Source organism: Micrasema longulum, unplaced genomic scaffold, assembly GCF_059751315.1.
Source record: "Micrasema longulum isolate JH-2025_06_02 unplaced genomic scaffold, ASM5975131v1 h1tg000852l, whole genome shotgun sequence".
NCBI lineage: Eukaryota > Metazoa > Arthropoda > Insecta > Trichoptera > Brachycentridae > Micrasema > Micrasema longulum.
In genome coordinates, this window is record NW_028278044.1 from 20,422 (window position 1) to 92,510 (window position 72,089).

Sequence of the window (72,089 nt, forward strand, 5' to 3'; positions counted from 1 at the left end):
TCGTATGCTGTTTCAGTGTTGACAGTTCCGACCAATTTTTCACATTTATCTAGAACTTCTCTGACTTTTTCCTTTTCCGATTCTTCTACTTTGCTGATCGACAGCTCCTTCTGATAGACTCCATCCTTATCCACGATGGTCTTCTTCAACATGCAGGCGGAGAACTTTTTGATATCATCTGCATCATTAGACCAGTCTCCAGCCCTCAACTTGTCCAGTTCTTCCTTGGTAACTCCATTTTCGGAAGCGCACACCTTTCCGTGATTCCTTACAGCCTGCTTCACTTCTTCGGATATTCCCTGTAAAAAAAAAAGTTATGTTATTTCCATTATCATCTTCTACTATCCAGCAAAAAACAGTGGATAGATCATGAGACGCAAATTGCAGCGTATCTTTACCCCGATAACTTTTAAATACGAAGTTTCACTCTTGTGGAGCCAGTCTTAAGAAATTATAAATACAACTGATATTTATTTCCTATACTAATAAAAAAAACACCTCCTGAAACCCCGTTTGTTCAAACAAACATACTTGTAACTTTTAAACTAACATAAAAAATAGAAATATATATATATATTGCTTTAATTTTTTTAAAACCAACTTAACTTTTAAACACAGTTCTATATTTTATTACTTTATATTGTATTTTTAAAAAAATTATGTTGTTAATACACTCATCTTTTTATTTTTATACCATCTATACTTCTTAACACTGTTCCTATATTTTATTTCTTTATATTGTGTTTTTTTTTTAAAATCTATGTTGTTTATATACTCATCTTCTTTTTTTATACCAACTTTACTTCGTAACACTGTTCTATCTTTTGTTGCTTTATATTGTATTTTTTAAATTTAATGTTGTTTATATACTTATATTTTGTAAAACTTTCATGTATGTATAAGCCTTATGGGCGTGAAAAAATAATAAAATAAAAAAAAAATATATAAAAAAAATCCTAGTTAATTTTCACCATGTTTTTTATTACGTGTATTTTTTTACTATCATCATCATTCCCTTTCCGCACCTAATGGTGCATTTGGAACTGCATTGGTACACCAATCGCAGCGTATTTTAATCATTCTTGTTACCTGAAGGTAACGTGATCAATCTTACGCTTCAGGCACCAGTCCCGTGAAAATGAAATATTCTAGTGTAAAAACACCCTTTAATATAATATTTCATATCAACCATGTCAGCAATCGCACCCGAGACCTCTCTTATGGTAGCCGAACGCGCTGACCATTACACCACGAGGCACACATTTTTTTACTTTTTCTTTTACTATGTATTTTTTCAATATGTTTTTTGACATAAATATTGTTTTCCGTGTACTATGAGTACTATGTTTCTTACTATGTATTTTGTATTTTACTGGATTTTAAAATATGTTTTTAATCATGTCTTTAACTATATTTCTTACTTTTTTTTACTATGTATTTTACTATTTTATCACTATATCTACTACATTTTTTTAAAGTATTGATAACTATTTTTAATATATTTTTTGACTCTTAGAACGAAGTAAATAACCCTAGTTAGGTAGTCAAAGCAACTTTGCATAAATGTATGATTTTGTGTATAAATATTTTATTTATTTATTTTATTTTATTAACATAAACGGCAAATATACCTTTTACAAACATTTATAATACTAAAATATTTGGCATAATATTTTATTTTTTTTAAAACACGAATTTCCTAATACCCAAGATTTATAAAAACAATTAAACTAAAAATTATACAAGATTTATATTAAAAAAATAAACCTAAAAATTATACAGCATATTCAGTAGAAAGTTTAAATAATAAAACATTCTACAGTAAAACAACAAGAAAATCATAAGTACTGTTTCACACCGCTAGGCAAAGTGAACAAAACACTGTATTTATATATATATTATAAAATGCATGAATAAATAAATATAATTACCATTCACCACATTCGAAAAAGGTTCAAAAGGTTTGTTCTATAGGAAAAATACCCTACACTAAATATATCAGATACGTGGGAATAATTATTGCCGAGTTCATGAAGTCTATTTAATACGGCATTACAAGTATACACTGTCCGTGAATTGTTGCTACAAAACGGTGGCACCTGATACCCGGTGGTATATGATATGATAATAAATAAGGATGGTTCATTTGTTTTGTTTATATTTTTTTTCCATGCGACTAGACTTAGCTTCATATATGGCCACACTGATGATGAAACGTAAAATGATGTATAAAATTGTTTTAAAAACAAACTACTACGGTTCAGGCAATTCAACCTAAATAAGTGTTTTGGATAACTTTTAAGGTACTCGTAGCACTAATGTTCTAAATGAAAATTATCATGTTTTGTTTCACGTGCTCGTATTTAATTGACGTTTAATCATCACTGTGGCCATATATGAAGCAAAGTGCAGTCATCTAAAAAGGAAATAAATCCACAAATTAAATGAAAAGCACCCCAGACGAAAATCCTGAAAAAGGAAATCAAGCGGCGTCTTTCATGTTGTGTAGAGTTTGAGGGTTTACATAGTTTTCAAGATCTTGAGTTCCTGGGTTCAATTTATGGAAGAGTGGACGTAAAATATTGGTTTTAAAGGTGGTTGTGCACTGCAATACTTAACTGTTCCTAGACTGGTATTGGTAGGGTCAGATTGAGAACCTCACCACACAAATAACAAAAATCAATCCAATGCTTGAATTACTTGATAAGTTACAACGATTGCAGAATGTTTGTATGCGTTATATTTTTGATCTTTGCAAATTCGACCACACAATCGAATACCGCACGCAACTACACTGGCTCAGTATTAGGCATAGAAGAAAAATTCACATTCTATCACTTCTTCAAATTATTTAAAATAATCCCACTTCGCCTGTTTATCTGATAGAGCTCTTCCAACCTCTACCACAACACGGACTATCTCTTCGTTCTAGTGACGAGAAAACCCTTTTAATACCCTTTCATCGCTCTGATTTTCTTGCCTCCTCTTTCGCAGTAGTAGCTGCTCGATTGTGAAATAATCTACCCACTAATGTTAGAGACGCCCCTTCATTATTAACATTTAAGTCAAGATTGAAATATCACTATCTAAATATTTAAGTTGTTCCTTTATCCTTCTTCTTTCCTTCCCACCCCCTTTCCTCTCTTCATATTATAGTGTTAATTTTATTTTTTTCCAGTTAATCTTTTTTTATAATTTTGTACAACATCATAAGATTCAATATGTCCATGTACTTGTAATTTTCTCAAACTGAACGGTTTGGGTGGGTGGGTAGGAAGAAATTTTCTTAAGGCAATATGCCCACCCTTATATGTATAAATATTGTATATGATATGAATTTACAATGTTTTTTTATTAAATACTTTGAACTTGTTGAAACTTACTGAGAGAAGAAAAATTATAGATTTACTGAATTTATTTAAGATTGTAAACTTTACATGGAACTGCCCAAATCTATTAGCCCTCATTAACTTCAAGGTACCTGGACGAAGGACTCGTCAAGTACCTCCGTTTAGTTCAGGGGTGCTCAAACTTGAACTGCTGGCGATCTACCTCAATATTTTTAGACTACTTACGATCGACTTGAGAGGCTGCAAGTATGTGTGATGCAGGGTTGTCGTACATACACGATACACCCTACCTACCTAGGTAGGGTGTACCGTAGCATATATAGATATTAGCTTTCCGCACGGTCGATCGCGATCGACCGTTTGAGCACCCCTGGTTTAGTTGCAACAATTTGCGAACCGTATACTCGTATAATGCTATTCTGAATCGACTCCATGTTCTCGGTAATAACTATTCCGGCGTTGCTAATATTTTTCACACAAATTATAGTGCTTTCTATGTTCACTTTTGTATGGGTACTATTGTGTACCATATTTACATGTATACTTATTTTTTTAAATTGTTATATAATTACTATTTTTTTTTTTTTTTTTGAGACAAAAGACTTTTATTATTTTTAATATACTTATATTTTGTAGCTCATAAATAAAAAATAAAAATATTTACTTTTAAAATTTTATCTCCACACATTGTTTAATTATTTTTTATATCTAAATATGTTTTTTATACAATACTGCTGTGTTATATATACTATTTATGAAACATAATACTTTTCAATTTAATTAAAAAGTTTTTAACATTTAATTGAAGTGTTTATATTATTTTAAATATGTATCTTTTTAAGGCAAAAGTCACTGCGTGCGGTCATATTTATAAATAAAAAATAAAAAGTGCATTACACTTTATAGTGTTAAATAAATAAATGCAGTGCTCTGGGTGCAGATATCATTGAATTATAAAAGAGTTTTTAAATTTCAGATAAAAACATAGTATATAATAAAGAAAAAAAATCAATTTTGTAACATATTTATATTACACTACCTAATCAAATTCACTTTGTTGATTGCTGCATAGTTTATTTTTCTGTTTTTTTTTACAATATACATAAGAGGTAAAACAGAGTATTGAAAAAATAAAGGATAATTACATAGCAATGAAATACATATTAATGTTTTAAATAGTAAACAAAAAAATCCCACAAAGGCATGGCCTGTTCGTGGGTATACAAGAAAATGTAATTGAATTTTGCTCCCATAATAAATAGACAGATATAATATTTTTGTGTAACATAAGAAAGAGAAAATAAAATATTCTGTAGATTACATGATATTTTTTTTATATAGTAATTAAAAGAGGAAATGCAAAATATAAAAAAAAAACATTAAAATATTTCTTATTATTAAAGGGCTACAAATCATATCATAGAAAAAAAGAATTCATATCTTTAGTTTGAATCCAGCACAAGTGTATGTTTTGTAAACATTAGTACCTACAAACAAAATCAAATTTATAGCTGTTACTATCTAAATACACATTTTGATAACTGGTTAGTTACTATCAAACAAAAACAGTATTAATTAATGATCTCTACACTTGTATGCTTCTACGAACAGAAGGTCTGTTATCTCTGGCTTCTTCTGAATGAGTTTTCAGTGGTTTCATCTTATTTAAAAAATGTGGAGAAGTTCCTTACCAAGGCCAAAGCCGACTATCCCGCAAAGTAAAATAGATTTTCCAGTAAAATATATTTTACAGTAAAATAGATTTTACAGTAAAATAGATTTTACAGTAAAATAGATTTTACAGTAAAATAGATTTTACAGTAAAATAGATTTTACAGTAAAATAGATTTTACAGTAAAATAAAAGCTTTGAGCATAATAAGCAAGGCAATAAAGAGCAACAAACATTAAAAAAATGTTTCTATGAAATTGACACGAACTGAAACATTTTCGCGACATAAAAAACACTACCACCGCATATCCGAAAAATCGTTTTAAAGACCGTGGGTCTTCCGTAAATAAAGTAATGTTTTTTTGTTAATGAACGAGGAACTCCTTTAAAATTGATAACTTTTTTAATTTGATAAATCGCGATTTTTATTAAATTAACCTCTACAAATTTTATTGCCCCATTCACAGAGAGTTTGTCAAATTACACGGAGGGTGGTTTTTGCGACAAAGTGCAACAAGAGGAAGATCACTTGTTTTTTTTATTTGATAATAAACTGTTTAAGACAAAAAAATACATTTTTATTTATCGGTGGGTTGGCTTCCCGGAAACCAAACATTTATCATTGGTTGATTTAAAAGATCCCGTGACGTCATTTAAAGTGGTTCATTTTAATTATTTTTTTCCCACATTTTAGAGGAACTTTGCTGTACAATGATGTACTTCAGCACTACGGGAAATTAGATCCAATAAATGATTTCGTACGGCAGGTAAAGATTGGAACATTTTCTTGAAAATGTACGAAAAAAATAATAATAACGAACTACTTTGAACAACGTCACCGGTTTATATGAATCAACCAATGATAAGAGAGTAATGGAAGATTTCTGGTTTGCTTGCCGTCAATGGACCAATGAGAAGAACTGATCGAGAATAACCGGAAGAGAACCGCTGGCGTCACACGCGGAGTTGTTTCAGAAATACAAAACTTTAAAAAATCATAGGGGTGGTAATACGATATAAAAAAATTTTTAAAAATATTTTCGGTTTCGTTTAATAGTCAATTAAAAAATAAAATGTGTAAAAAAAACCACTGAACTCCTCATTAAATGCTCTAATTTTTACCGCGTGTAGGAAAACATTTTTCATATCCGACTTCCTGTGGCACTAAACTTCTTCATTTGAAATTTACAAAAGGCGATGGATATTCAACTTACTGAATCGGGTTGTGGTCCTGTGGCTAGTGTCTCGGACTCACGGACCAAAGGTCGGTGGTTCGAATTCTACTCTACCCCAACTTGATTCCCATTTTCTTATAGTGAATTATTTACAACTCGTTGAAAATGGCCCTCAAAATGAAATATTTGGGTAAATCATAAGAACGCAAATATTTATTTTTAAAAAGAGTATCCGCCATTACAGTCTCCACGTGTTGATTTTTTTTAAACAACAAAAACTGGCACTGCTTTTATTTAAATGCAATATTATTTCAGTAACTTAGAATATTTTTTATTCTGTCCCTCTCACCTCTCAGGTTAGGCACAATTTGTGCGTTGTATATTAAAACAGGTGGGTTATTTTTGTAATCTAAACTATTGTGAACTTTAAATAATTTAGTGAGGTAAATTAAAACGTTGATAATAAAAAAAAACTTACATGAACAACCACAAACAAAGCGAACACAAGGATCAATCCCTTCATTTTAGCTGCCAATAAAGCGTTATCGCTTTCGCTGAATATATTAAACTAATTACAAAACAAAGTATTCAACATTTATATCGGCGAGCCGTTTTAAAAGATATTAAAATTGATCAATTAAGCATATTGCAAGAGTTGAAGCACTTAGGGGTTATCATTGTTTAAGACATAATATTTCATTATTTACGACACTATTTTTATAATGATGCTTGTGAAAAGCGTTAAAAACATAATATTGATGATACAAAAGTAAATACAGGGTGATAGCATAAAATTTATATTTCTTTAACACTAAACTGCTACTGCCATCATGTCATTTCCCCGTAGGGGCAGGCTGTGAGGATGGACCGTCTCATACTTCTACCCTGGTATACATTCCTAGCTTAATTTGGTAATGTATCCAAAATAAAACAAGTTTATTGGATTGTAATTCTACTTTATTTTTTATAAAATATACAAAGGGTATATTGTGACGCGTTTCGTCTTGTTAGGACATTTTCAAACAAAAAAACTAGGAGTTTAACTTTAACTAAATGTATATTTTATAAAAAATAAAGTAGAATTACAATCCAATAAACTTGTTTTATTTTGGATACATTACCAAATTAAATATGGAATTCTACCAATTATCTGCATACACAATAAATACATTCCTAGCTTCACATCTAGCCATACATGCCCTTCGATTCTGACTGCATTAAAAAAAAAAATTGGTCTTAAAATAGTGCAAACTTCTTCTTCTTCTTCTTCAGCCTTCTGTCCTCCACTGCTGGATATAGGCATCTTCCATATCCTTCCATTTTTCTCGGTCGGTTGCTACTTGCAGGCAATTTTTACCCCCTACAGCAGCTATTTCGTCGGACCATCTTTTTTGAGGTCTTCCGACGTCTCGCTTATTCTCCCAATTCTTAAAATTTTAGGGGTCTATCTTGTGGGGTCTTGTCTCGCAACATGTCCTGCTCATTGCCACTTTAGTCCTGCAACGCGATCCGTGATACGAATATCCGTTATTCTGGTTCTGTTCCTAATTTCTTCATTTCTTATTTTGTCTCTTGGGCTTATACCGAGCCTGGATCTTTCCATGAATGGCTGTGTGCATTTGAGCTTTTCTACATTTCTTTTTGTGAGGGCTATGGTCTCCAATGCATACCGGGGAACGAGGTGGCTCCGGACACATTTTCATATATTTTTTAAGATTATGAAGATTCGGGTCAACAAAATAATTTAAACAAGTAATTTTCTTAAGTACACGTGAAGCACATTACCACTATCGTACCACTATATTTTATTTTTTGTTTTCAGGTTTTCGAAACGTGTCTGGAGTCGTCACTACAAGTGTGGTGACTTAGGACGACCATGAAATTATCTCTGTAAAAATAATTCAATTGAAGTTGTGAGGACAACATACACTAAATGACCCAAATATTCGTTTTTTGTTGAAATGATGCTGTGCTTAACACATGTGGGGTTGAAAAAATGAGAAATAAAACATTTTCATGAAAAAAATGGGCACTTGTTTATTTAATTTAAACAATCATTAAAACCATTTAAATTATATAAATCTAAATACTTTAGGCACAGGCAATTTGACAGCTGCATCTCAAACTTTTTGTCCCATATATCCAAAATAGCTTCATTCATATTTAGTAAATCATATTGCTGATATTATGGTCGTTCTCCAACCTTCCGTTTGTATATTTGCGGCATGTACACTTCACCTTGGCAAAATACGACCTTTTTAATATTTATTTTATATTCATTTAACGAATAAAAGTCTGTTAATCAAACAAATCAATAAAAAAAATATTATTATATTGTACTGATCTACACGAGTTTGTTGAACACTATACGAAAATTCAAGATTGGCAGAGACACAGCAGTACCGCTATTACCATAATGAATCACAACACAAGCAACAAAAACAAAACAAGCCCGCGTAACGACAGGCTGTTGCGAGCATACTGACGCAAGAGGACTGTGATTCGCGCTACCCCTTCCTTACCCTTACATTACTATTACAATTCACCAATACCTAGACTACACCGGCTAGGTAACGAGTATGGTGAAGTTGATATATTTTGTCTGTCTTTATATAAATATAGGTTAAGTATTCAAAAGGTTATAAATTAATTTGTGTAAAATTTCTTAATATTTTTCTTTATTTACTATTTTTTTTTCTATCTCTATAATAATGTATAAACTTATATGTATGTATATGTATGCGTGTATTTTTTCATATGTAAATTTTTAAATATTTTTCTATGTACCATATACCTATGTTGGTACATTTCCTGATTTTTACTTATTATTGTATCTTTTAGCTTTTCTTATGTTATCTTTAATTTTAACTAAATTTACATACTCATGTTTCACTGCTGCACTTAAATGTAATTTCTAAAATATGTAAAAGCCCATTGGGCGTGTAAATTGATAAATAAATAAATAAATTACCTTGAAGCGAAACGATGTGCCACTGTCCGACTTCCCCTGCCATGTCCGAAGCCACCCCGTTCCCCGGTATGTAGTCACTGGCACTATACGCGATTCATATGTTTTCCTTTTCAGACAATTTATGCAATTGTATAAACATTTATAATATTATTTTTTACAAATCTCTTAGCGGAATATTATGCTTTGCTTCAACCACAGATTATATAAAATACCTATGTATTCAGTGGTTTCAACAAACACACTAAAATAGATACGATTTTTTTTTTAATGATTTCTCTAACACCATTCTCTTATACTTACTAGTTTATGTTAGTTTTTATCATGGGTTATGTGTTTTAAAATATATTTATATCTCAAGGTAATATTTTAATAATTTGACGACAGTGTTATCTGGAATATTTTATTAAAAATGAATACGAAAATTGTCTTTTTGTTTCGCTTCTTATCGCCGCGTTCGTCGTGTAGAGATTTATTTATGATTGAGAGGCTAAAATCGTGGCAAAGGTTAAATATTTGAGTAATGAAATGAAAGTAAATAAAAATGAATGATACGGATTTAAAATATTTAAGCGAGTGTTTAAGCATATAATAATGATATGATGTGATGAGTGTTTAGGCATATCATAAATGCAAGTGGGGTGGCGATTATAATTTTGTGTGGATATTATTTGACTGAAACTGTTAAAATTTGCGGGGAAATTAGAGATGCGTTGCGCGGAGATTGAAAATGCGGAATCGAACAGTATGCGGCTAAACAAACAACAGCAGACAACAATCCTACCTTTAGGAAGACATGAAAGGGAATCAGAAAAAACAGTAATTGTCGAAGATCAAAATATTTTATTTTATTTATTTGTTTAGTTTATTAACTGATAGTTAATGTTGTGTATACAGTGCTATGTTACACAAATTGGATGCAAAACTCAGATACACTAAAAACATTTTTTTGTGCGATTTCGAAGTTATGTGGTTTTTAAGGCAATTATTTAAAAAAGGCCGAAGAAAATCCAGTTTCACTCACAGCAAAAATAATTCGAGGTCTTCAACTTTGCAGTATTTTAGAAAATCGTTTTATACCTAATGAAACGAATTTTGAACGAGCTTTCAAGTTTCAACATGGGCTCAACAATAAATTCTGTACCTTAATTAAAGCTTAAATGCTGGAAGTCACATTTAGTAAATTGTTCAGGAGAGCGCGAGCGGTTTGAAGTTGTAAAACTGTTTCAAATGTATCTCTCGAAGTAAAAACACAATTTATTACTGTTTTTTTGGATTTATAGGCTTTTGATAAGAATATTTAAGAAAAAAACATTTAAAGTTTGGACTATCAAATAACTTTGGGACTTCAATGTGTTTTGTTCTAACCGCCCGGTCCGCGCCCTAATTCCTCCTCGGACTTTAGTATAAAAAGTAGTGTAGAATATTTAATGAAAAACAATGTAGGTTTTTAGGATAAAGGCATATATACCACTCTTTCAGTTTCTTTAAGTAAATTGTTATTTGAATAGATAAAAAAAAACATATATCAACGAAGATGAATAACGTTTTAGAGAAGGAAATATGGAAGTCCAGGTGTTTACAAGGCAAAAATTAATGGCCAATTTAAGTGGCCACTTTATACTCTGTGTAACATTCACCATACGAATGTCTTTTCATTCTAATATGGATGTTCAAACATAGGCAGAATGGTGAATGTTACACAGTGTATAAAGTGGCCACTAACTCGAACATTTTTTTTATGTAGTTGCAATGTACCTTGCTTTTGTTATGTGCAAGGTTTTATCGAAAATACTTATCTTTAAATTATATTCTGTTGACTTCAATATTTTTTACCGTAGACTTACAATAATAAAAATAAAGCAGAATCAGAATAAACAAAATAATTCTAGAAATATTGCATTAACAAATAATAAAAAATCGTAAAAGTTGGACACAAAAAACAAAAGGAGCTAGATACCACCATTGAATAACTTAGCCTGCTTGATCGTCCCTGTAATGAATCGAACAGTCTCTCTTCGTGTATCATTACAGTTCAGGAGCTCAGCTAGGTTATTTGTCGCAGCAATCCGAGTGTTTAGTTTGCATTCAAGCTCCCATCCCGGCCTGTCGAACATTGGACATATTAAAAGATGTTCTACAGTCTGCTCAGTGATGCCATCACATGGGCAGCAACTGTCGTCTCGCAGCCCAAAGCGATGCAGATATTCCCTCATGCATCCATGTCCCGAGAGAGCCTAAGTTAATTCATATGTAGGCGTTTCATGCTTCCAAAATGTTTTGGCCTCGTCTGTGCTTCTCAAAAGTTGCTTGATCCACTTATTGGTAGTTTTTTCTTCATGAATTTTCCTCCACTCATTTAATTTATCTTTTGAAATGGACCACCTTATATGGCTTATTGGGACTTCGTCAAAGTTCGGCCTCACTTTTTTTACTGTAGCAGCCTTGGCTAGCTCATCTGCTCTCTCATTTCCGATTTCTCCAACATGAGCTCTAACCCAGCAGAACCGAACATATATGCCTTGTGTGCTGAGAGCATAGTGAAGTTTTTGAATGTTGCTTATAATGGCATTCGTGGAGTAAACATATTTGAGCGCGAGCAGTCCAGACATACTATCGCTGTGAATTGTGATAATTGCGAGACTAGTTATTTGTCTCTGTATCCATAATATTGCCCTTTCAATACCAATCAACTCTGCCTGGAAGACTGAACACTCATTTCCAAGTTTTAGTTTTCTCTGGTCTATCTCCTTGTGTTCCCTGTATACAACAAAGGCCGCTCCAACATGTCCATTCAGTTTGCTGCCATCAGTGTAAATATGGATAAGGCTAGTTTGAGTAAGTGATAGCGTATTTGTATTTTCCTCTAGATTCACTTGTATATTAGCACACTTAGCGGGATGTGGTAGTGAGCAATATTCAACACAAACATTCAGACAAACTCAAAATATTGTAGATTCTTTTTATCAAAACCAGTAAGAGACAAACATAATATAAACATAGTTTAAACTTTGCCAAATACTCACCTATTCCACGGTTCCACATGTTAGCAAACAAACATGGAAATTAAGGCTTATTCAATTTATCTTTATATCAATTAAAATCATTACTTTTTAATCACTTCTTTTCTAAATTATAAAAATGTACAAAGTGTTATACTTGTTTTACTGTTTATGCTATGATACATCGCCTCTGTTACTTCAATACTTTTCTATTTAAACCCTTCATTTATTACAATATTTGAGTTTGTCCAAATGTTTGTAGACAAAATACTGGATTTCACCCCCTTGGGTGTCATTAAGATTAACAAAATGGTGAATGTTACACAGTGTGTAAAGTGGCCACTTAAACCAGCCAATGACAGGTCATAAGCCCTGTAAATGCCTAGACTACCATATTCCCTTATTTAAGGTATTCTCCATCCCTGTTGTAATTTGTTAACCTTCATTTATTGTTAATTTGCTGCATACCTTTGTTATAATTTCTAACTAAATTTTCCTATATTATTTTCTCATTTTCTGCTGATTTTATTTCATGTATCTATATTTTTTATAGTATAGTATGTGAAATAATTCAGTCAGATGAATCTCTTCACAACAATAAAGGTTTCCGCTCTTTAACTTCACTTAAATCAACAAATGGAAGAATTGAAGAAATATGGATGTTCAAACAGAGGCAAAATGGTGAATGTTACACAGTGTGTAAAGTGGCCACTTAAACCAGCCAATGACAGGTCACAAGCCCTGTAAATGCCTAGACTTCCATATCCCCTTATTTAAGGTATTCTCCATCCCTGTTGTAATTTGTTAACCTTCATTTATTGTTAATTTGCTGCATACCTTTGTTATAATTTCTAACTAAATTTTCCTATATTATTTTCTCATTTTCTGCTGATTTTATTTCATGTATCTATATTTTTTATACTGTGTTCAGGTGTTTTGTTTTATTATAATTGTTTAACAATATTTTTTTATACTTTGTCAAAGGCGTAAGTCAACGAAATTAATAAATAAATAATAATCTTACCCGACAACCACAAGAAATGCAAATGCAATGAACAATTCCTCAGTTTTGATTTTTCTGTGCCAAGTATTATAATGCTATCAGTCAATACAATACTAACGTAAATAGTACAAAATTAATCATTAATACAGGGGAGTAGTTTGAAAACAGATTAAAACAGACCAAATCAGCATTATTTTTCAAAAGTTAAATAAAATTTCAAATTCCGGCGTTATCAGGTTTTAATAACATTTTTTTTATTACGTGACACTAACTTTTTAAAATGATCTTTATACTGACGCGGAAATACAGAGGTATTAAAATATAGGGTCGTATTGGAAATGTTTAATTATATACCACCACACTGGGTTGAATGTGCTAAGTTAGGTATTATAAAAAAATAAACAATAATATTGGTAATTTATGTAAAAGTACTTTGTTTTTTATACTTTTTTTGGTTAGTTTTAGGGTATTTTTAAAATTAGTTTTGGAGTTAAAACAAAAAATTAAATAAATTTTTATATTAGAGTAAAATAAAATTTAAGATGCCTTAATAGTAATATTTTTTTCCGAATTCGTAAACCAGCTGATAGAAAATAATAATAATTCAAATAAAGACACTGGGTAAAAGGTTAAAGTTACTCATTGAAAATATAACATTAAAATTAGACAACTTAGATATCTTAAGAAATTGAAAAAGCGATAAAAAATCAAATAAGTAATACTACACAATATTTTATTTATTTTATTTATTAACGGACTTATTCAGTTCATTCCAAAAATGGCAAACACATATTCTTATAATACATACAGGACAATGAAAATAAAATACAAATAAAGAAAATTAAAGCTACTACAAAAAATTTAATAATAATTACTACCTCGAGACAAGCTCTGGTTTGTCTTAGTGATTGTTTAAATTTTACAATGAAAATAATAATAAAAATTAAAGACTTACACCAAAAAACTCCAGATCTTGTCTCCAATTTACAATTTGACACAATCGAGAAATTGGTGCATGCAAGCCATAGTTTGTGCTGTGCTGATCAAGAAACAGCACATTATTATTTCGCAACCGGCGGATCAGAACATTAATTGCCACTTGTTCCAGTAACGACGGTACATCAATTAAGCCATTGTAAATTAAACTTTAAATATAGAGTCAATGTTATTTCTACGTTTTTGTGGACTTGACATTTTTAACATTGACTCCATTTCTCCGTAAGTGTAGTCTTCCTTCTCGAGGCCAATCATGCATGCTACTTTTTTATGATGTTCTACAGATTCAATATGATTTATCGGGCCTGCATAGAAGGAAGACCAGATCACGGAGTCATATTCTAAAAGAGGACGGACACGTGAGTAATATAGTGTTTTAACCGTGAACATATTAGTAAAGTCACTAGATGAATTATTAATAAAACTTTTTAAAAGAGTTTTAATGGTTTATTGACCATAGTACCAATATGTTCATTAAAGGTAAGTTTACAGTTCATGATAATTCTGATTTTTTTTACATTAGCCTTATACCCGTATGCAGAGACAAAACTTAAGGTGAGGAAAGTACATTCTTATTTCAAATGCAAAAAATAACCCGAAGGTGAAGACAATAGAATGTACTTTCCTCGCCTTAAGGTTTGTCTCTGCATACGGGTATTAGAATACATTTTCAAGACGGTAAATGGGAATGATAAAGGCACAAAAATATATGGTAAGTATTTGAATCACCTTAGTTTTGCAGACGTTATAGCAATAATAAGTGATGGAGTAAATGAACTGGAAACTATGGTAAAAGAATTGTATGATACTTCTAGAAAGATCGAAATAAATATAGACAAAACCAAGATTTTGAGTCCAACACCTAGGAACATAAATATATACTCATACTGGAAATAAAACTATTAGTGCTGTTGACGAGGACATTTCCCTTTAAAAAAACTAAATCAAACTGTGGAACTGTCTAGACAAATCAGAATACGTTAAGCTGCTTTTGGAAAGCAGGGACATGTTTTCAGAAATAAGGAGATTCCAAACAATCTGAAGGTCGAAATCTACAACTCTTGTGTTTTATGTACATAGGTATACATAATATATATATACTGATACTACTACCTACAGTAAACTTCAACCTTTTGCCTAAAATTTTTATAATTTTTCAAAATACATTTAATTGTGTACCTACCTACTTACATTTCTGTGACATTTATCTTTATTTATGTATATCTTTGAATCATAATGTAATTTTATACTTTTTGTATTATTTTTTGACATATTTGATACTGAAATGTTTATTAGATATATATTTATTAAACAACATATTCATTTGTGAAACTGTAAAAACCCTCTCAATAACGAATAAATGGATACATAATAAAAATATATCAATAACATAGAATTAAGAATAGTCCAGAAACCGCATACGCACATCAAACTGAAGGCGACTCAACTACTCATAAGTAGGTTTACGTTTTGACCCATTAGTTTCTTTGTAGACGTCGCTCAGTACGCAACTCCTGATTTGAATTCAACTATGCCGTGTTGTGTTCTTTTAAAGTTAAAAAATACTGCTAGGATCTTAAAGAAACAGGATGCAATCACATTTCATCTGTAATTTGCAAATGAATGTGAATATGCATTACTTAAAAATTGAATTATTTTTCCATCTGTCAGATTGTCGAAGAATCAATATGGAAATTTCGTTAGTGTTGCCAGGGTAGTAAATTTTTTTACCCAACTTTGCTCATCTAATGAAAGAATTAATGAAAATTAGACGTCAGATTAAACAACGCCGTGGGGGACATTTTAACGATATTATCTTTAAAACATCAAATATTATTTAACATGATTTAAAAATATCCGTTTTATGTCAAATAAAATTTGCTTTATATTTTAAGTTCAAAGTTCATTAATTCAATTCGTCTTATTAAATGACCCTTTACTTATCTACTCTGTTGTGTCAATCAATGTTTCCGCGTGCACAATAAAATTTTAGAGAAATTAAAGATTACTTTTGTTTTACCTTACATTTGTGTTATGATTTTTTTTCCCCGTCAAGCAACATTACCCGGTGACTTCACGAATGCGAGCGGCGAAAGTAAGGCGGAGTGGGGGAATTATTGGACACAGTCCGATGTATTCAAATATGATTCAACGCTCCTTCTGGACTATTCTTAATTCTATGATCAATAATTGAATTATCAAGGTATATGTCATAATTATTATGAGTTATTCAGAAGCCAGTCCACAATTTTGAAAAAACGAGATATTGGTGTTATCGGTCGCAGTGTGCAGTAAGGTAATTCTATATTCTGCTAAAAACATCCAGACGGCTTTTATTCAAAAAACTGTAATAATCACCTTCCGAAAAAAGTGTCGATCACAAAAACGGCATTTCTCAATTTGCAGAAAAAACCCACAGGACTAGAAAAATCTTACGGTACTTTAAAAATTATTAAAACTAGTCAAATACACAATTAGATTCTTGTTTGTAACATAAAAAAATAAATTTATTCATTGTTTATCATTTGTCAAAGTCAAAAGCATTCCAGCTGTTTTGTAGATTTGATTAATCATTCTTTTCACAAAGGTGCTATTATCTCAGTTTGACTTTTCTATGGCTGGCTGCTTTCTGCATAACTGCGTTAAATTGTGATAAAAATTCAGTTTGAAAGAGAGAGCAAAAATTATTAGGTGCTTCTTTGCAGAAAAGATATCACACCGTTATCATTGAAAAATATACCTAAAACAACAAAATATTTCATTGAATCGGGTTGTGGTCCCGTGGTAGTATTATGATCTGACAGACCAAAGGTCCGAGGTTCAAATCCCACTCTACCCCAACTTCCATTTTTCCAGCACAAGTTGTGCAGCACAACTTGTGCTGGAAAAATGGAAGTTGGGGTAAATAACTTATTTGCAACGTTTAAGAAATTGTCCGAAAATTTAAATATTGCAGTAAATAATTAGTGTAAACATACGGTATTATTTAATACCCCTGTGGTATCATCTGTACCACCAATGTTTTATTTTAAAGTTTTGATAAGGTCACGGTAATAAACTTAATGTCATGCATTGTAATATTGCTTCTTGAAAACTGATACCCCGAGTGTAACTATGAACATTTTGCAAAATAATGCTTAGTTTATAATTTTTTAACAATATAAATGATAAATATTGCAGTTCTTCATAATTTGTAACATATTCACTAAAGTGTAATAATACCTAGAGTAAAAATCAAAATGAAGGGATTGATAATGAGGAAGTTCAGTGGTTTTTTTTAATTTTTTTATTTGTTAATAGACTATTAAACTAAGTCAAAATTTTTTTTTTTTCAATTTTTATATATCGTATTATCAGCGCTACGATTTTTTAAAGTTTTGTATTTCTGAAATAACTCCGCGTGTAACGTCAGAGGTTCATTTCCGCTTATTCTCATTCAGTTCTTCCCATTGGTCCAGAAGCGACAAGCAGACCGGAAATCTTCCATAGCTCTCAGATCATAGGTTGATTCACATGAACCAGTGACGTCATTTAAAGTAGTGCGTTTTTATTAAAATGTTTATTATTATTTTTTCCGCACATTTTCAAGAAACTTTGAGGTACAATTTAAAGCTCTAATTTTTACTCCGCCCAAGAAAACATTTTTTGTATCCAATTTCCCGTAGGGCTGAAGTTCCTCATTGTGTTTGCTTTGTTTGTGGTTGTTCATGTAAGATTTTTTATAATTATTATTAATTTTTAATACGGTTTCTGTTTCAAATGCTTTCTTTTTGTCTACCAGTCTTGATTGAAGCATTTCTACCTTTATACTAAAAAAAAAATGTTTTAATAGCTTTCAAAATAAGCTAAATAAACATAAAACTTTTAAAAATATAAAACCCAGATGTTAAGTAAGTTTTTAACTATGTTTTTTTTTTTTTTTAAAGTTGTTTGGTGACTAATTATAAATTTTTTGAATTAATTGAATAGTACAAATTTTCAAATGTAATTTAAAGGAAGACACTCAGCAAACAATTCGTACCAAACTGAAATTCCTGAACTTGGCTGAGCTTGAGAAGAATGATTGATTTATATTATGATTGGCGGCCTCCGTGGTGTAGTGGTCAAGACGCTTGACTCGCGCACGGAAGGTTCCGGGTTCGATTCCCGGTGAGAACACAAAAAATAAAATGTGATTTTTCTCAAGCCTGGTTATTCTGTAATGTAATTCACCACTGTAATTGGGCCTCCTGGCCTGTTGTGGTGCAAAAAAAATGAAATGAAAAATGAAATGAAATGAAATGAAAATATGTATGTCGCTACATATCGTTTGTTTCGACTTGATGTATATTTATCAATGGAGCAAACAAAACAGATATCCCTAGGCTTTAACTCAATAACTGCTTATAGCATGGTAGTTTTGACCTGACGAGTGTGTTTTTTCTTTAAAGTAATAATTCTCCAGACAAGCCCTTAAGCTCTATTCCATAGAACAAAAACGTTCCAAATTTTAGTTTGATTTTTAGTTTAACAACAAATGTGTAATGGATAGTTTCGGTTAGCGCTTGTAACTCTCAACCGCAGTTCCTACGTCCCGTTTTATAGCTGTAACTTTGTGGTCAATAATCATAGAATGGTTTTTCTCTGTTTAGGCGACTCTGTTAGGTTATTGCTTTTAAAAAAAATCCTTTGGATTTTTAGTGTTGCCAGCACTGAGATTAAAAGAATTTACATTCACTTTCATTATTAAATGATATAATATGAAATTTTCATTGTTATATTTGATGAAGTTGCAAATCTTGGATAGTTACCTTAAGTACATTATGCGTAACTAGTGGATTTCCTCTGAAATTATCCAGAAAGTTGCCTATTAGTTTAATTAGTGGTAGAGAAAGCGTTGCCAGCACATAATTAGCAGATAAATTACGCGTTTTCTACCTTCTAGAATGTTCAGAATCGTACTGCTTGTTTCGATTATAGTATTAAACACCAGTCTCCATTAAAAAAACAAAACCATTTAAATGTATCCCGCACACAATACAATCTACAAAAAATATAAAAAGAATTACCTATAAAATATACCTACGGTAAAATAAGTTACTCTAAACAATATTTAATGTGATTGATAAAATTGTCAATTAATATAGTTTATTGATTTATTTAAGAAGCTATTTTTGTATTTCCTCATGTGACATATTAAGGGTTTAAGACGGGAAAATACATCAAAAGTAAGAAATCTATATCTGCATTGAAAATTAAGATAGCACATATTGTATAAAGAATGCATCTAAACTAATAAGGTTTAAATATAAAGAAAAATACATGATTGATACTTAATATTCATTTACAGTGTCACATCTCGTAAAATAACATAAAACACTCATTCATTATATCTAACTTTTTTAAGAAGCTACCTACTTGCTTATTGAATGCAGTCGAACAGATCAAAAGTTTATAAACCAAACATATAGACTACCCGCTGATTGTATTAAACTCATAGAAATTAAATCAATGATTTTAGATCTAGTGCCTTAAATACAATAGGCGTGCATCGAACGTGTTTGGCTATTATTAGAGAAAAGAGCTTAGTATATGTAAAATATTGATTTTATGTTTCAGGGTATTACTGAGCAACAAAAACAGATAGATATAAACGATGGAAAGATATGTGCTTCCGAGAATGGAGTTACCAATCAAGAGATGGAGAAGTTGAGAGCTGGAGACTGGTCTAGTGGCACAGATAACATCAAGAAGTTCTCCGCCTGCTTGTTAAAGAGAGGGCTCTTGGATAAAGATGGCAAATACCATAAGGAAGAAGCAATCAGCAAAGTTGAGGAATTTGAAAAGGAAAAGGTCAGAGAAGTTATGGAAAAGTGTGAAAAAGAAGCAGGAGGTGTTAACATTGAAAAAGCATATGAATTCATCAAATGTTTTAATTCTGAGTACCCAGGAAACATTTTCTTATAAATGTAATTTTTAACTTTCATATTTTTATGTTTTAAATTCAAATTTATTTGATTAAATATCTTAATCTGTAGATACAGATCTTTTTTATTTAGTTTTATTTTTTTACTCAAAGATGGACCCTGTAACACGATTTCACCATAATAATCAGAAACTGATCTTTACAATTTGATAAGAGGGAACAGGATAGCTTTTATTGACATGGAAATAGCAATTTTAATTAGTGCAGTCATTATTTTTCCAGACATGTTCAGATACTTATGATTTGGGATTCATTCATCTTACTGTGAATTATTTCAAGCAATTCTTTTAAACGATTCATAAATAAATTAATAGGATAGAATCAGTAAAAAATAAAATTACTATTAATACAGTGGAACTCCGTTTATCCAAACTCTAGTCATCCGGATTGCCAAATATCCGGATTTTTATTAGGAATTTTCTCCATTTATTTTTCATTGCATTCATACTTTTTGTCTGTTGAATGCTTGTTTTAACTTTGCTGGACATATATAAGTAAGTTTTTAATGTGATTCTAATTCACTGTATTATTTGAAAAGCAGTAAATAAGTGATTTTAGGGTAAATTTTGTGTTTGCTTTTAGAAAATTACCTTAATTAAATGGTTAATCCAACTATCCTGATTTCTGAATATCTGAAAAAAGAATGGCACTCTTTAATCCGGATAATTTGAAACAAAGTATTAAGACAAACCTGCAACTTTCCTGTTGATTTCAGCGTAAACACATCTATATGGGTTGGCATGTCTTAAATGTACATGTATTGGGTTAGCATAAAACTAGGATATAATAAAAGGTTCTATCAAATCATTTTTATATTTAGCCATGATTAACAAAACATTATAAGTGACAAAAACAATATTTTAAGGGAAAACACTTCTTTCTCTAAATTAACAAGTAATACACTATGAGAATCAAATTATGTTTCTACTGTGTAGTTTGATGATGTCAATAAAATAAATATTCGAAAGAAAACTTGGTTCTCAAGGGTATTCTTTGAAAATTTATAAGAAGAAAAAATATTCTCCCATCAAATATTTTGGTGATCATGGCTCGATATTATTTTAATGCATCATGACTGGTCTATTTGTAGCATTCATGGAGGAAGATACACATATGTTTTTAAGTGGTTAACTCAAACTTTTGATTTTAAAGTTACCTAGTTGAAAAAATTATTCAACGATCTTATAAATTCAGATTTTTTTATAAAGAGGACACATAGCTATGGATATTCTTTAGCATTTTGCCAAAGGTTATAATGATACCAAAACATTTCCCTGTCTTAGTTAGTACTTACAACAGAACATAATGCATTGCAGTGATATATTAATTAAAAACAAAATGGTCATTTTAACTAACAGTAGATAAACAAATTGTTTATAATAATTTACAAATGAACCTTGACAAAGTGGTGATATGATATATTATACTCCATAATAAAATATTCAGAGTAAATAAATGAAGGTGAAGGACACCATCATAAAGTTAATAAACCATATTAGGAAGGCATGTACTTGAACTAACTTATGGGTATTTAACGATAATTGATTATAATATATTGAATAGTTGAGTAATTATTTCCGTATCTTGTGATCCCTGCCATAAAGAATATGAGAAATATTATATAATAAACGTAAGGTTATGAGATTATAATGTACAAACATAAGTAAATGGTTCTTGTTCTTTGAATAAATACTCTTTAGATCTAACACTCGACTTAACCTTCATAGAAAATTCCAACACTTTCATGGTTTTACCTCTTCATTCTCATACTCAAAACACACAATTTTTTTACATTTGATATAAACTCAAACGCCATTTCTACTTATTCCATTATTCATTCTACTGGATCATCTTCCATCAACTAATATGTTTGGCATAGAATTAATGTTAAGGTATAACATCATTTAAAAAAAAACATCATTTCTTACTCTCCGTTTTTTCCTTCCCTGCTTAATAAAGGCTAGTATGAAATTATTAATCTACACCTATTTTAACTTATAATCGTATTTTCCTTTACCCAACAAACAAGATTGTTTTTTATACATTTTTATATCCCGGAACCTTCCGTGTGTGAGTCAAGCGTCTTGACCACTACACCACGGAGGCCACCTAGTGTTAGCTATTGAAACATATATGAAAACTTTAAAGAAGTATTTTTTTGTCATAAGGTGAAGGATATTTTTTCTTAGTGGAATACGCCTGTCCAAGATAACTGTAATGAAGAAAAGTTGGTACAATCGACTGGGCCATATACTGAAGATATTTCCTTGCCTTATTTATAAGACGTTAGGTTTTTGTTGTCCTTTTTTCTAATTTTGTCAGTTCGTAGGTAATTTGTGTCAGAACTACAAGACACAGATCTGACATTGTTTGTAAATAATGTACAGTAGCCGGCAGTAAATAAAGGACATCGAGCTTAAGAAAGAGACTGCCGGCCATAATCGGCAAACTTTCGGATTTGTGAGCATTTATCAGTATTTTTATTTTATTTTATTTATTTTATATACTGCCTAAGCAAATTACAACAGTTGTCTGAAGAAACATAGGTACAAGAAAGTGAACAAAAAGAACATAAAACTATGTAGCAAAGACAAACACGGGCAATAAAATAATGGTATACAATAAATTCATAAACAGAATCAACACACAAGACTTTGAGCTAACCCATGCCAATCTATCTTCATCTCCCACCGTGTTAATGGGGAAGAGATCTATGAAATGCGGGAAGATCTATCCCAAAGAATTCTAAGTTGTGTGACAAATTGACTTATCTACAGCATAGTTTAGATACTGGACTCGTGCGTCAGAGACAACGCCCTACAAAGTCGAGGTTAACTGATTATTTATTTATTTATTTATTTACAGATATTGTCCATTTATACAATTCATAGGGTATTAATATTATAAAATAAGAATAGTTAAAAACATTAAAAAAGAAGAAAGAAGCATTGACAAACATAAGGGACATCAAGACAAGATATGGACTATTTATGCAGTGCTCGTTTAAATCATTGTTAACTTAAACCAAAAAAGTCCAGATCTTGTTTTGAGTTAACAATATGAGAAAGACTCTTCATCGGAGAATTAAGGCCATAGTTTGTTCTATGCTGATCGATGAACAGTACTTCATTGTTTCTCAACCTACGAGTCTGAATATGAAATTTTACCTGTCCCAGTAATGATAGCAGGTCGATTATACCATTTAGTATGCTGAACATAATATATGGAGTAAATATTAGTTCTACGTTTTTTTAGACTACAAATATTTAACGTTGACTCTCGATCAGCATATGAATAGTTACCTCTCTCCAGTCCAATCATCCACAATACTTTTCGAAGTAAGCGATGTTGGACTGATTCAATGAGATTTTTGAGATTCACATAGAATGGAGACCAGATCACAGAGGCATATTTTAGAAGAGAGCGAACAGTTGAGCAATTGATTATGGCTGGCAGACCCCTTTTTAAGCCCAAAGTCCTTTATTTACTGCCAGCTACTGGGCTTTTTTTTGTTAACTTTTTTGGCTTTTTTAGCTTTTTTGGTTTTTTGGCTACTTTTTTTTTTATTCCACATCAGGCCAGGAAACGCAAGTTCTGTGGTTAATAGCAGCATATAATACCGTTTAATAGTTACAAAATAAGTGTTTTACTGACTCATGTAATAAGAAAAAATAACAAACATGTTTTTACATATGATTCTGGGAATTTTAATAATACCTACAAACATTTAAAATTAATTGGTGTTAACTCTTAAAAGACTGTGGTAAATAATTCCTTTGCGCGCGGTGATGTAATATCGTGTTACCACTAGTAAAAGACGGAATATTCTAAAGTTTAGACATTTGAAAAAAATAAAATATAACATGAAAACATTCTGTTTAATAATTCCTTTTCCATAATATATGCAAATAAACATATAGTTAAGCCCTGTTAGAGCAAAATAAATTTAAAATCATAAATATGCCACTCATGTTATGCGCGTGCGTCCCTCATCACTGTCATCAACCGATTGAAGACTAAATCTGTTTTAGACAACACCCACCGCAGAACAGCGTCTCTATCTTCCTTGTTATGACTTCTTTCTTCATGCTCTCTCTTGTATAAGGTATCCGTATAGACGTGTTGCTGAATTAGCGGACATTCATTCGTAGCAAGGATAAATATTTTTTGTATTAACATTTAGCACAGTTATACAAATTTTACATTCCAAATCGGGTATGAAAATAGTAAAATAATTTGGCATGTGTATCATCGATCAATGGACTTTGACCGCCACATTTTAATCATACCTTGTTTTTAAAATTGTCTGAAAATTTGTTAATTATCTTCATTTTTTTAAGTTAGTCTTCTTTGTTTATTCTCAAATGTAATTTTAAAAAAGTATATTGTCAATTGTCCTCAGTACGGAAAACTCCAGTGAGGTCACATTATTTTTATTATTAACCATAGTTTATAAGAAAAAAATATGAACAAATAAATAAATCATTTTTTAATCATGAGTAGAAACTAAATTTTTCATTTCCAAATACTTTTTGATCTCATTAGCCATTGGAAAACCAACCATAAGAAATGTTTTGTTTTTGTATATCATGGATGTGCATATTTGATTATAATTTAAAACACAATTTAATTTTTATAACGAGGAACTTCAGCCCTACGGGAAATAGGATGCAGAAAATGTTTTCTTGCCCGCTGTAAAAATTAGAGCATTGAATTAGACAGAAAAGTTTCTTGAAAATGATTTTTTTTTTAATATTTTAATAAAAACGTATTACTTTGAACGACGTCACTGGTTCATATGAACCAACCAATGATATGAGCGCTATGAAGGATATCCGTCTTGCTTTGCTCTGACTTCACACATGGAGCTATATCAGAAATAAATAACCTTTAAAAATCATTACGCTGATAATACGATACATAAAAATAAATAAAAATTGGCTTTGTTCAATAGTATATTAAAAAATAAATAAAAAAACACTGAACTTCCTCATTGTTATGAAATCATTTTTTTACTAAAGGCTACCCCCAATTAAAATGCTTAAATTAATTTTAAACATATATTTTTTTTTTTACTTTTGGGTCTTCTAGTACCTATCTGGTGTTATAAATAAATAAAAAACCATAAACTTTATATGGGTACCTATGCACAAAATATTTATCCTCATTAATTATTATGTTGATTAAAGTCTGGTGTTGATAGAATTTTGTTATGATAATCCTTTTATATGAAGACAGGTGTCTGTCCCTCTACAATATGCAAAGTTGTTATAAGTTATTAAAAGTAAGAACAGTATTTACAATGGTTTTAAAAGTTTAGTTGATTTAGTTAAAAAAAGCAGATTTTTAAAATAATATTTAGAAAACGAAAATGATAGTGACAAAACTAATATTTTTACACAGTGAGGGTAGATTTGGTATATACCTTTATAGTAAGTGAAAAACTTGTTGACCTTTTCCTCACTGAGCATCCAAAAATTACACATGATCCGAACGAGGGGAGCAAACGACCCCAGTGCCTATTTGTATATAGTGTCACAAAAATAAAAAAGTTGAAGTGTTTATGATCGTGCAATAATTTATCCATGTTTTCACGTACACATATTTTACACATTCTTGTATTTTATTCATATTTGTTAGTTTACCAAATGCTAATGTACATAAAGTGAAATCGACCGTTGTATCGTTTACGTCTTTTTTGTTTTGATATTTAACAATTTGAAAATTTAAAAACAAAAACAGCAGAAAGCCTCTTTCTTTTATTTTCAGGATTACAAAAAATATAGGGAAAATAGCTTTAATAATACTCGAGTTATCGAATTAAAATCGGTCTATGGTGGATTCGAATCCCTCTCTTTAGTCCGGCTATGTTAAACTGAATAGGAAATTTTTCCCAACTAAATATAATGACAAAAAATAATTTTAATTTATTTGAGTTCAAAAAAATTAAATTTTGAAGTAACTTTAAACTGTTAGCAAAATTATACAGCATAGTTTTACAGTTTCTCAATTTAAGATTTTCCTGTTTCCTACAGCAAAGTGTTTTTCAGGTCCCATTTTATTTGAAATAAATAGCTTAGTGGTTAATTTACTTACCAAATAATATAGGAAGAATATACATAATCAGCATGGATAAATATCTCTTAGACAGAGTAATGAAAACGCTAACTTAATCCATGACCGCTACCTGAGTAAGGCATATGGTGCCTGTGAAATCTCTCCAAGCCTCTTTGCCTGTGGCCAACTCCCATGTGTGTTCCCAAGCCAGGGTTTTGTGGCTGAAAATTTTACTTGCCAAAGGCTTCTATGCGAAAAAGGTTAACTACTTATTGAGAATGTCAAAAAAAGACTGTTAATGTGAAAGTGGTAGCAGAATAACAAAGGCAGGTGAAAACAGGAGAGGAAAAAATGAAAGAGTATTTGTTGATTCTGAATAAAAAAATACAAACATATTGGAATGCTCTGGTTTATGCTACAGATTGGGGGTCAAGCAATCAATAGTAAAACAGCACTATAAAATATTATGTAAATATATGCAAAAAAAGGCCTTGACATCTCTACCAACACAAGCAATGTTGTTGTAGAGTAATAAGAATAGTAACAAAATATACAGGTGTAGATTTCTGGATTGAAACAACTTCAGTGGTGGTTCAAAATAATTGACTTTACATTTTCAATGCCTCGAGGAGCAGGCCCTTTTGAATTTCTTGTTTACAATCTAGAAAAACTTTTTTTTTTAAAGAACCTAAATTAATACAGGAATTTTAAGTTTGTACAAAACACATTATTTATTTTAACTAATTTATAAGATAAATGTTTTTTTTGGTTTTTTATGACTTTTTCACCTAATCGTTCTAGCCAGTGTCGAGTTTAAATTTTTTCGTTTATTTAGATATTTAAACATGTGTTAGTAATAAATACATGTCAGCGTGTTATTATTTAATATTTCAAAAACTTTACATATTATATAACATATTTACATACATTTAATAACAAATTCTAGTATATAGGAATCTTCAATTAATTATGTTTATATTATAATGTTTTCTGAATTACTTAGTCCTATTAAATTATTTTTAGGACAATAATAAATATATTATTAGTGACACTCACTCTTACACATAGAGAATAAAACTGGGAAAGTATGTTTTTAAAACATTCCACAGAATAATTTACAAGAACTTTAAGAAAAAAAAATAAGAAAACCATTAATAAAAACCTGAAAACGAGAACAAATTGAAAATGAAGACTTTTATGCACAAAAGATGATCTAGGTCAATAATATTTCCAAAAGCCTCCTCTCATGCTCAACGAGAAGATATAAATATTTTTTGTATTGTTTTTGTATAACTTATTATACTATGCAAACATGCAAGTTATTGGATCCTGTATTGGAAATTAATTTTTGAACTCTTTTATAACTCTGATCACATATGCAGTTGCGTAATAATTATGTTAATATTATTAACACGTGATATACCAAGGTGATAGTTTATAATTTTGTTAATGTCATCAAACCCCTATCCCATTGGTACACTAAATGCAATGTATATTGATCATATAGATTCTCTTACTTTTTTAACATATTATTCTCTGGATATTATGTATAATTATGTGTTATTTTCATATTTACCTAAGTTTACCTTATTATTTTAATTATTTCTATATGCATGAATTAAGGTAATTCATTTTGTAATGTACATATATATTAATAAATAAAATAAAATTTAAATAGAAAAACAGTATGGTAACAGATGATTAACATCATAACACAGGCACAGCCTAAAAAGCGATAATAAATCAGTGAATTTCAAAGTAAATGCATTAAAAATGTAAGGTGATCAGCGTTACGCTTAAGGTGCCAGTCCAGGAACGAGAAATATTGCTGTATAAAACCACCTATCTAATCAATATTTCATGTCCAGGGTCTCAAGCATGGTAGACAAATACGTTAAAAACTACACTATGAGGTGGACCTATCTCCATTCAATTTCCCTTTTCAGGATTCTTGCCAGAGAGTAAGCATTGAGTCGAAAGCACTCGTCCAAAATTCTGGTTCAATTTCACACGAAGAACTGTGTTCTAAATCTTCCCAGACTCGAAGAATAATTTAAAACAAGAATTATATCTTCCAAAATATAATTTGTATAATAAGGTTGATGATGAAAAGATTGAAAACATTAAGTGTCTACATCACTGGAAGTGTCAAGAGTCTTGGAAAAGGGTGTATCTTGTCAGAGTAGTCTGCCTCATGTTGCAGGTAGCAACGAAAGGAACTCTGTAATGAGTTGACCATTGAGTAATTATATAAAAAGCTTGATATTAATACAGAGGTATGTTAGTACACAACTGGTTCTCAGTAAGGAGTTATTAAACAATATGAAGTTTACAGTGTGTTTTGTTGTTTTAGCTGTGGTGGTTACAGCTCATGTAAGTTTTAAAATAAAGTTATGAAAATAAAATGTTTTAATTTATTGTATTGTAAATCAAATATTTCAATTACGCCTTAGTTTTTTTTTTTTATTATTTTAAAATAACAATAAAAATCAAAAGGATTAAGAAAATATATTTTTTAGAAGATAGCAGAACAAAATTGATGTTCGGAAAAATGAACAAATTTAAAAAATTCATAAATACAAACCATCATGCCATTTCTCCGTAGGTGTAGGCAGCGAAGATCAAATGCTATATCACTCTGTCTTTGAATACAGACCTCACTTACGCTACATTCATACATCTTCTCATGCACGTGCTCCGATTACTCAAGTATTTGTTGAATTTGGTCATGCCATTTATTTCTTAGTCTTCCTAGACCTGTGCATCCATTAATATTTGCATTGTAAATATTTTTAACTGTTCTTTCTCTGTCCATTCGCTCTACATGTCTAAATCAAAGCATTACTCCTTTCTTGATTTTGTTGATAATAATTATCTCAGCCTTACATAATGCACGGATCTTGACATTATGGAAAAAATAATCATTATTGATCACACTGCATAAGGCTGTAACATAAAAGTAATCTGCCACCTTTTTAACATTAAATAATTAAAACACAGAAATTATTTAAATAAAATATATTTTAATAATGAGTAATGATTACGTAAGACTTTATTTTGAAAAAGCAGGATATAAATCATTTTAAAAATCCACAGTTAAGATTTTGCTCATCAGTAATGCAATATTTTATTGCTTTGCCAATAATTGCTTTGTTGAACAATTACACACAACTATGAATAAATTTATTTAATAAGCGATAATTACGCCAAGATTCATTTGAGTTACAGTGCATTTAAAAAGTATTTTAGTGTATTTTAAACAGTTTTAAAAATGCATATTTTTTTATGTAAGCTGCAATGATTTGTGCTTCAATTAACGAGTTACAAGAACTTTTAACGAGTAAAAGAGGTTTACATTTCAAAATTTATGATTGCTTTAACCTTAATATTTACTGTGCTAATAATAAATTAATGAATTACATATTTGTTTTTAAAACCTCCAGAAATAAACTTCTAAAATGAATTATTAGCGTTCTTATGATTTACCCAAATATTTCAATTTTAGGGGACCCTTTCTTTTAGTCATAAATAACCATGTCAGAAAATGGCAAACAAGTTGTGGTAGGACGGAATTTGAACCTCGGACCTCCTGCTCCGGAGTTTGCGACACTGTCGCTGAATATTTTACAAAAAATTGAATGTAAATAAGCATTATTTTATTGCTCAATTATTAAAATAGATACCCCTTTAAAAGTATTAAAAAAACTATGAAGTTAGTGAAGAAATTTGTTAAAACAAAACAGAAAACTAAATATTTTTTTTACTTAAAACTATTTTAGTTATTAATTTTATCATTAATAATGGGCCAAATACCATATTTCAGTGTCTTGCTTATAAACTACTTTCACAATGAGACAGTTGAGTGGTTTTAAAAATTATTTTATTTGTTAATAGACTATGCCAAAATTTTCCAAAACAATGCCAAAATTTATTGAAAAAAAATTATGTATCATATTATCAGCGCTATGAATTTTTAAAGTTTTATGTTTTTGAAATTACTCTACGTGTGACGTCTCAAGTTTCCTTCCCCTTCTTTTCGGTGAGTTCTGTTGATTGGTCAGTTGACTTACCGTAAACCGAAAATCTATCATAACTCTATTATCATTGGTTGATTCGGATGAAATAGTGACGTTGTTCAAAGTAGTTTGTTTTTATTAAAATCATTTTTATATATTGTTTAATACATTTTCAAAATACTTCCCCTCACAACTTAATGTCCAAATTTTTACTATGCCTGAGAATACATTTTTCCTATCCAATTTCCTGTAGGGCTGAACTTCCTCATTAAAAATTACAACACACAGTAATAGACGTAATTATATGTCAATAGATTCAAAATGTACCAATAAATTACAAAATTATTGGTATTTATAATCCAAAGGCAGATATCCAATGAAAAATAAATATGATGAAAACATAAAAATAAAGTTTAATTTTAACATTCACTGATATTCTTTATACTCAAACTAAAAGAAATAAAAAAAATATATAACTAGGGTGATTTGGACTTATGTTTTTTAGTGTTATTGTAATTCATATTGTAATTTGATACAATTCACCAATTAAATTTTTTACAGGCTTTAACATTGACACCAGAGCAAAAAGTTAAAGTGAAGCAATATCACGCAACATGTTTAGAGGAAACAAAAGTCAACCCCGCCGTGGTGAAGAAAGCGCGCAAAGGAGAATTCGTGGATGATCCAGATCTTAAAAAGTATTGCTTCTGCTTCTTGAAGAAAGCTAACCTTGTGAACGAAAGGGGAAGACTAAATGAAGAAGTTTTGATGGCTAAGATGCCTAAAGATACCAACATGATCGCTGCTAAGGTTATCACAGAGTTGTGCAAGAATCAGAGAGGAGTTGATGCAGCTGATACAGCTTACCAAATCTACAAATGCTACTATGAGGCTACACCACAACATGTCTCACTGATATAAATTTTGTTTCTTCACTATTTGTAATTTTGGTTTGAAAAATTAAGTTTATAAACAAGTAAGTATTTATTGATGATTTAAAAAAATATAATGGTGATTTATATGAAAATTTGTTTATTATTTTTAATTTCCAATGGGATAAACATTTGATAAGTAGACCAATTAGGTTTGGGAACATTTTTATAAAGGTTTAAAGTATTTTGAGCATATTGATACTAAAAAAAATTGACACCATGTTAAATTGAAAATTACAATGGTTACGTTGAATCTTAAAGTTACATATATATTTTTTTTTTCTGAAAATAAATATTTGCGTTCTTATGATTTACCTGAACATTTAAATTTGAGGGACATTTTCAACGAGTTGTAAATACCTCACTATTGGAAAATGGGAATCAAGTTGGGGTAGAGTGAGATTCGAACCACGGACCTTTGAGCCATGAGTCTGAGACACTAGTCACGGGACCACAACCCGATTCGAATTTGGAAATAATGTAAGTGATCGAAGCAAGCTAAGATAGATAGGTAGTAAGATGAATTATCAAAACATTCCTCACTCTAGGGCTATAGTTTGAGAACCAACTCATAAGTTAGAGAATTTTACATGAGCGTTCCAAGTGATAGTAAAAAATATTCTTTAGAATTAAAAATTATTAATTTTAAGGGTGCTTATATTTTATTTTAATCATTCTAATATAAATCAGTTGACTGTGTAGCAAATTGAATTTATTCCGTCTTACGCTGGTGACATTACATGCTGACCATCAATATCTACCATACATAATCAAAACAGTTGTATGTAGATGAACTATTTTATTAAATAAAAATTAATAAAGTCACAAGTATGTAAATACATTTGTAAAATTTTTTGATTCATACAATACAATACATGCATAATCTAGAGAATAACACGTGAATACAGATTTGCTTGACTGATGTAAATTTAATTGTTATTGAAAACTGATGTTGCGATTAGGTTCAATACATTAAAAATATCTTAAATCATGAAAATATTAAAAATAGTAGAAAAATACAAGGAATCGCAAATACATACAAATTTGAAAAATATACCGCACGAAAAATTGAGTTATTTACTAAAAACAATCCAAGACTAAATTTGAAATATGTATGAAAGGCTGGAGAAGAGCCGCAAGGTGCAGGGAGGAATAGATACAGATTCTGGAGGAGGTCACGGCCCACAGGCTGTAGCGCCACTGATGATGATGAGAGGCTAATATTATTCTGTTGTTAAAACTCATTTCAAAATATTCACTTATGCAACATTACTCCAATCATTTAACATCAAACAAAACTTCAAATAAGTACATGAAAAATATTTATGTCAATATCAATTATTCTTCAGGAGTCAGACTATGTTTTAACTTCTTTAATTGTTGTAAAGCATTGCAATTTGCTTCAATTTGTTTCTGTACATTCACAGAATCAACGATGTACTTCAATGTATTTGTAAACAGATTTTGCGCTTGGTACAAATTTTGAGGGACAAGAACTCCAAACCATCTAATAGGATTAATGTATTCAGTATCTGGTTCGCTATTCCTTGTGTTTACGGCAATAGAATCAGCACTGATTGTGTCTTCAGAGGTACTGCACTGTACAGTTGACAATGCTGAGAAATCTGGCGTGTTTTCTGTAGGAAGTTGGACAGACGAAACACTGCTCTGACCCATGATGTACCGAGATTTAGCCAATTGTATGTTTCCGTTGTTTGTAACATTTTCAATGTTGATTTGGCATCTTACCCTGTCTTCCATTAACCTCAGCATATCGAGAGTAAGTTTATCCATCAAAACACAAATCTCGTGACGATCCATAACACTTTTTAAAATGTGATTTGACGTCAAGGGACAACCTTAAAAATCACAAAAATATAAAATTGATAGCTCTTTTAAACAAGCAACAAAATAAAAACATGTAGGTACTTGAATGACTGCACTTACAAAATTAAATTAGCTTATTCAGAAAGATTTACAGTAATATATTCTATAAATGGAATTTATATTTGCTGGGAATTTAATTATCTCCAGAGATTATAAATATGGAACAAGTTATTAGTTATCATATCTTTAGTTACACTTTTCATTCGTCTTGTCACATGACTAGAGAGCAGGTTTAAAGAAATATTTTGATGTCAGTTTTGACAGCTTATAAATGTTGCTACTATAAAGAATAGTAATAAAAAAGTACCCAATAAATTATATTTTTCTAATTCTAATAGATGAAATGAATATTACGAAAAAAAATATTTTTTCAATAGCCGTTTGGTCCAAATACAGACACAAATATACGAGTCTGGAAAAAACAAAAATAATTAGTTATTCAAAGTACGAACAATGACATCTGTTGCCCAAAAGATAAAACAAAACGGTTAAGCTTAGGGATTTATCTATTATATTGTTACATAATTAATAATAGATGTCGTTAGCAGAAGCTTTTCGAGGATAATTAATTATATATATATTTTTTATCATTGTTGTAACTATAGAATTGTTACATAAAATACTACCAGGTTCTTATGTAATGCAAATAGTTTTTTAATAAGTCGTTGACGATATGCCATATTTTTGTGAAATTATTTAATGTGTCCTGTAGATTTATTATATAAATACGGGAATAGTGATATACCAGCAAGAAACATTTGGCTATCACTAAGGTATATATTATAATTATCAATATCGACTATAGCCTTCATGTCAAATTTTATTAAACAGAAATGTAGATCATTTAAACTGCCATTATTGGTTCAAAACACATAAGAATTGACATCTATCCTTTATATCCAATTTATTTTGTACATAATATCACTTCGTGGCTTACAAAATTTAATATAATCTTACTTAAGCCCGCTCATAGATAAAACAAAAATGCAAATAAATAAATATAAACTCTTTTTTATAATACGCTGCGGCTGGTGTACCAATGTTGTTGCCTATGTGTCACTTGATGCAGAAAGGGAATGAAGATCTACGCATAACGTAGCATCGTGACATGATGGAGATATAAACAAATGTTATTCAATACTGTAGGGTAGACTGGGTACGGTTGTTCCAGGGTATAAGTTGTGACAGTCGTCGTATCAGCGAAACTATGAGGAATAGCGGGAAGGATGCAAGGAGAGTGAAGAACAGCGTGCCCGTCTGAACATTTTCCGCAATATTGCGTCAGCCATCGCGCGGCATTAACGTCTGCAGAGGCCCACATTTCTTTTTTGCAGTAAAAAGTAAATATTTTTATTCGATTTCTTTTAATAATTGTTGTTATATGTGTACAGATATAGTAATGCGTATTTTTTCTCTTTTTAAGTTTAACATTAACAGTTAAATAGCAGTAATTACTTTGTACGTACAGAATTTTGTATTGTAATGGCGGTTGTTTTTTTGAGAAAGAGTGCGTTGGGCACGGTCACAACCGTCCCTGGGGTGTGGTCGGTTGTGACATTTTTTATTTTTTTTTCTAATTTGCTCCTATGAGTTAATTATTGTATTGAGGGACAAAATTTTAGTATTTACACGTCCACTTTACTATATAAAACTCCTTCCTTTCAGCTAATTGGCATACAAACAAAATTATGGGCGATCAAATGAAAATTGTCACAACCGTACCCAGTTTACCATACTACACAAAATATTATTCAGTTTTGCAAAATATGTAAGTTTGTGTAATTGAATTCATAGTAGGTACTCACCTAGTGGTAAGTGGAAATGATAATACACTAAGCGGCGGTACACAATGAAATAAAATATTTTTTGCTTATTCCCTCGGTGTTGAGGACTAATTAAATCCCCTTTCGGCGTTATGAATGGTACACAGCGTAGTGATGCGAGAGTCCCACTAATTCTATTGAATAACATATTATTTTAGCAATATTTGCGTAAAGCAACTTTTTTTATATTTTTTTATTTTTTATTAATAACAAATAAAAATACAATATTACAACTAAATACAATTTTTTACATTAATCAAATACATATATTTACATTAACGTTTCCCATTACGCAAAAAAAAACAATTCTTTTGTACATAATGAGGAGTGACGTCTTACAATAGCTTATTTTATATCAATTAATAGTATTTTAGAATAACATAAATAAATTACAAAAAATATATGAACGATGTTTTCAATCAGTGTTACATAAAGAAGAATTATAGATGAAATTTTTTACTTCTTTCTTAAATTTATTGTATTCCTGGCTGTACTTTTTATTATCTTTGTTCATTTCATTAAAGAAAAATATTCCTCTGTAAGTATAATGATGTTGTGACAGTAGTCGTTTTTAATTTAGGAATTAAGATATTACCACCTGTTGTAGGTCGCGTACTTACGTTTTGAGACCTAGAAATACTACTATTTATTTTATCTTTATGTATTTGAAGCCAAGAAATCTTTTTATATAGCAATTTTATATCTAAAACCTTAAATTTTTTAAATAATTGAACAGTGGGAAAAATAGACGGTTTTTTTCAAAATAACTTTAAAATTAATTTTTGTATTTTTTTTAACCGGTAAAATATTTGTTCAATAAAAATATAACTTCAATCGGTTATTTTTTTCTCAAAGATACCAATATCTCAATGAGGAAACAAATATTTATTGATACATCAATTTGAGGGAAAATGACATTAGACTCTGAGAAGAGTCCCGAAGATGCCCTCTTTGACGAAAGTTGGTCAAAATGAAATAAAAGTGGAAATAAACCAAAAAGTTTTATTGTGTAACGACTATATTTCATCCTGCCCTATTTAAGTAGCGCGTGATTAAGCACGAATCAAAATAATATTTTTTCTATGTTAAACGCCAAGTTTTACACCAAGATGTTGACCGGATGTATCTTTAAAAACTGGAACCCTTCACATAATACTCCGGCTATTTGAAACAGACAAAAACTTTGAATGTCAATAAATAAGATTTTAAAAAATTTAACGTGGATTTAACGCAAGAATGAAATATTTATTTTCATTTTCATCTATTTTCTAAATAATTTGCAATTTAGTATTTTAGATTTTATATTTAGCTAGGTAAACGCACAAAACTGTATAATTTTTGCTTGGAAAATAAAATTGTAATTTCAAGAAAAGCCTTTGTTATTTTGAAATTACCTGGTCTACATGTTTTAATTAGCAATACACAGTGATTATTGAGGTTTCGAGACTATTTAAATTTTTAAATCTTGATTCTTCACACATCTTGTGGGAAGGTCGGACATAATTATTGTCCTCATTTTGAAAAGATTCTTATCTTTACTGGTTGAGCGACACTGGTGAATAGCGTATATTTCGTGAGGAATTGGATCTGCATTTATTTGTTCGGCTTACTTTTTTTATTGTCTCACCACAATGCACAGAGCGTAGCTGTTAACCAATAAAGACACAATTTAATTTTTCTATATAATTGAATTTTTCAATTTTTTGTAAATCTTTGAAATATGTTGATACATTGAGTGCTGACATTCTTTTATTTTAAAAGAAAATCTGGTCATTTTTCACACTCCTCACAAAAGGACGTTACCCTTGAAAATTTCATTTAAAATTTAGCTTATCATTAAAAATATTAATTATTTCCACAGGAATTATTTCAGGTCTGAAAGGGCTAAGACCCAGATGAGCGAAGTTATTCTGCGGTCTATCAAATATTTACAGAATATTAGATTTTCAAATGTCAAAATATAGATTTTAAATATTTTATAGCTTTCAAAACATATTTTTTCTTTGGTTATTCGTTGTACAACTATAAATAAGAGGTTCGATTATTTCTGTTGGTTGATTCTGCCCATCTCTACTCTTTCCTCTCATCTCTCCAAAACTCTATTATTTCCACATATTTCTGTATTTTTATGTTTGCTCGCAACGGCTAGTGCTTTGCATTGGGGCTTTAGATTAAGCCTGTGGGAAAAAGGACACAGTAAACACAAAAATATTTCATTTTTAGCTTCGCTTTAAATATATTCAAACATGTTTTAATTTTCTGTTAATGGTTGTCACGCCAGATAAATTAATTTGATTCGAATAAAGGACGAAATAACTCAAAAGTGTATTTTCACAAATTGGGAATAAGATTGAATATGTGTGAAATATTTAAAAGAATAGGAAATTTGATGAATATGTATTTAAACAATGTTTTCCTATCTCTCTCTCGCAAATACCTTCCCGATACTGTGCGAAAAAGGCAACTGCACGTCGGGCTGATTTTACCCAATTAAAATCGTAAAAATCGACGTTTCGCTGTCCCGTTTTCCGCACCCCGAAACTGAAAACTTCAATATATTTTTAAAAGAAAGAGTATTAAAATAAAATTTTCTTATTTGCTACATTTTCCGTTTCAAAATTATTTATAATATTTTTATTTCGTACGTGTGAAAACGGAAAATAAATCTGGGTGCTAATTTGGATTTTTGGATGGTCTTAGCTCTCATAAGAAATAATTGATCAAAATAGCAAAACAATAATATATAAATAATCTAATAATCTTATCTAAATAATCTAATAAATAAATAACTTTAATACTAAAACCGTTATACGCGGAGTCCCACAAGGAACGGTTCTTGGCACTTTGTTGTTTCTTGTATATATTAATGAACTTTGTCATATAGCTTTCCCTGGAAAATTCGTATTTTATGCAGATGATACTGCAATAATTGTAAAAAGTTATACCTGGGATAATACTTTAAAAAAAGCCAATATATGTATAACTATTATCAAGGAGTGGTTAGATCGAAATCTTCTCTCGCTAAATTGTAATAAAACACTGTTTATTCCATTTTACAACTCAAAATCATCTTCCCCTTGTTCTTCCCTTAATGTTTCATAATAAATATTGTAATCTCGACATGTGAAATAAATGCGAAAACATGAAGTCTGAAAGGTGCATAACATACCTGGGAGAAATCATTGACTGTCAACTTAAATGGACTAATCATCTTGAAGTAATTGTTAATAAACTAAGATATTTAACCTATGTGTTCAAAAGACTAAGTATTAACGCCCAGCTAAATACGATTAAAATGGTATATTATGCATTTGTACAGTCGTCGCTTTCCTATGGAATAATTGTATGGGGGGAACTTACAACAATCATACTAAACCATTAGAAACTGTTCAAAAATTTATTTTAAAAATAAGGCTTCACAAAAATCGCACTTTTCCCTCTTTCCAATTGTTCCAAGAAGCTAAACTTTTAGATCTAAGACAAATATATTGTTTTCAATGTTTAAAATATATATTTAAGAACCAAAATTTATTTACATGTAATTCAAATAGATCAAGTCAAAGAAGGAATCGTGTGTTAGAAATACCACATTGTAAAACGAGGCTCGCACAGAGACATGCATATTTTATAGGCCCAAAAATTTTTAATTCTTTTTTTACTGATAATATTTCATTGATTCCAAACTTTTAAATTTTCCTTCTTTTAAAAAACATGCACTTTCCTGGATTCAAACTGAAGATATGAACTATTTTTTTCTATGATTGTTGCCTTTTAATAATAAGGAATATTTTTGTGTTTTTTAAAAATATTTTTTATTTCCTTTTTTAATTATCATAAAAAAAATAGAAATAAATTTTACAGAATATGTAATTTTTTCTGTCTCATGTTATACAAAAATATTATAACTGTCCATTATTTATTATAGGAGCAAAAATTCATTAACATTTTCTTGTATACCCACAAACAGGCCATGCCTTTGTGGGATTTTTTGTTTACTATTTTTCTATAAATATGTATTTCATTGCTATGTATTTATGTTTTTTTAAATACTCTGTTTTATTATTATCTTTATTGTAAAAAAAATAAAATAGTGTAAGTCACTCTCCAAGCACAAGAGTTAGTCTCTTTTTTTGGAGAGTTACAGTTATAACATTTACTAGATGTTTAGCGGCCTCCGTGGTGTAGCGGTCAAGGCGCTTGACTCACGCATGGGAGGTTCAGGGCTCGATTCCCGGTGAGAACACAAAAAAACCAATTAAAATGGGATTTTTCTCAAGCCTGGGTGTTCCGTGATATAATTCCGTGGTAAATATCTAGTGTGTAAAAAAATATTGCTTAAGTGCCATAATCTAGGGAGAAAATACGGAAATACGTTTGTAAGAAGAAAAGTCAAACCGCCTCTCCACAAAGTGTGATAAATTAGAATGAAAAAATCTAATGATGTAAAAAATACATAATATGAAGATTTCATTCATAATTATCGGTTATAAAAACGAGCCCATTCAAAACGGCTTACAGTAAGCGTCACGATACTTTGACGTCAAGTGCAATATTGCATAGCGCGGTAACATAATACGTGCCATTTGTCTCATAGGGTGTGAAACATCTTGTTTTCGAGTAATTTGTATTTTAAACCGTTGTAGAATATTTATCCGACGTCTCACAGAATGAATATTTTTTCGCTTAAGTATTTTAAAATGGTAATAAAAAAAATGAAAACATCTTATTTTAATTTTATTTATTTCACTGCTTAATGATGTACATGAGTTCTTTGTTTCAGGTCCCAACTGGCTAGAAACTTTCTGTGTTCAGTTAAAAACCTTGACAACCTCGAAAAAGGTAATTAAAAGTAAAAATATATAAAATTATTAAATAAAAATTAGCGTTAAAAAAAACATACATTAATTAAGAGAGTGGTGGACGTTTGGTTTAGTCGGGCGCCAGTTATCCGTAAAGAATAACAATTAGATTAAAGTTGCATTCAGTTTAATTATGTCAATGTGGAGGGTAAGAAAGGAATAAAGATAAAATGTGGAAATTAAATGTATTTAAATTAATTTATGAACAATATCTAACCTAGCTTAGAATTAGACTTAACCTACTTAAACCATAAACTTAAAAATAACCTGACGCCCTGATGCGGCGCGCGGCGTGGTGACGCGAAGGCGGCGTGGGTCCTTGGCGTGCGGCGTGGGCACAGGACGCGATGGGGGCGGCGGCGTGGTGCATCGTAGGGGGAGGCGGCATCTGGCTGCGGCGACAGGGGTAGCTGGGACGGCGGCGTCCAGCTGCGGTGAGGTATGCCGCGAGGACGGCTCGTCATGAGCGGCGGCGTGGCTTCCTGTCCCATGGCGGGGCATGAGAAGTGACGTCGGGTGCGTAGAGGGACGCACGACGTGGGCGGCTCGTCATGAGCGCAGCGGCGTGGGCGCGTTGGCGCGTGGGCGCGTGGGCTGCGTCACCGTGGTGCGGCGACGTGAGCGCGTGGTTTGCGTCGTAGGCGGCAGCGTTGGGGCTACGGCGTCAGGGCTGGTTAGCCAGCGCGGTGGTTTCTCTCCTGGGCTGCTGACTGGGCTGCTGACTGGGCCACGGGGATGGCAAGGCACCCGCCCGTGACCCTTGAGATCAACAGACGCAGGAGAAGAGAGTCCGTAGAAGAGTTTAAGTGGAAGAGCGTTCCGTAGAAAGAGTTTAAGTGGAAGAGAGTCTTAGTGGAAGAGAGTCTAACAAGGAAGAGAGACTAAGTGGAAGAGAGTCCGGGAAGCGGGCGTCACGGTTTTTATCATCTTTTAGACGTCCCCCCTTCCCGGTTGGTCTCGTCGCTCTGATTGGCGGGCGCACGCTTCGGTCGGGGCGGTCTTCTTTTCCCGCCGAATTCCGTCTTTCCCGCCAAATGGTGTTCTTAAAACTTATTCTACTAAACTTAAATATTAAATTAACCTAGTCTTATAATTAACTTATGATAAGAATCGGAATAATCGGCGAGCGTGCACGAGAATAGGTATGAAGGTAGAAGAAGCGAAGTCTATATGCTGAGATAGAGTGACGTGGCGTTCCATCCTCTCTACCTACTTTTACTGGGAAACGGCGTGATGGTTGCTGTTATAATTTTCATGTAAAATTTGTAAAATGTTATTCATGTAAATAAAGTGATTTGGATTTCAAAATATAAATATTATTTTAAACTATTATTATTCGCGTTTTTAAAAGTGTCCTGAGCTTCACAAGTATTGACATGTGGCCGGTTCTTGGGGGTACCTTCTCGGCAAGAACAATAGGCTCCCGATTGCCTGGGCGAACGGACTTTTATTACTTTCAGCAACCCTTGCGAAAGGCGCAATTCGGGTCATTTTTGCTTCCAAAAAAAATCTAACGGTATTTTTTTAAAGATAGACGCGTTCACAATAATTATTTTTAAACAAGAAATTATAGAATTGATGGATTTGGCACAGCGGTACTTTCGGTCTATATCAACCTTTTAGCTACAAAATTTTCAAAAGTGCAAAAATTTACACCAATGGATTTCAAACTGAAAGCTTAATTGAACAAAAAATATTCTTCCTGTGTCCGGACGGAAAAAAACGATTAATGTTACTTAATTAATAAATATTGTAAAACGAACAAACATTTATCACAAATTATAAGACATAACTGGTAACATATCAACATTAAGGTAAGTTGATCAGTCGTCCTTTTAATCTTTTATCAATTCAGTTTGATGTTATTAAAAAAAAATGCGTTTAAATCCAATAGTCATTTTATTTACTTGTGAGTGTTTGTTGATATGTATTCATCCGCCAGTGACCGGGCGGATGAGGAATACAGTTATGTTTGTGAAAAGATCCAGAAACTTAGGCGACTTTTTTCTTGGTTGCTACGCTCAGGTAAAAACTCTCAAAAAGTAAACCTGATAGTTAGTCCATCTTATGGCTAGCGCACTTGTCTATCATGCCCGAGGTCCCGGTTTTGATTCCCGGCAAGGTCGGCACGGAATATTTATTTTAAAATATGATTTTATACAAGATATTTAATTTTCCCGGGACTGCCACCTAAAACGTTCTAAAAGTTCGTACGTACTTTTCCCAGAACTCTCCACTTATACGTTTAGCTCGTGAGTATAATTTAAATTTTCTCCTTATTGATCCGTTTGATTGTAACAAATTAACATTTAAAATACGCGTTTTAAAACACATATTTTTCCCTTATACTTAGTAGTTTCTATAATAAAATCATATTTTATATCTAATTCTTCATATTTCCTATATTTTTGATACTTGTGCAATAATATTTACACACATGTCCACCCTCATTCCATTAGAAGACCCACTCACCCACCCCTCACACACTTACACTCTCACAAGCATACTGACATGTATTGTACGAGTATTTCATGCATTTCTGTGGATATCTGCCATTGGTTTTATTCTCTGTATATTTTATTTGTTACATTTTTACTATTACTGTTGATATCCTCAATAAATAAATTAATTAATAAAAAATAAATAAAAAAACTAATCACCGATCATCTTATCTTCCTTCATCTTCACTTACCTACGCATCCTCACACACAAAAACTAAGTGAACTGAATTTTTATAATTGTATTTATGCGGAAAACTGATTTGGCTTTATTTTATGTTTTTTTTGTAATGTTGTGTAAATTCTTTTGTATTGCTGTTGTTTTTCTGAATAAATAAAATTTGAAAAAAAAAATTAAAATCATGAAACTAACAAATGATTGAGACACGCTGCATTTCTAATACGGTGCCCTATGAACCACCATTTGCAGACCGCTGTATAATGGTCACGATAAGAAATATCTTCGGTTATATTCTTGTTACTTTTTCATTTTGACTTTCATTCATCTCCTTCCCTTTTAACAAATGAATTTATGAATGCATTGCAACTTTAAGTAAATCGTTCAACCCTAATCCGTTTACAGTCGATTTAAGCTACCCCTTAAATTCACTTTTAAGCACTCTAATTTCACACCGCGGTTTCCGGTTCTAGTACTCACCTATAGATTTACACCCTCACACGGTTAAGTAAAATCTGCCAGGGTTTGGAAGAGGTAGGTTAGCACACGAGTTTTCGTAGGAAAATATTTTTATAGGGCCGAAAACGAACACGAATATTAATGTCAAGTACATAGTGTGTTGCGACTTCGTTTGTTAGCTATCAAAACGTTGATTTTTATCTTATTCGTTGTTACGTTTTTTCTTAGAATTAGCTTATTTACAGGTTTTGCGAATCCTGATATGCAAAATCACGACATGATAAAGTCACATCATTGTCCTTTACGAGTATACAGACAACAAAAACCAAAACAGGACTATCTTGACTGCTTAACAACGGACTAAAAATATAAAATGATCTACCGCACAGGCTGAAGATACCAACCGTCCAATTTATAACTCAAGTAAAACAACATTTTAAAACCTTCCTGTAACCTGAAATCATGTGATAAATAAATACTTTTTCAAGAATGTGTGTGTTCTAAATCATGTTTCATTTATAGGAATTAATATTAGCAAATATAAGCAAATGGAATTGCTATTTTGTATTAAAACACTTTTTTGTAGGAATATTGTATACATTAAAAGTACAGTTTTGCTCAGTGGTACGCAAGTAAACCCGAAAAATACATGTTAGCACCAAAAATACTCCGATCGTTAAATGCTCGTATTGACGATCGGAAACACCTTCGTTCGGTTGAATTGGTGCATAGTAACAACCAGGTCGTGTGTGTGGCAGTTTCCTCGAATAGAGAAGGTTTTCCCAAAAGTGTCCTTAACGATATATTCAGCTTTGGGTCTATCGTCCTTTATTACTTCGTTACCAGTCTTATATATGTGGAGCGAGGCTTTGTGGGTGTGAATTCAAATTCAATTTCCCCGGCCGAGGAAAGTTTGCTTTCAGGCTTTTGTCCGACGGAGAAGGTTCTAGTTTGTGGTACACGCCTTCTTAAATTGTTTCTTGAATAGAGGTTGTAATAATTAAGGAAGTCTAGTTGGAGAAAACGCTGAAATGGGGATGAAAGAGCTGATTTCTTCGACTAAATATGATAATCTTAATATTATTCATTTCTATTAAGTGCGACGCGGAAAATGCACACTCCGAGATGCACGTCGGTTCTGCGTTTCTTAGTTCGGACAGGAACCGCCAACAAACTTTTAGCGGTAAACGTCGCGGACGGTAAGTATCTGATTATTCACTTCACGTAAATATGTATCTTTTAATGAATCAATCGACAGTCAGAATACATTGGTTAATGAGACAAATTTTGGTGCAATATAATTTAAATCTTAGACAAGTGTATTTGACGACTATTTAATTGTAAAAGAAGAAACCGAGCGGACAAAAATCAACTTGGAGTATTGTGGAGGTCATCACCATCAAGCCGTAAAGTTGGCAAGGCCGAACAACCTTCTGGCCCGCAACGCGTAACCCGACGCAACGTCAGCTCGGACAAGTAATTAAACGTCGTGCAACAAAAGAATATGCACATTTCATATTGGCATTTCGTGTCGCCCAGCCACCAGCTCCTCGCCAGTGTTCGCCATTGTAAATTCCTTCTCTACAAAATTGTAAGGATGTAACTCTTGTGTATCTTACGAAAAATTTATTTATAAGTAATTCAAATAGATCAAATCAAAGAAGGAATCGTGTGTTAGAAATACCACATTGTAAAACGGGGCTCGCACTGAGACATGCATATTTTATAGGCCCAAAAATTTTAAATTCTTTTTTTACTGATAATGATATTGATATTGATTCCAGACTTTCAAAATTTTCCTTCTTTTTAAAAAAATGCACTATCCTGGATTCAAACTAAAGATATGAACTCTTTTTTTCTATGATTTATTTTGTAGCCCTTTAATAATAAGGAATATTTTTGTGTTTTTTTAATATATTTTTTTAATTACTATGAAAAAACCATATTACCTTTTACAGATTTTTTTTTTCTTATGCTATACAAAAGTATTATAACTGTCCATTATTTATTATAGGAGCAAAAATTCATTAACATTTTCTTGTATCTCCACGAACAGGCCATGCCTTTGTGGGATTTTTTTGTTTACTATTTTTCTATTAATATGTATTTCATTTAAATGTAATTGTGCTTAATTTTTTTAATACTCTTTTTTATTATTATGTTTATTGTAAAAAACAAAAAAAAAATTTTTTTTTTTTTAAAAGTCATGTTATATCTAGTTAAGTTATTGTAGTCACCGTGTGCTTTTTAACCGTATGTTCATAAACACACGTCTCACAGACCGCGCAAAACATGTAAACGCTTATAACTTTTACAGTGAAAGAGGTAGAAAGTACTTTGAAGTAAGTTTAAACATATTCTCCTCGTTTTAATTAAAAATAAATTATAATTAACGAGATGAATTAAAACGCGAACGCGCCAACCACTGCAACACGAGGCATATTATCTTCATTCGATTTTTTTTCATGATTTTTACCTGAGAGTAGCTATAAGTCAAAAGCACTCGTCCAGGGTTCTGGTTCTATCTAACAATTACAATTTTATTACTTATCCGCCCAGACACAGAAATACAGTTTATCATGAAAGACAGTGGTTTTTATTAATTTAAAACTTTTATTTTTATTGAGTTTGTGTGAATAATCTACATTTTATGTATAATATTCATTATGAACCATATTACTTTTCAATTTAAGCAATAGATATTTTGATATTTGTCCTAATAAATATACAATGCGTGCGTACACGCTTTATTTCAAGAAAATTACCAAAAAAAGAAAAGATAAATGTTCCCCGTTCCTTCATGGAAACATAGAATTTATTATTTTATTTGCCTCGCAGACTCGTATCTTTCTTCAAACATCTCTTCCTCTGAGACAAAGGCTGTTTTTATGATACAATTCTTCAAGCAACTAAACAAACATCGCAGCTTGCGTACTGAATAAAATATTGCTTTTAATATTCCAGCTTTTTTCATTGTAATAAGCGCAATAAATGTATCTTTGATGGATTAACTGCTGAGGACCAAGCGCGATCGAAACGATTATTTTACTTTATCAACCCTTTCAGACCTGAGTTAATTCCTGTGTTTAAAAAACAGCTGTGCTAATTTAAAAATTGGTAATAATTGAGGAGAGCAGTTTAAAGTGTGACAAGTTGCTTTTATGTCATTGTTTATATATCACTTATTATGAATATGTAAGTACGATTTGGAAAGATATGAAAAATGTAAGTCCTTCTTTTTTTCTTTATCACATCCGCTCCTAAGTGGAGCATGTAGACATCACTAGACGCCTCCAGGAGATCCTGTCGCCAGCCAGCATTCTCGCCTCCTTCTACGTCAGGCGGACTCCGTGGCGTAGTGGTCAAGACGCTTGACTCACGCACGGAAGGTTCCGGGTTCGATTCCCGGTGAGAACACAAAAAATTGAAATGTGATTTTTCTCAAGCCTGGGTGCTCTGTGATGTAATTCACCACTGTATTTCATTTCATTTTTTTTTCATTTTTTCTTTTGCACCACAACAGGCCAGGAGGCCCAATTACAGTTGTGAATTACATCACATAACACCCAGGCTTGAGGAAAATCACATTTTAATTTTTGTGTTCTCACCGGTAATCGAACCCGGAACCTTCCGCGCGTGAGTCAAGCGTCTTGACCACTACACCACGGAGTAATTAGGCCTCCTGGCCTGTTGTGGTGCAAAAAAATGTAATGTAATGTCATTCCCGTGTCACTTATTTCTACCAGATAAAGCCAAAAGATCGTCATCGAAATCCTTCCAGGACGGCGGGAGCCCGTAGATGTAAAAAAGAGGCAATTTGAGTTTAGGTTTTCCTGAGCAATACGCAGCACATGTCTAAGCCAGGTCTCCCGCTTCATCCTCAAGATGCTCAGTATAGGAGGTTGATGGGTCTCTTCTCGGATTTCTATGTTTGTAATGAAATCGAACCACCTTGTGTCTAATATTCTCCTCAAGCAGTTACACGCAAAACTCAGAAGTTTAGCGTTTTGAGCGTTGACTTAAAAAAAAAAAGTTTTTATGATTGTCATGGTAGTGTTCGTAAAACTGTTCCATACAATTTTCTGAGAAGTTCATATTTTTTTCTTTAGGAATTCAAACATGCCATATGCTATCCCGCTCTTCCGCTGCTATACCGTCGCCTCGCTTTAGTTCGTTTTTGTCCAACAGGTCAAAACACAAATCTTCAGAAATAGTACCTTAATGTTTTTTTACAAAATAGACTTAAATAATGACCATAACTAAAGACGAAATTCGTTGAAAAACCCCTTAAGCAATTTAAAAACATTTTTGGTTTGAATTTTATAAATAAAGTTTTTTTCAGAACATCTATACCTACACTAAACTTAATTTCGTTAGAAAAAGCGTCGGCACGTTGAATAACACCGATCTAAAGTCATACAATCCGTTAGCAGGAAGATACAGCAGGGAGTTGGGAGAGGAAATGCATGTACAAATTAATTTTCGTGGTTGTTGTTGGAAACAAGCAACCAAATAGCAAGAAGTACACGTGCAAACTGACCAACATATCAAAGATTATTAAACTGTAGAGCAGTGAATTGTAACGTTTGACGAGTGCACTGGGAAAGAGCAAAGATGAATGTGTATTATTATTGATAGAATTCACGGAAAACATTTGAATAATTTTGATACGTTCCTAATCTCGCGAAATCCGGATTTTTGTGGTTGTTGCTGGAAACAAACCACCAAATAGCAAAAAGTACACGTGCGAACTGACCAACGTATTAACGATTATTAAACTATAGAGCGATGAATTGGAATGTTTGATGAGTGCACTGGGGAAAAAACAAAGATAAATGTGAATTATTATTGAAAGAATAAAAAAAAAACACAAAATATTATGCTTTTTCCTTGAGGTCACATAATGTTACATCATCGCATGTAAAATAGTGAATGAATTAACCTTTTTGCTCACACAAATTTAAAATACACATTTGGTTGACATTTGGTTGATATTGACAATTACAATACGCGTTACTCAGGGAATCTTCATGTGTCTAAGTTTCGCTCAACAAAGTTTGGTAGTAGGTCTTTAGAAAATATTGGCCATTCTGAATATAATAAACTGCCCGATGAGCTAAAACACAAAAATTCGAATAAAAAATCCAGAAGCGTCGCAATTGAAAAAATACTACTGAAATCTTTTTGATAGTGATAGTTATTAATGTACATTTTTACATTTTTTACATTTACATTTGTTTACATTTTTTTTTTGCACCACAACAGGCCAGGAGGCCTAATTACAGTGGTGAATTACATCACAAAGCACCCAGGCTTGAGAAAAATCACATTTTCCTCTCACCGGGAATCGAACCCGGAACCTTCCGTGCGTGAATCAAGCGTCTTGACCACTACACCACGGAGGCCGCCGTGTAATTGATAAAGATGGTGTAAAGTAATGTGTTTTATGTTTCTTATACAAAAATGTTTTCTTAATATTTCGGATGTATTACCTATGTATGATATTACCTATGTATTATCACAAAAATGTTTTTTTTTTATGTACGGTCCCAAATGAGTTTCTTTAATAACGCCTGGGAGTATAATATATACTTTTTGCTTTATATGTTTTTTTCATAAATTTATTTTTTTTATAAGCAGAGCCCTTAAAGAGTTAAAGAATTTTGACACTTCTATCCATCATTTATGTATAAACGGCCGGGAAGCAGTTCTTTTATTATAATCAATAGAATTGTCTTCCGTACGTATTTGATATGAAAACGACGGAAAAGCATATGAATGGCACAGGGGCGTGAAAATTTTTGGAATTTAATCAAACACTTTTATCTTAGCTAATATTAAAAGCGTATTCGGTTTCAATGAAATGATTTGCAAAATAAGAATTACCTTTATTGTTCTTTCTTTAAAAGATTATTTAATTAATCCGCTGAAAGGGATATTATTGCGTACTTCGACATAACTTCAGTGCCAGGTTTTCCAATTTTCTTTTGAAATTTCCTTTTGACACGTCATGTATTGCGTTTTACGGAGAAATTAAATTTTGAATTCAGAAATACGCCTTTGAGCGAAGAATCGGACAGCGAATAAATTCTCGAGCGACTGAATTAGGAAAAAAATGGGCGGTAAGGGAGAAGGCTTGTTCCGTGTGCCCATTGTGAAGCTATTATCTCCCACGAGGCTTTGGGCCTAGTTCTGTGTCGCATCGCAACAGGTGTGAGAGAAATAATTAATATTTACGCGAGGGATTAAGGGGCGGATTCAGAGTATTTTAAGATCACTATAATTCTTTAACTAAAATTTTATTTTAAATTTAAGAAAGGAAAGTTTTATTTGGGTACCAATAATTTTTTTTTTTTTTTTTAATTTAAAAATAATATTCATATATTTTTATAATTTTCACAATCCAATTTTTTTTTTACAAGTAACTAAAATATCACCAAGCCACTTCTATGAATTTACAGATATAGTTAACAGCTGAAAAGATCAGTAATATAGTATCATACATTCAAATAAATGTTTTTTTTCAAATACAAGAAAGAAAATATATAAAATATAAAAATATTTACATATCAGCTAGTTTGATTCAAACATAATGTTTTTATTTAGTAGCCCTCTCTTATTTTGCTATTGTTATTGGAAAGAAATTGCAAAGTTTGTACCTTAATACTAAATAATTAATAGTTCTATTACCATATGTATTTCATAATTTATCGTATTATGGTTATGTTTGAGAGAATTTTTAAAATAATTACCATCAAATTGTTTTAGAATGATACAAAGCCACAGTAATCCTCAAACTGGCAAACTGGAGTTTTAAGTGTTTTTGTACAGAAGAACTTTATCACTTTTTTTGTCTCTAAATCTCTGCTGGTACAATTCTTTATTTATTTATTTTTTATTTATTTATTTATAATTTTTATTTACAAATCATATAACACAAAGTATTTTATAAGTATAAAACGTTGAATTATATTCCCAGGAGTTACAACAACTCAATTTGGGACATAAATAATATTAGCATTTAGAAAATAACACATATTGCGAACAACAATGAAACAAAGCAAGTTTAGCACCTTTATAACTAACTCTTAACAAAAGAGTACTGCACATCCTGGATCATTGTAATATTAGTTTATGTTGAATCTATTATTATAGTCGATTATCATTTGGGGGAAAAAAACGATGTTATTTATTTATAAACCTATTAGGTACGTAGTAAATGTTCGTTGTATTGAATAAGGTAGTAAAACAATCGTTTTCCAGGGTAAATATTTTTTAAATTTTTAAATTTTTATTATTATTCTTCATTTATTATTATTTAAAAAACTGACCTCATTACTTGACAAATACTTTCGTATTTTACTTAAGTTGCTGATTTTAAAAATAAAAAAATATTTTAATTTGAAAAAATAAACAGTTCTTACTGCTTTTCTACTTGTAACGGATATTAATAAATCGTTTAATTAATTTATTAACTTATGGCATTTCCGCCATTGAAATTTCATATTATTAGAGTGTTTATGAAATATTCATATAAATGAAATAAAATATTATCGGAGAAAATAAAATTATTAACTTTCTAGCAAGTCGGGACATGAAAACTAATAATAGTGCACTAATAGAATTAAGTGTGAATAATAAAAATAAACATTTGAATAATAAATAAGGTCACACACATATTAAATACTATAAGTGATTTTAAAGTAAATGATTTCAAATATAATAACTAAGTACCTTCATTATACAAATTAAAACTATTTTTTCCCAATCTATAGGAGTTGGTTTTCTCTTTTTCCAAAAAGTGTATTCGTATTTTTCTTTTTGTAATTGGATAACAACAAATTGAATACATCAGAAAATAAGGCATAATCATTGCCAATATTTTGTATTCCATTAATAGGTGTATTGTATTGAGCTGTCGTCCGGAAATGAAAAAAAAAAACAGTAATATAATACATTATTTACTGACAATTCTTGATAGAATTCCATTGTAATGACGTAATTACTTATATTTACATACAAGTTATTAATTTTAAAATACTCGGTACACTTTCACTTATTTATTTGATAAATTAGCGCTTTCAGTAATTTTAAAGAAACCCTCAAAATTCAATACGGAAATTCTACATAAATTATTTAAAGTTCATACAGTAGACACTATCCATAAAATAAATTCCACTATACAAATTTACAAAGAAGAAAAAATAAAAGAATTTGAGAAGAATAAGTCACTCAGATACCAAAATAATATTAAAATTCCTAAATTTCACACAAGTCATGGTCATAAGAGCTTTGCCTTCAAAGGTGTCAAAAATAACAATAATCTCCCCAATGCACTAAAAACTAATACATCAATAAATAAATTATAAGTAAATTTAAATAATTTTTTGAACTCGTGTAAAAACAGTACTTTTTTTTAATTAGTACTACTGTTATTATTTTCCGTTTTTCTTTTCATACCGTAATATTTTTTTTCATGTACCTACTCGTATATACGAAAATATATAAATTCTAATAAATGAATAACTATAACAGTGTAATACCCGTATGCAGAGACAAAACTTAAGGTAAGGAAAGTACATTCTAATTTCAAATGCAAAGAATAACCCGAAGGTGAAGACAATAGAATGTACTTTCCTCACCTTAAAGTTTGTCTCTGCATACGGGTATAAGTCACTCTCCAAGCACAAGAGCTAGTCTCATTTTTCAGAGAGTTACAGTTATAACATTTACTCGATGTATAAACGTAGATTTGTATTATAATAAAAAAAAACAGTATCATTTATGTAAATATATTGATTAATAAAATAAAGTATTTATATTTATATATGAGTAAGAAGCAACAAAGTATGCGAGTGTTAAAAAATATTTTGTTACAGAATTAAAGTCTTTTTCTTCTTCCTCTTCGTCTAGGTCGTATGACTTGTTTGTGACAATAGGCTGTCCTAAGACGATGACACCCAGCTGTCCTTTCACCTTTTTGGCGGCCTTTCTGGTAGTCTTTTGCTGCAGGGGTTTTCAGATTTAATGATTTTCACAAGCCAGTATCTTCCTAAAAGTGCCTTGTGCCTCTTTCCCACTTCACTATAAATTATGTATTTATTATAATTTCAACGACATATTTTTCATTTATATATAAAATGTAAGAATTAATAGGAAATGTGTATATTCGACTGCGTTGGGCGTTGTCTCGCTAAATATTTAGGTTAGATGGCGGTTCTAATACTTCCCTGTTCTCCATACGTGAATATCCACGTGTTATATTTTACGGAAGATAAATCTTTCTTACCTGCTATTTCGAAAAAGGTATGACGCTTAACAAGATGGAAAATTTCTCGAGAAATATTATTTGCGTCAATAAATTACCGAATCTTGATGTCGCTACGCGGCGCGGAAGGTTAAATGAATTTGTTTACTAAGATATAATAATAGAAAAAGGAATACGTAATAAGAAGTAGGAAAGGAGGTTTTTACAGGAAATCGGCGGTGCGGATAATTTAGAAAATTCCTTGTACAGGAAAAGTTCCATAGCTTTGATTCAGTCAACAGACTCGGGGAAAGATGATTTACAAAAAAATTGATACAACATTTGAAGAGGGAAACGATTTATAAATATTTTTCGGTTACATAAGAAATATTCCCGCGTTTATTTGAACAATAAAATAAATATGAAACTCCAGAATTTGAGTATTTATTATAATGTAACCGCTGTGGTGTAAAATTTGTTGTAATAAAAACAACACCGTCTTAATTTTAAAATAATTTTTATATTTAAAACGGCGCTGGATAAGAAAGTTCAATGGTTTTTTATATTTTTTGTTTGAAATATAATAATAAAAATACGTTTATAGTTTTATTCCACTTTTATTTATATATTTTTAAAAGTGGAATGAAACTATATACGTATTTTATTTTTATAATTAAAATGCAGTTTCACCAAGTAATGTTAGTAGAAAAACTTATTTTTTTTGTTTGTTAAAATATTATCAAACTAAGCCAAATTTTTAATTTTTTTTTGTCTAGGTATCGTTGCTTTGATTTTTTCAAATTCCGTTATTTTAAAATTACTCCGCTCGTGACGTCACGAGTTGTCATCGAAGCGATGGGCTGACTTTTAATAGTAGAGCCCCGTTGCGTCAAATGACATAAAGCGTTGAAAAAAAATGGCTACCCGGAAATCCATCACAACACATAACAACGCTGCAATTGTTTGGTCGATTCACAAGAACTTTTGACATTTGAAGTAGCACATTTTTTTTTATAATTTTATACATATTTAAGAAATTTCGCCTTAAAATTAAATGCTCTTATTTTTTAAAGCACTTTTTAAATCCAATTTATTTTCTCTTAATTTTGCATGAACGAGTCTGAATTTCACTCACTAAGAAGTTCAGGATTAAAATCTATTGCAACGAAAAGGGAAAACATTTTTGGTCAGGGAATATGAAAGTTAAGGTATTTACAGAGCTTGCGCTCTGTCAAAAGCTGATTTCAGTGACCACTTTACACGCTGTGTAATATTCATCATTCTGCCTGTATTTAAACATTCCAATTTCCTTAACGCTTAGCAAGTCAATAGACGATGGAAGAGCTGAGGAAATATATATGGCTTATCATAGGCGGAAATGTGAATATTACACAGTGTGTAAAGTGTGCACCTAAACCATCCATTGACATGTCATAAGCCCTGTAAATGCCTTGACTTCCATATAACCTTCTAAAAATGTTTTCTCTTTTTTTTGCAACAGATTTCATGTTTTCCGATTTCATGCTGACCAACTTATATTATATAAATGCTATTTTGTGAACTATTGTATTCAATGATAAAACCTACCTCCTACCAAACGTTATTAAGGTTTGACTGGGTTTGACTCCTAGCAGGGTGAATGTTGATTTTAAAGGTTTTTTGAAACTGCAATGTTCCTTTTTTCCCGGACTTGTGTTACTTGACCTTACCTTCATGATCAAACTACGATTAATCTACGATCAAACTACGCTACTAATGATCAAACTACGCAGCATTTGGTTTGCCAATGCAGTGCTATGTCAGAGGTTTCCAATTTTGTTAAACTTTTAGCAGAACTCCATCTCGACAATGACATATTATTTATGGCATGTTGTAATGTTTGACTTGAAAAGATAGATTACTGTATATTTTTTGTTAAAAATCTATACTGCACATTTTAAACGTGAATAATGATTTTTTTCACAGTTTTACTTAAAATAGCACTAAAAACATTAAACAAAATTAAACACTGTAAAGTTATCCTCAAAACAGGTTTCTCTGGTGACGAGGACTCTCAAATTATTTTTGGATATAAAATATTTTGTAAAGTAAATAAAAAAATATCCGACAATTTTGTATGGAGATCTAGAGCGGCATCCAGCCTAGTTCTGAACTTGTTTTTAGTAAAGGCGTAGGTATGCTGAAAAGCCAGTCTCATTTCGGTAAGTCAATATAAACGGAATCAGAACTGTAATAGCCTTCTCAACGACAGCAGAGTATAATCATCTTTAAGTCCAATCCAAAAGTCATTCAAGTTTGAATCAGTCTATTTGATGTTTTGTTTTAGAGAGAATGAATTCTGAACTCTTGTGTGGCTGTGATGTCAGACTAGTCAACATAGGATACAAGACTTGATTTATCTCGTATTTTTTCAAATGATGAACTCGTATTTTTTGTTATCTTCAAATTGACATTTTCACACAGGATTTTGAATGATAAATTTGTATAACTATGCTAGATGTTAATACAAAAAATATTTATATTTGTTACGCGAAGAATGAATGTCTGCTAATTCAGAAACACATTTATATAAGAGAGAGCACAAAGATAGAACCCATAACGGGGAAGACAGAGACGCTGTTTTGTGGCGAGTGTTGCGTAAAATAGATTCGGTCTTCACTCGGTCTTCACTCGGTTGATGACAGTGTTGGGGGACGCGCACGCGTAATACGAGCGGCATATTTATGACTTTTGATTTATTTTGCTATGGCAGAGCTAAATTATATATTTATTTGCATAAATTATGGAAGAAGAATTATTAAACAGTATGTTTCCTTGTTTTTTTTTTTAATGTCGGAACTTGAAATATTCCGTATTTTACTAGTGGTAACACGATGTTCATCACCGCGCGCAAAGGGATTATTTTCCTATGTCTTTTAAGAGTTAGTATCGATCAAATTTTTATTCCCCGACAAAGTTGATTTTGATGTTTTAGGTTGATTTACGATTGGATTCTATTCATGCGGGCTGCAATTGGCAGGTGAAACTATTTACCGATAAGAGCGCCGGCGTCGCGGCGCCGACTGCCTTATTTTTACGACAGTATGTCCTAACTCTCGGAACCCCTTTGACCCTTCTATGGAACCCTAGGGTTCTGCAGAATATCGTTAAGGAACCGCTGCTCTATGCAACCCTGGGTGAAGAAAGAGGGATGACGATGAAAAAAAAATACACGAAATGTAATCCCCAATTAATTGTAAAAAATACCTCTACTATTCAACAATATTTCGACTACTACTCGTATTCAACAATGTTCAAATCTTTATATTTAAATCAGGAATTTATTTCCTTGGGGGTTATTAAGATTGAAATTTATGATAGAATAATGATGAATGAGGAAAACTTTCTGTTTTAGTGCTGCAGAATAGGGTTTATTTGGTATTTGTAAACACATATTACAATTAATTATCCACTAAGTGCAAAGACTTTTCGAAAGATGAAAAATTTCTAAGGATAGTAATGATAGAAAGTGCGCAATCTAACAAAAAATAAATGTTAGAGATAAAATGGCTAATAATATAATACAAATAATAAATGATGATAAAGGTTTCAGCTCTTATACTTCACAAAAGTCAACAGATGGAAGAGTTGAGGAAATGTGGATGTTTAAACATAGGCAGAATGGTGAATGTTACGCAGTGTGTAAAGTGGCCACTTAAACCAACCAATGACAGGTCTCAAGCCCAGTAAATGCCTAGACTTCCACATTCCCTTCTCAAAAATGTTTTCTCTCTCTGTAAAAATAAATTTAAAATGGCGACACGAATAGCAGTAAACACAAGGCAAGAACGACTGAGGAATTTTCTACATCAGTATCTTTGAAGGCTGATTTCAGCAAATAATAGCTGGTTAAGTACCACTTTTTTGAATTATTACAAAAGCTTAGAGTCTAACGCAGTTTTTGAAGTCATTTAAGAATAAAGAATTGCCTTTTTATATTTTTTATTTTAAGTTGAAAATTTTAGCCTGACTCGCTCGAATTTAAATTTTCTATTTTATGTCAATTCTTTTGTAGTTTTCATTAAAGCTGTAGTCTGGTAAAACGCACGTAAAATAAGGAAATCATACGATTTTGCCATTTTAAAACGAATATTTTTTTTTTTAATCGCGCAATAATAAAAAAAAACAACTTTTTCAAAGATATTTCTGTTAAAAAATATACTTAAAAGTATTATGTAACTAAAATATACTTACTTTTAGACCGGCAGGTTACGCCATTTAAAATTAAAACTAAACTTAGGTATCTAGGATCTCAATAAAGACTTGAATTGAAATTAAATTTATTATAATTATTTAAAGACAACAAATTAAACATGAAAATGGCTGAGGCAAAATTTTAATTATTTGTTTTTGAAAAGAAATACAAGCATTTTAAATCACACACATTTTTTAGACATTTTCCTTTATTACGCCTTCGGTAATACTTTGAAAAAAAAAAACTCAAATATTTTAATTGAACCTTTTTATAGAATTGTATTCCTTTTTTTTTTAAAAGAAGATAATTCTGGTTGTAATATTTAATTTAAAACATCTTATTTACGTTTATATGACCTTCATACATGCCCTTACCGAAAACGATAGTTACGAAGCTGATTATTTTATGCGTAAAAGTACAATTTAAAACAAACGATTTACAATAATAAAAATCTCGATATACCTTCCACAAAATAAAAAAATAAAAAATTGAAAACCGATCCGGTCGAGAAGTTTCAAAAACCCATTAAAAAAATCATAACTCAAAAACTTCGCAAAAACATACATGGGGGTGATTCTGATACCCCTTAATATGAGGCACCTTCATTTTACCGTTTATAAAAGTTATAAAGTTATAAAAAATTCGCTTTTAAAAAAAAAAAGTAATTGGCTCTAACGTAAAATTGCTACACGTCGCTAGGTACTTTCCTATCCAGCGTCGAAATATTAGTTTTTTTTCTTACCTGGAATATGAAGCTTTTATAAAACATTTTCAAGATTAAAAATATAACAATTTAAAAATCACATTTTTCACACATCCATCGTTGTTCTACGATCACGACGATTTATCGCGTGATAGCTTTTAAAAATGTATTTGTTATATTAAAAGTGCATTTACAGTTCAGGGAAGCTGATGAAATCGGAATAGAACATTCTGCGGTACTCGTATACTGAAGTATTTATTTGTGTTTTACTGCCAATATTTTGTAAATCGAAAAGCAATGAGTCAAAACTTATGTTACTCAATTAGCTTAATACTCACGCAGTTATGCGTATTTCCACATAAAAATATTCAATTTAATTTTCATACCCATCGTTAAAAGATATTTCGTTTTTGATCGTCTCTTTGTATAAATGTTTGATCGTTTGTATCCAAGAAGTACTTTTTTTTATTTTTTAATGAATAACCCTCTAAGCCTCTATTGTGAGGCTTGTCAGCAGGTGAGATAAAGGGGATATTTCTCCTTCTGGAGGAAATAAAAAATACACCACAGAACTTAGACCAATTGAGAAAAATCTTTCTTGGATTTTTTTGTGCAACTAGCGGGAATCGAACCTGCGACGCCAGTTTCACAGTTGGCCGTCTAACCAACTGCGCCACGGCGCCTGTATAAAAATTCTCAAGATGGTTGACATGAAGTATTTATTTGAAATTGTATTTTTTGGCAAATATTTCATAGTCCATAGGACTTCGAAATTGTAATGAAGTAATTGAAAAGCTCTAGATGGCCGTGAAAAAAATTATGTCTTTCTATTTGATTCTATTTGATTCTATTAACTTTGAATTACCTCCAGTAATAAATAAAAAATACCTTAGTACATATCAATTGTATGAACTGGAGATGTGTGAAGCTATCAGCTTCAGATTTTGTCATGAAAACTTTTGAAAGAGGAATCCTGGTAAGATCGTACATTCTAGATGGTTGAGTATGGCAGATCGGATTTCATTGCTCTTATATAATTTAATATTATTAATATTTTAGCAGTAAACTCTTAAAAGACTGTGGTAAATAATCCCTTTGCGCGCGGTGATGTAACATCGTGTTACCGCTAGTAAAAGACGGAATGTTTTAAAGTTCAGACATTTGAAAAAACATAATTATCCATAATTTATGCGAAAAAGCATAAAATTAGGCCCTGTTATAGCAAAATAAATTAAAAATCACAAATACGCCGCTCATGTTAGGCGCGTGCGTCCCCCATCACTGTCAACCGACTGAAGACTAAAACCACTTTAGACAACACCCGCTGCAGAACAGCGTCTCTGTCTTCCTTGTTATGACTTCTATCTTCGTGCTCTTTCTTGTATAAGGTATCTGTATAGATGGGTTGCTGAATTAGCGGACCTTCATACTTCACGTAGCAAGGATAAATATTTATTGTACTAACATTTAGCATAGTTATACAAATTTAATTTTCAAAATCGGGTGTGAAAATGTTCAATTGAAGATTACAAAAAATACGAATTCATCATATTAAAAAATAAGAGAGATATAGTAAGTATTATGTCCTATGTTGACTAGTGCGACATCACAGCCACACAAGAGTTAAACCATCTGAAAATCTGTTAACCTCGACAACATTTATTTTAAAGTTTATGTGGTTTAACATTAAAGTCTTAACCATCCGAAATTTACGGAGCCAAACATTCAGATCAAACAATTATGCTTTCTCGTTATTTGTCTAGTGATTAAAAGGAAATAATTGATCCAGTTATACAACGAAATTGATATTTTGGACGCCCTGAAAATATTTTGCTGGCGATGTTAGCAGATGGTTGCAAACATATTAGAGAGCCTGGAAAACAAATATGCCTTCAAAATATATTCGTATCTTTAAACAGCCTGTTTTTGATTTTTCTGCAATTGATGATGTCAATTAGACTGGGGTATAATAAATGAACAACCACAAATTAAATTTATTAGTGATGAGACTCTTATGCGAGGTATTGCCGATTAATCTGTTTTAGAAAAAGTCATATATCCCGAAATCAAAAAATGTCCTTGTCACACCCAAGCTACAGAAAGATGCGTCGAAATTGTAACTGAAACTTCATTTGCTATTAGTGGACCCATAAAACGTGATGGTTTGATCAAAATTATTTCTATTTCAAAGAATATCATGCCTGTATTTGAGGCAAAAAAACAACACGAAACTGGGTAATTTAGAAATTTGTGTGTACTTTTCATAGCTGTATTTCTTGAAACCTATATTTGACTAGTTTTTTTATTTATCTAAAAAATATTATTTGTAATGTTTTAAATAAAACAAAAGTATTGTTGTAAAAAAATATGAGTTTTAGTTTTGGTTTTGTTTTTTGTAATTTGAAATATTGCCTAAAATACAAATTTATAAAAAATTTGACCACTTTGTGGCAATACTTAGAATAAGAATATTTGTTCATATTTGAAGCTTGTTTGCTTTGACACCGGTCGGTGAAAAATAAAAATTAATGGTTAAAAACAAAGTTGTTTTATTTATTTTATTATAAGAATATTTGTATTCGTTATATCTTTAATCTATCTACACTGGCTCAGTTTCAGGTATAAAAGAAACATTCACATTCTATCACTTCTTCAAAAATTTTAAATAATCCTACTTCGCCTGTTTATCTGAGAGAGCTCATCTAACCTTTTTCATAACACGGACTATCTCTTCGTTCTAGTAACGAGAGAATCCTTTTAATACCTTGTCATCGCTCTAATTTTCTTGCCTCCTCTTTCACAGTAGTAGCCGCTCGATTGTGGAATAATCTACCCACTTATGTTAGAGACGCCCCTTCTTTATTTACATTTAAGTAAAGATTGAAATGTCACTATCTAAATATTTAAATAGTTCCTTTATCCTTCTTCTTTCCTTTCCATCCCCTCTCCTCTCTTCATAGTAAACTGTTATTTTTTTATTGTATATATATTTTTTTAATCTTTGCTTTTAATTTTTGTATAAAAGTGTAAGATTCAATATGTCCATGTATTTATAATTTTCTCAAACTGAACGGCTTGGGTAGGTAAGAAGAAATTGCCTTAAGGGAATATGCCCGCCCTTTCATGTACATATATATATTGTATATGTATATAAAGTGTCGAATAAATAAATAAGAATATAAAAATGAAAATGACATGTATCAGATTGTGTGTTTATAGATCATTTTTTTCGAATATGGCCATTTTGAAAATCTCAAAAAAATGAAAACAATCCAGCCTACTGGAATATCCAGTCAAAATATTTAAACAATTAAATATTTAAATGTATCTACTTCTATAATTTGTTGAGTGGTTTTACCGTTGTCGCCACATGTCTACTTGAATTTTAAGGGTTTCAAAGAACTTGGCACCTTCCAATTGGCAGTGAGGTTTAGCGGGAATACGTGCCCACGTGAGCAGTAACAGCCTTCCCATCCCGGAAGCAGGAAACTGAAATTTCCGCCAACCCTTCCTCTGCATGAATATTGTAATGAGCCGCAATGGTCGCCCCCTGCGACTTACTACCCCTGTCATAGGGTGGAGCCGGACTAAAAATCATTTAGCAAATTAAGTAAATCTTGTTTAGATTATACCAACATTTTCTGTGTCCTGGCCGATGAAATATACAGTTTTGTGTGTGAGAAAAAACGGAATTATAGATGCGTTTTCGACTCGATAGCTGATTTCAGATAAAAATCTTAAATCGTAAAATGAAATATAGTGGAGAAAAGTTCACCGCGTAGTTAAGTAGTTGGCGCGTTTGCCTTCCACACTTGATGAGGTCCTGTGTCTGATTTCTGAGAAGGTTGATACTAAACATTTGTTTTGAAACTGGTTTTACAGTAAAATATTTAATTGTTCCTGAAATGGTTCAGTATACAAAATGTTTAATGACCTTACCAGGAATAGAGGGCAGATAAGTAAACTTCACTACTATTATTTTTTTATGCTTTATTAAGTTAATTCATAACATCTAAAGAACGAATATAAACTTTTAATAACATTACAGATTTTTTATCAACATTTCTCAATAACATACTTTTTCAAATTAATTAAAAATATTTTAATTTTTTTATCGCCTTTATTTCTTCAGGTAACTTATTAGACAGCTTCAATCCCTCATACAACGAGATTTGAGAATTTGTTTTTCTCCTCATTGGTTATCTTATCTTTTTTTTATCCCTTGTTTCATGTGTATGGCATTGTTGGTTTAATTCTATAATTGTTTTTATTTTATTCATCCCCTTAATTATTTTATGTATAAAAATTGCCACATTATGTTTAATTTGCTGCTTTACTGTGAGCAAGCCAGTTTCTTTGTGCATTTTTTCTACATTAGAATAGATATATTTTTTGAGTATAATCCTCATCGCCTTATTTTAAAGAATTTGTTTATGTTTAATTTCTCTTTCATTACATAAAAAAAGAATAGAAGAACAGTAATCTATGTATGGACAAATGGTTGTTTTATATAAGAACATTACTCTTTACATCTATTATATTTCGCCGATGCCGATCTATCTTAAGATGATTTTCTTTTTCATTTTTTTTTTCTGACGGTAGCAATAACATTAAAGTCCTTGTTATTAAATTATTAAATAAAGTAGGTCGTGGGTACTGGCAACATTGGACACACAAAACTCCAGGTAACATGCCATGTAACATCCAATACAGAGACACAACACGGTGTAAATGAATGGAAACTTCATTCAGACACTCCGTCCACCATTGATTCCTGTTGCCTTCAAAACGACACAGACGCGACGTTGTGACTCACTTTTAAATAAATAAATAAATAATTATTTAAAGAGCACATTATTAAAATATCTAATAAAGCTGTTAAATTATTAGGATTTGTACTTAGAACCGGAAAAGATTTTAATAATATAAACACATTAAAATATCTTTACACATCTCTAGTTAGAAGCCAACTAGATTATAATTCTCCAATATGGTCACCTTATTAAATCACTTTCTCGGATTCTATTGAGAGAATTCAGAATAAATTTCTAAGATATATTAATTTTAAGATGGGTTTTTCTATTAATAAATTAAATTTTAACAAAATTTTAGACTCTCTTAAATTAACTAAATTGCAAGAACGAAGAACATCGACCGATCTTATGACTTTATATAAAATAATAAAACCAATGTTTGATACCCCTGATCTACTGAAATTGATTTCATTCTATGTACCACCTAGATTAAGCAGAACATCTACAATATTTTATTGTCAAAATTCTCAAACGGTAGCTCAATATAACTCACCTATTGTTAGATTACAGAATACCGGGAATGAATATGCATCACATTTTGATATATTTAGTTTATCTCTGCCTAACTTAAAAAATAAAGTGACCAACATATTTTTATCAAAAAGAGCAAATCATCTTCAGAAGATTGGGTTGGAATATTTATAATTTGATTGATTAATGTATTTTGTTATCGTAAAATTTCTTTAAAATATATATGTATTTCAAGTAATTAATAATGTGTACAGTACGAGTATATTAATATTTCATACTCGATTTTTATTTCTAAGCACTCTTTATCCACATATATGTAAATGGCAGAAATGCCGTATATAAATAAATAAATAATATTTAACATAAAATTATTCCGATTTCCACGGCTAGGTTCAAACTGTTTTGTTCGGTATTAATTCGTTGTGATTTTATTTTATTAGAGTCAATTAAGTTGTTAATAAAACATCAGACAAAATATGGAAGTCGAAATAGTTTATTTTATACGCACCGCCACCTTGCAACAAAACATTGTTGAAATAATAAAACTTTACAATTATCATAACCATACGAAACAAATTCCATAACAAGGCGTTTACATATATAATTGCGACCGTTTTTTTTTCAATTTACAAAATGAGCACCATAAGATTTTTTACTTTCAAAGTTATTGCGTTTGCTTTAACGTTACAATTATTATTTTAGTTAATTGCAAGCCTTCAAAACTGAATGTCGAGTATACGAAAGTAAGCATTATAAACGTATAAAACGAAACAATACGGACCAAAATGGACACCAAGTCGTTGAAACAATGGGCATTATCCCTATGTTCATTTTTTTAAAAACTTTTCCCAGCTAACAAGAGTACATACCCCGTTCCGTTCCAAGCTAGGCAATAACATGTTTATACAGAATAACAATTTATAAGTTAACAGAAAGAACGTACAAATAAAATATGAACTAACTAGTATACACACATTGATACACACATATATATATATATATACATATACAAACATATATACATACACACATACATATGCGCATACATACATATATATGTACGCGTATATGTTCATGTGTGTATGTATGTGTATAAATATGCATGTTCATGTGTGTATTTGTACATATGTATTATGTATGTAAATATATATATATATGTATATTTAAATATATATGGATGTGTGTGTGTGTATATATATGTATGTATGTTGTTCATTTACAATTTTTTTTTATTTATTTTCATTGTTTTATATTTTCATACTATTTCTTCTTCTTCTCTTCCTTCCCTATTTTCCCATCCCACTTTCTTTCACCCCTAGCGAACAATACGTTTTGTATTTTTATATTTTTGTTCCTCTATGAAACCCATAATTTGTCTTGTTATTTGTTTTTCTCTATGTATTGTTTATAATTATGACTGTATTGGTTTCAAAGAAAATAAATAAATAAAAGTTAAATAATACATGAAAGACACAAAATTTCATTATATTGTGAAACTTCATGATTGCCAATTTTTTTTTTTCATTTTCTTTATTTTCAACATCCAGTAAGAAATTTCAATCCGCGGCATGCATCAACCTCTTTGACTCCCTACGACCAATGTAATGAAAGAGCGAGGTCAACACTTTCTTCAACTTGACAATACTCCCGCTTTTCCACAATTCTGGCAAAAAATTGGGGGTTCGTGTTGCCTTGATGCCAGAACAGTGTTGACCCCTTCACTTAGTGTCAGATCCCCATTGGACTATCTTGTATTATGGTTGTGGTTGACGCTTGAGTATTTGAGTATTGACTACCAGTCATTAAAAACTTGTCAAGAAGAATGCGTATTATTCACCAATCAAAATATTTAAACAAATATGAAACAATAATGTTTCAATAAATTTATTTCCATTTTTTTTTTACATCATTTGTTAAAATATTTCGATTGGTGAATCCCACCCTATGAGAACTAACGTCTTATATATTTATACTCCGATGAGTTACGTTGCCATGGCTTAAATATTTATACGCCTTGCCTCGGGCCAATACTGGCGCTGTTTGGCCATCTATTGAACCGTGTATCTTACAAGTCATACTCCATACCGCAAATTCAAAGGAAAACTACCCCTGCAGTATAGAGACTTCTTACAAAAGTCTTGGGAATTTGTGATAGTCTAGGACGAGGCGCAATATGCCACTTTTCTTTTGTATTGAATTAATTTATTATTTTTTTTCGTAAATATTTATTTTTATCCATTTTTCTTTCCTTGGTTCCTCTTTCTCTTTCTTTCTAAACTCATTATCTAATTCCTTATCATTTAATATGTATAACATAATGTACTTTTTTAAATATATATTTTTATTATAATTAAAATGTGCAAACCTTATCTCACAATAAAAAAAACAGCTATTGTTTTTAATTAATAATCTTTTCTTTTTGTTTTATGTATGTATCTTTTGATATATATTTTTGTTTTTTTAGTACAACATTTTAACTAATCTATTCCGTTGACCAGTTTTTTTTATTGGTTGGCTGGAAGATATTGCTTTCAGCAATAAGTCCGCCAAAGAACTTATCATTTTTTATTCAAGTTTTATATAAATAATCATTAAATGGAATGAATAATTAATTTAAAGATACCAACGATATTTTGATCAAAACAATATCTAGGATGTTAATTTTAAATCGTCAATTTCACTGATTATTTTTTTTTTAAACAAATGCCATTCGTTTGAAAAAAATCATATAGAGGCGAAACAATTGTCCTATCTTGTAAAAAAAAATCAATAAAAGTAAATGCGGATCGGATTGTGATCCCGTGGCTAGTGTTGCAGACTCGCGAATCAGAGATCCGAGGTTCGAATCTTTCTCTACCACAACTTAATGAGGAAGTTTAGTGCTACAAGAAATCGGATAAAAAAAATGATTTTTTTGGCGCCGTAAAAAAAAGAGCATTCAATTTTATCTCGTAATGTAATGCATGAAAACATTAAAAAAAAAATATTTAAATAAAAACCAACTACTTTGAACAACGTCACTAGGTCTTTCGAATCAACGAATGATAGATTTCCGTGTTATGATAGATTTTCGGCTTACGGGAAGCGAACTCAATAATCACAAGAACTCACCGAAGAGGACTTGTGACGTCACCCGCAGAGTAATTTCAAAATAACAAGACTTCAAAAAACCATTGCGCTGATAATTAGATATTTAAAAAATCACTGAATTTTCTCATTCCCATTTCCATATACATGTTGAAAATGCCCTACAAAATTGGAATATTCGGGTAAATTTATAAGAACGTAAATATTTATATTTTTAGGGAAAAAATTACGTAGATTCAGAAAACTCGATTAAAAGCTAAAGGTTTCTCAAGTACCCACGACTTATTGTATTGCTGTAACCTGTAGCTAACTTCGTGGTCAATAATCAAATAATGGTTTTTCTCCGTATGGGCGACTCTATTAGGTAAGGTTAGGTTAGGTTATTAGATTAAGAATGAGGTCGATATGAAATATGTATTGAAAATAATAGCTATAGGTAGGATCATAATATGTATTGTGTACTTGAATATTGTTTAAAAGAGTACACACGAGTCTCACATGAAAAGGGCTTGAGAGTAAGAGAGAATGCGTTATTATTCAAAAGGGTAAATTATTTCCCTTTTCTTTAGGGTCTGTCTGAGAATAATGTAAGAAGGTAGAGTTTTCAAATTGCTGACAAAGTTTGACCAAAAATTCAATGAAACAAAATTAACTCAAAATCCCTTTGTCCGAAAGTGGTATTAGTTTGTATTTGTTTAAGTTGTCTTTGTGTTGAGGATCTAGTGATTATATTATTTGTTTGTGATGTATTGTAGGGGTTATGTCTTTCATTTGAGTAAAAGTAGTTTTTGAATCTGTAAGTGAGTATTGTTTTATTTGTCGAGGATCTTGTGATTATATTATGTTTGATTGTCTATTGTTGGGATTATGTAAGTAGTTCGATTGTTGCATAGTAACATGTGCTGAGTAAGAGTGGTTTTGAAGACTATTTAGTTTCGTTGTCTCCTTGTATGTATTTATATCGAAATTTTAGATATGTTTTGCCATATATCATTGTTGCATAAATCATTCCGCGATCTTTGCATATTAAAAGTTACTTCAGAATTTTTATTATTGCCTCGTCAATATGTTAATGGCGGAATATTATGCAGTCGGGATGAAACTGAATTTCTAACATTATTCGACTCCGAAAATATACGAAGGTGAGACGAGATTTTTCATGATAATATTTTCATATTCATTCACGTCATAAAATAATATTATTTCGTGAATTATAAGTACAGTTGTTATTTTTTTTTTAAATGTTAGAGATAAGTATCGGCTGCTATAAAATTACTAACGTTACCACACGCTGCATTTTCAATGGCCACGTTCCTTTGTTGTTCATGACTCCATGGTGAGAATGAAATTAATGTACTCCTGGACGTTGCTCTTATGTAGACGGATGTTTTATATGCAATACTGTTGCTCTTGCAGTTTAAAATATATTTTAATATAAAATGCTTAGTTACTTTTTCGGTCGTTGCTCCATATTTCTGGCAAAATCGTTTGGCACGTGTGTGTGTCATCAATCACTAGACTTTATCAACAAATATAAACGTAATAACAGCAATCTTAAAGTTTTATGTATTAAATACAATAAATAGAAATATTAAGACGGTTGTAATAAACACATAATTTTTTTTTTCTTATCATCATCGTCATAATCGATGCACTCAATGGTGTAAAGGGCACTGCGTAGTTGAACGAAATTACAATAATTTTTATATCTTCTGTTATTTTGTTTTTTTTTTTTGTTTCAATATTAATAATAATTTGTGTTATTTCTGTACAACATTGTCCATTTATACAATTTAAAGAGATTACATATTATAATAGAAGAATAGTTTGAAATTTTTTAAAAAAAAAAAGAAGCATTGGCAAACATAAGGGACATCAAAACAATATCTGGACTATTTATTTAGTGCTACTTGAACCGAAAAAGTCCAGATCTTGTCTTGAGTTAACAATACGACAAAGACGGGTCAGTGGAGAATTAAGGCCATAGTTTGTTCTATGCTAATCGACGGATAGTACCTCATTGTTTCTCAACCTACGAGTCGGAATATGGAATTTTACTTGTCCCAGTAATGTAAGCAGTAGACTTGAATTGAATAAAAATCGCGCATTACTTAATTGAATTTAATATAATAATATACAGTGTAACCTTCTCGCGAAATGACATTAGCATTGCAAGCAATATCGCAAGAGTTGTGAAAAACCGGTCATTGGTCTTTTAAACTAAGTTAATTAAAAAGTCAACCGTTTTTTAAATTTAACAGTAGTTATCCTTATTATCAGTATAATTAATATTTGAAAAATACCTTTTAAAATGATGAAAGTACTTCCTCCACATACTAAAAACCGTTTTAAAGACGGTGGGTCTTTCTATCGGTTTCACGCATACAAAACATTAAATTCATGTATCGCGATTTAAATTTAATTTAATCTTCTTCTTTTTTTACACATCCGCTCCGAAGTGGAGCATGTGGACATTGTCAGCCAGCACTCTCGCCTCCTCCCACGTCAATCCAGCGACCTTTAGTTCCACCGAATAAATTCGAAAGATTGTCATCGTCGGCCTTCCAGGACGGCGCGAGTCCGCAGGTTTAAAAAAGAGGCAACTTGGGTTTAAGCTCTTCTGAGTAAATTTGGGTTTAGGCTCTCCCGAGTGAATTGAATTTAATTAAATTTAATTAATTAATTTCACACCCCCTTTCTCTGGGAATGTGGCAAATTATATGGTGGGCCTTTGTCTGATATTGTCATTCATCTTCGTAACCAAATAATGATGTAGGGGAAGTGAGGTTTGTATGGAAAGACAGAGTGTATTTACAACGCAAATATTGATGTTTACCCTAAAACAAGTAACCCGAGTACAAAAGAAGTAGAATGAATAAGTTGTACATAAAATGTAACCTTTTCACAAAATTGAGTTGAGTTGAGTAAAACCGGTCATTGGTCCATCAAACTAAGTGGATTAAAGTGTCAACCTCTTATGAGTTTTAAAACTTATTTATTTTTTCAATTCTTGAAACCAACAGTATAAACAATAATTTATAAACAATAAATACGAAATAACAACAAATAACAAGACCAATTACGGATGTCACATAGAACCAAAAATGTTTAGAACAACAAATCTTCCAGTTTGCAAGGAGTCAAAAGAAATGGGATGGGAACAGGGAAGGAAGAGAAAAAGGAAGAAGAAAGAGTAAGTAAATGTAAAATAATGCAAAAATAAATAATAATTAATATACACATACAACATCTATACATACATTCATTTACATATACACATTTATTTATATATACATAAATACATTTACACATATTATTTATTGATTAGATTTTCAATTCTATTTAAGATATGTATTCCATTTCGAGTGCTATTGTAAACCACGCGTAAGACATATTTACGACTTCTGTGATCCTAAATCAGCACATGTATATTACAATATATGCTTATATTGCTTTTGTGCTATGAAGTGATACATTAGTTAGATTAAGTTTCGGGATTGGCCATAAATAATTGAGGCTGAACGTCAATATAAATTGTGGTTTATTATCTTGTATCTTGTCTTTTAACCCTTAGCGGCATAAATAATACTGTCTGTTTTTTAAGCCAAGTAAGACCATTTTCTATGGTAAAATTGCCCAAGGTGGATTGATTTTTTTTCTTAGAAAATATTTAAAAAAAACAAGTTAACTAAATAAGTAAAATAAAAGCGAAAAGAAAAAAATAAATTTAATGCAACAGAGACATAACATTCATCATCCTGCTTAGGTTTGAATATCCACATTTTCTAAATTCTTCAATCTGTCGACTTTTTTAAAGCAAAAGAGCCTTAATTGATATTATGTGAGATTTATCTGGCTAAATTATTTCACCTCCTAAGAATTGGCAAGGCTGAGATCTGAGACAGCCCCAATAAGATCTGCACTGCAGAACCTTCATCTAGAAGATGAGGTTCATTCTGGCAAGGTGTTTGTTCAATCTTCAGTGCCTGTAAGGGCTCCCGTAATAACCCTAACTTGATTTCGGCTGAGCTTTATTAGGTCAAAAGCATAAGTTTGCGAGTACCCTTTTATCAGTTCCTTCGCATAGTGCTGACCGGGTACTTTTCGCCATAGCATTACACTCTGCTTCCTGACCCATGACCTTAGCTTATTACGAGGAGCACATTTAGGCCACCCACAGTAGGGTCCAGGGCCAATTGGGGCTGTCTCAGCTCCTAGCCTGGCCAATTCCTAGTAGGTGAAATAATTCAGCCAGATTGAATCTCACATATATCAACCAACGTTTCAGCTCTTTTACTTTAAAAAAGTCAACAGATTGAAAAGTTGAGGGTACTCCTTGCAAACTCGGTAAAATCCAACATCTAAAAAAAGTAAGATATTAATTGAAACTTACTCGGAATACAATTTTTTACAATAATAATATTGTCAGTTAAAAATACGGTTTTATTTGTAAGAGTTTGACTTAAATTATCGGGTTTGTTGCAAATATGGCAACCTCTACTTGCGTATTGTAAAGTTGGAATGTATTAAATTAAATTTAATATTTCATCATGCTTATGTCATCACTGCTTTCATTAAAAATATTTACTGATGATAATAAAAAGTTGAATTTAAAAAAAAGTTAAGTATTGTATCAGTTTTATGTGTTTTGCTCAAAATAAAAAAAATATGTATTTTGCCGGGTTTGCAAATAGTACCCTCAGTTGAAAAAACGCGGATATTCAAACATAGGCAGGATGATGAATATTATGTCTCTGTTACAATAAATTTATATCCTTTGTTTTCGCGTATATTATACATTGCACATATCTAGTAAATTAGTTTTTTACTACTTTTAAGAAATATGTATTTCGTAAGAAACCATACGGTTTACAATTAATTGTACATCGTCAGGTAAGTTTGTCGGTTTTTATCTGATTTTTCGTTCTTTTTCAATTTATGTGTAGTCATCGTTTTGATATTGTGAGGTAGATTGTTGTAAGTTTTTAGTCCATTGCTCATAGATCGGGATTGGCCTGTTTTTGTTTTGGCATTTGTATGGGGTAGTGTTGTGATTTTCTCGTTTTGTGATTGATGTCATCGTCTTTGATGTATCATTGTCAATTTATGGATTAGTTTAAGTGTTTCTAGTTTTCTCGGGCCGTCTATGGCTAGGTGTTTTATGTTTTAATAAAGTTCTATGGTAAGCGTAAGGCAGTATCGAGCGGTAAGTTTTTAGATTGGTAAGCTGCAAAAATTCTGATAAAATGTCTATGGCGGTAGTTTGGCACATAAAAAAAGTCTATTTTATATTTGATAAATAATATAAAACAAATGGCACTAGCGGCTGATAGTTTCAGTTGAAATATTTTTAATTTAACACAAACATTTAATTAAAAAAAATAATTAAAAAAAAAACATAATTGCAAAAAACTGGACTATTTTATATATAATCTTTTATAACAAAAGGCACTAGTGGCTAATAGTTTCAGTTGAAACATTTTCTAATTTGACACAAACATTTAATAAGCAAAAAAAAAAAATTAAAAAAAAAACATCATTGCAAAAATCTGGAACCCCGCGAGGACTCGAACGCCAACCATTGTGTTAGAAAGCAACGACATATCCGCATGGCTATTTCATATACGAGTACAAGTGGTGTCGAAAAAATGATTTATAAAATAATATTATTCATAAGTGTACCGATAATTTTCGCTTAATTGTGACTACTTTTACTGGTCTTGAAATAAAACACTATTTATTAGTAAATAATGATAAAATCTAAATTATTGGAATGTATTCCTCACCGAAAACGATAGTTTACTAATAATTGTCTTTTAAAAATTATTCTTTCATCGATCTTTATATCACTTTAATATTCACAAAACGGTGTAAGTTATACATTTTACAATTTTTTATGCATAATTGACACTATTCAATTTTAATTCACTAGTAAGGTTTTTATCATAACTCAAACATTATGTTTAAAGTTTAAATTAATACTGAAGAATAACCTATAACTGTTATCGTCCATTAAAAAACCTTAAACATTTCATGTATATTTTATTCTTGTTTAGCAAATCTTTGTTTTTGAAAACTCACTAAAGTATTTACACTGATACTTAGGATTAAAATGTAAATTCGCAATATTATGTATTTTACAACGAATTAACTTATAAACCACCGAACAGGACTTAAGTTTTATCCTAATCTAACTTCTATATTTTATACTCGTACACATATTCGTTATCTCCTTTTCACATTATTTTTTTATTTTATTTATTGGGGATATCAACAGTAATACATGTAATACAAATATAACAAATAACATATACAGAGAATAAAACCAATGACAGATATCCACAGAAATACATTAAATACACGTACAATACATACTAGTGTGTTTGTGTGAGTGTAAGTGAGTGAGAGGGTGGGTGTGTGGGTGTTATATTGGAAAGAGGGTGTCAGGTATCGGAAATATAAATATATATAAAATATTAAGAAATAGAGATAAAATTTAATAAAATAAAATAAAACTTTATTATTGAAACTAAGTATAAGACAAAAAAGAATGTTTTAAGACGCGCATTTTAAATGTTATTTTTTTACAATCAAATGGATCAATAAGGGGAAAGTTCAAATTATATTCACTAGCAAAACGTATAAGTGGAGAGTTCTGGGCATAGTTCGTACGAACTGCTGGCACATGAAATAG

The 72,089-nt window shown here is 31.0% G+C and overlaps 4 protein-coding genes across 4 annotated transcripts in view; 2 read left to right on the forward strand and 2 right to left on the reverse strand.

Annotated features, from left to right (window-relative positions):
- LOC148278623 (general odorant-binding protein 56d-like) overlaps positions 1-6,766 on the reverse strand; it is a 7,019-nt gene extending 253 nt beyond the window's left edge. The window contains exons 1-2 of the mRNA XM_088231134.1: positions 6,675-6,766; positions 1-299 (exon numbers count right to left, since the gene is read on the reverse strand). The exon at positions 1-299 is cut by the window's left edge and continues 253 nt beyond it. Coding sequence (XP_088087260.1) covers positions 1-299; positions 6,675-6,719 — 344 coding nt within the window. The 5' untranslated portion in view covers positions 6,720-6,766. The remainder of the gene's footprint in view (positions 300-6,674) is intronic.
- A 10,586-nt stretch (positions 6,767-17,352) lies between these two features.
- On the forward strand, positions 17,353-20,111 carry LOC148278624 (uncharacterized). The gene is made up of 2 exons (XM_088231135.1): positions 17,353-17,704; positions 19,764-20,111. Exon 2 carries the CDS (start codon positions 19,845-19,847, stop codon positions 20,109-20,111), a length of 267 nt encoding a protein of 88 aa, XP_088087261.1. The 5' UTR covers positions 17,353-17,704; positions 19,764-19,844.
- An 8,293-nt stretch (positions 20,112-28,404) lies between these two features.
- LOC148278625 (general odorant-binding protein 56d-like) lies at positions 28,405-32,356 on the forward strand. Its single transcript, XM_088231133.1, has 2 exons — positions 28,405-28,560; positions 30,765-32,356. The coding sequence occupies exons 1-2, from the start codon at positions 28,510-28,512 to the stop codon at positions 31,122-31,124; spliced, it is 411 nt and encodes a 136-aa protein (XP_088087259.1). The 5' UTR covers positions 28,405-28,509; the 3' UTR covers positions 31,125-32,356.
- Positions 31,920-33,301, reverse strand: LOC148278626 (vacuolar ATPase assembly protein VMA22-like). The gene is made up of 2 exons (XM_088231132.1): positions 33,083-33,301; positions 31,920-32,994 (listed from the first exon to the last, which is right to left on the reverse strand). Exon 2 carries the CDS (start codon positions 32,954-32,956, stop codon positions 32,474-32,476), a length of 483 nt encoding a protein of 160 aa, XP_088087258.1. The 5' UTR covers positions 32,957-32,994; positions 33,083-33,301; the 3' UTR covers positions 31,920-32,473.
- Between the last annotated feature and the right edge of the window lie 38,788 nt (positions 33,302-72,089).

Coding starts and splice junctions, on each gene's coding strand:
- LOC148278626 (XM_088231132.1), bottom strand. CDS start 32,956: ATGGATCGTCACGAGATTTGTGTTTTGATGGATAAACTTACTCTCGAT.
- LOC148278625 (XM_088231133.1), top strand. CDS start 28,510: ATGAAGTTTACAGTGTGTTTTGTTGTTTTAGCTGTGGTGGTTACAGCT. Junction 28,561..30,764: donor CTGTGGTGGTTACAGCTCAT/GTAAGTTTTAAA, acceptor AATTTTTTACAG/GCTTTAACATTGACACCAGA.
- LOC148278624 (XM_088231135.1), top strand. CDS start 19,845: ATGGAGAAGTTGAGAGCTGGAGACTGGTCTAGTGGCACAGATAACATC.